Below are 51,373 nucleotides of genomic sequence, written 5' to 3' on the forward strand. Positions count from 1 at the left end.
AGGAGCAATTCTTTGTGGATGCTAGATAACATGAACACAGGGTTGTTCTGGAGCGTTTCAGGTATACAGTAGAGTCTCGCTTATCCAACATTCTGGATTATCCAACGCATTTTTGTAGTCAATGTTTTCAATACATCATGATATTTTGGTGCTAAATTCATAAATACAGTAATTACTACATAGCATTACTACGTATTGAACTACTTTTTCTGTCAAATTTGTTGTATAACATGATGTTTGGTGCTTAATTTGTAAAATCATAACCTAATTTGATGTGTAATAGGCTTTTCCTTAATTCCTCCTTATTATCCAACATATTCGCTTATCAAACGGTCTGCCGGCCCGTTTATGTTGGATAAGTGAGACTCTACTGTATATCTATATACTATCTATTTCACAAGGTTTTACGATTTCCATGAATACCCAAGTCTATGTCTTTATGTATTTGCATCATGTTGTCTTTAAACACAGCATATGGTTATTCTTGTTGCAACATTCTCCAGTTCATGATCTTACATTGTTTATATAACAAGAATGATGACATTTCAAACAGTTTCTTTTAAAAAAAAATGTTTATTGAATTTTCCATTTCCGTTATCACCTTTTCATCCACGGATACAAAAACAAACTCACACAGAGCAAGAGACAAGATGGAAAGACAAAAACGTCTGTAGTAATAATAAAAAATAATATTTTTAAAAACCCCACATCCCACAAATATGTCAACAGATACCAAGCATTCTCTGCGTACAAATGTATCACTTGTACAAACAATAGACCTATTTGCCTTGATTTCTTTCTTCAAAGAGTTTCCAAATGCACAAACGGTATTAGCCGTACCAACATTTCTGCAAAGCAAATGATGCCAGAGTAATACGCTACATGTGATGCAAAAGATAAGGAGAATCATTGCAATGGGAACTTGGGGGCTAGATTCAAATATTATCTTCGAGGTGGTACCATCTTGCAGGCACCTAAAAGTCAGGAGCAGGCATTGCTAACACGGCCACAGTCAAAAAGATCTAATTTGTGAGGAGGTTGTAAAAGGAAGTATTGTGTATAGAGGCCTGGACTTCTTCCATCATAATGCAGATGATTTAGAACAGTCATTCTCAAACTTTGGTTGTCGAGAACTTTTTGATTTCAACTCCCCAACTTGGCTAATGGCTATTTTGGGAGCCGAAGTCCAAAACATGGAAATAGTAATGGCTGAGAAGCAATGCGAAGGGCAAGGCCCCATCCCCTCCTTTCTTATCCTCTTGTTGAACAGAGGAAATTATGAGGGTTGAATGAAAAGTAATGCCTCCACTTTCGTTACTTGGGTTTGCATGGGAATATTTTAATAAATCAAACACAGAAATAATCCTTAGAATGTGCTCTTTTAACTACCACTATTCACTTTCCCACATCATCACCAGACAATTGGATACATTTCTGCCAACGATGAACATGTTTTCTGAAGCCGTCACGGAAGAAGTTGACACTCTGTTTCCGCAACCAGCGTCTCACAGTACCTATTGTGCACAGATCTTCCGACAGCCAAGCAAAGCAATAATGTGACCCACACGTTCTTGTGAAATGCTGATTATGCTTGAAGTTTCCCTCTGATACGACGAGCGACCTGAATCAATCTGTCAACCTTTTGCTTGTGAAACTCAGTGGTTGCTGTCACAGGACGTCCAACTCTTCAGTTTTCACACGTCATATATTCCCACCTCAACATCTTTAAACTTACTCACCCAACGATGCACAGTACTCACATGAACACAATCCCCATCAACAGCTTGCATTCCCTGATTAATCTCCTTTGGGGTGACACCTTCTGCTGTCAAGAATTCAATAACTGCACGTTGCTTAAGTTGCATTGACCAACCGACTGCGCAGGGTTTCATACTTCGCCCTTTAACAACACAACTATTCAATGCTAAGGCTTCCCACCAAATGGAACTGTAGAGGAGAGTCTCCTGAACAAGCCAGGACCTGTCGCAGACCAGTACTGCCATCTGTTGAGGAGTTACGAAGGTGGAGGCATTACTTTTCATTCAACCCTCGTATGTCAGTTCTGAATTCTGTTTGCTGCAATTGAAGTAAGCTGAGACTCAAGGCAGAAGTTCAAGAGAAAAGCAGTTGGAATAGTGGGATGATAGTGGGTTAATCAGGACTTTTGTGCCAAACTGGGCAGTTGAAGGGTTTGGAAAGGTTTCATTTTGCTTGGTTCCTATCTAATATATCTAACAGAAAACTTAGGATGGATTCTCTAGACTTGGACCATGGAACCTTCCACACTACACATGTATACTACTTTGATTCCACTTCAGCTGTCATAGCTACATCCTATGAATCTAAGAGCTTGTTTCGTAAGGCACTAAAATTATCTGATTTAGATTTCCAGTGCCTTCAAGTCATGTCCAACCTATGGCAATCCTAAGGAGACACCATCATGAGGTTTTCTGGGGTCGAGAGTATGTGAACTGCGCAAAGGTCTTCAATTGTTCAGTGTGGAAAGAGCCCATGAACACTGTTACAAACCTGGCTTGGATCGAGGAACGTTTCTACCATAAACATAATCAAGGCAGCGACTAAGAATTACTTGAGGATGCCAATCTGTGTGTGGGGTGAATTGCAATGGGGAGATATAGGTCGTGATCTTTATCAAGGGTGGCAACTTTGGTAGAGCTTTCAGACTACACAACTATAGAGCGTCTTTACCTTTTTACCTGCCAAACCTTGCTATGTTGATTGAGCAACTTCATAGTATAATTATGATGGGGAAAGTTATTTACCAAGAACAGACAAGTTCAGAGAGTTTGCAGCAGGTTGCTTTTGCCTAAATTGACTGGGAGGGTTGAGATTTTACCCATTTCTCCTCTCCTCTCTACTACCTGAATGCACATTACTTTTGTAACAACTGAAATAAGCTCAGGATAAAAGTAGGAGTGGGAAGAGAAACTGGGACATTTTAAAAGCCGCTAAAAAGTGTAACCACAGAAGATTAACTGGGTCTGTCCCTGTCAGTTAGGCACAGTTGGAGGTTATCTGGGTCATAGATCTAAAACTCAATTGTATCCTTTAGCTAACACCTGAAGACACCTGCTTCATCCTGTACAATACAATTGGCTAAGTTTTAACACTCTGCACCAACTCTGGGCAACTGTAGAGGCGTATGTGACCACGTTACACTTTTAGGTGATAATTGAGCATTCCACAGATGCAAAAAATGAAGGTTTGGTTGGCCTCAAATGCTCCCCCTCCGGTAATTTTCCCACATTTATGACTGTCTCTGAATCATTTTAGGTCTAATTCTCAAGAGGAATTCTCAGAAGTTTAATTCCTATTGGAAAAGAGGAGTTTTCATGGCCACCAACAGATCAGTGAAGGGAACTTGGTGAAATTCTGTACCCGATGTGAGTGATATTGGCGTACTAGGGGGAAAATGAAAATATTGTACTGGGTTTGCGCTTTCTCCACCCTGGATGTACATCCTGAATGGTTCCTACTTTCTATTGGATCTCAATGGAGCAGATTGATCATCCTCTGCCTGTTTCCTTGCCATGGCACTGTTTCTTCTTGTCCCGCCCTCCATTGTGATTCATTCTTCAAGCCCAAATTCCAACCACAGGACATTTTTCTGACCGCAAATCATGGAATTATAGAATTGGAAGAGACTCCCAAAGGCCATCCAGTCCAACCCCATTCTGCCATGGAGGCTCACACAAAACAAGCATCCCCAAAAGATGGCCATCCAGGCTGTGTTTAATAACCACCATTCTCCCAGTCACTGTCTTCCACCATCAAACAGCTCTTACCATTATGAAGTTCTTCCTAATGTTTAGGTGGAATTTCCTCTTCAGCTCCAAATATGACTCTGGAGCAGCAGAAAACAAGCTTGGCCCTCTTCAACATGGCATCCTTTCAAATATTTAACCATTATTATCATGCCCCTTCGTATGTTTCTCTTCTATAGACTAAATATAGCCCATTCCCTAAGCTGCTACTCCAAGCGATTCATGATTTGCAGAACCCTTATCTGGACATGTTCTAGATTGTCCACCTCTTTCTTGAACTGTGGTTCCCAGAACTGGACATACTATTCCAGGTGAGGTGTCACCAAAGCAGAATAGAGTGGGACTATTACTTCACTGAATCTAGACACTATCTTCCTATTGATGTAGCCTAGAATCACATTGGTTTTTTCAGCTGCCACATCACATTGTTCATTCATGTTCAGCTTGTGATCTACTAAGACTTCTAGATCCCTTTGACATGGACTGTTTTCAAGCCAGGTATCATCCATCATACACCTTAACTTCCTAGGTTGAATCAATCCATTTGTTGTGTGGTCTCCCTCTATTTTTCTACCATATCAAGCTGTATTATCATTTCTAGTGAGTCATGTTTTCACACCGTTGACTCATGCTCAACTTGTGGTCTGTTGAGACTCCAAGCTCCCTAAGAGACAGATTCCTATCAAGTCAGCTGTTAACCATCCTAAGTATGCCTAAGTATATCTTACATTTCTTGTTGTTATCTCCTTGTTAAGGTGGATGGTGGCATTCAGTTCACTCATGGTGTTCTTTTTAGTACCCACCATGTCAAAATAGGACATGATCTTGACTACCACTGCAGTGCAGCAATACTATATGCTTAGTCCCTCTGTTTCTTGCTTCTCCTCCTCCCCTATGTATCTCTCCCTAAAAAAGAAAAGGAAAGCAGAGACATCTCCTTTTCTGCTTCTGGAGAACTTTGGCCACCATACCTACTGCCTGTGTCCACTCCCCACTTCCTCCTAACAGAGTGAGAACCGGCGAGAGTTGATGTTCATTTTGGTCACCCCAATGAGCTTGAGTGGGGCAGACAAGCTGAAGGAGGACGTGAGGGGGAAGTCGCAGAGAAGGTCGGAGAGCTCGTCCCTCTCTTCCATCTCGTACGTGGCGTCGTTGAGCATGCGCCGGTGGAGGTGGCAGGTCTGCTCGATCTTCAGCTTGTTGATGTCGCTCCGCAAGCGCATCAGCTGCCGGGCCAGTTGCTGGTCCTGGAGACGCATTTCCATCTGGAACACAAGAAAGGAATCACGTGATGATGGAATGGCATCACAGTTATGTGTGGGTGTATGAATACATTGTACATTCATTACATTTAAATTGTTTTCTCAATTTGGCACTTGTTATATTCCTTGTTTGAGAGTATATTGGGAGAAGGTTTTGTATGTACCTGAAATGAAATCCAATCTGCTGAGTGTTGCCACCTTAACAGATCACCAGTATAATGTAAGTTTTAGAGGAATCTATTGTTATGTCCATGACAGAGAAGGAAAGCTAGTAGGAAAAGGAGTGAAACGGAACAAGATGTATGAGATGTTTGACAAAGTAAATAGCGTTGATCATGAAAACGTAGTACCACCGAGTCAGAATATGTGGCTTTATGTGAAGTCATAAATGAGATCCAATGGCTGCAACAGCTAATGTCATACGTAGGAGAGCAATGTAAAACTCCTATTGTAATCAAAGAGGATTCACAAGCTTGTATCGCCATGACAGAAACTGAAAATCTAAAAAACAGAACCAAGTATATAGGGGTTAGATATCATATAGTAAAGCAAATGATTGATGACAATATGGTGAAGTGTGATGACTCATGGGCCTTGTAGTCCTGCTCATGACATTGTAATGCCTGATGAAGAAGAAAACTTGGGTTTTTTACCTTCCCAGTCAGAACTGGAATCTTCTCAGCCAGATCTTTCCCAGGCAGATCTGGGAACCTTGCACCTGCAAGAAAGTTGTGTCCCAGAAGTATGTCAAACAAACCCTGAGCCTACATCTCCCGTGTTCTCTCGCCATGAGTTTTGTAAACAACAGAGGGGTTTGGAAGCAGCTTCGCGCAGGAGTGCTAGAATAGCAGCTAAGAATGTAGCCAATTAAGCCTGCTTTTCGTGAGAATCTTTAAGGAGTCAAACATCTGGTCTCAGAGTTTAGCTTTCGTTTCTGGTTCCCAGAGAACTGCTTCGGCGGGAAAGTTAGACTCTATATAGGTGTTTTACCCGCGAAGTAACTTCGCGGAGTCAATTCGTCAGCCTCCGGAGCGAGTTGTGTCTGGACAGCGTGCTCCGTTTCAAGCCTCGTTCCTGCTCAAGCCTTGTCCTTGTTTCCAGCCTTCGCTCCTGTTTCCCAGCCTTTGTTTACCTACGGACCTTGCCTTGTTTCCCAGGACTAAACCTTGCCTAGTTTCACGGATTTTACCAAGTTATTCCACGGACCTTGTTCTTGTTCCTCGTTACCTTGTTCCACGATTCAAGCCTTGTTTCAAGTATCAAGTTATTTCCTAGCCTTGCTCAAGTTTATGGACTAAAGGACCTTGTCATCTCCCCTCACTTTGCCTGGCAAAGTGAGTGTTTCGGTTATTGGATTACAACTTTGGACCTTAATATTTCATATTGGACATTGCTTTTTTGGACTAATTTTGACCTTTCCTGAAAGGTCTGCTTCTGGACTAACTTTTACATCTGCTTTTATTAACTTTATATATTTTCTTAATAAAGATATTAGATAGAATCTGGCCTCTGCGTATGGTTATTGGTGCTCTGTTGCCTGGGTCGTGACAGTTTGACTCCGCCACCCTAAGCACCAATTAACCTCGGCCAGTATGTCTACCGGAGCCGGACTTGGACCGGGCGGCCTGCCGATTACCTACACCATCGACAAGGATGAGGTGGACCGAATCCGTGATAAGCTCAATGCACAGGATGGGGAAATAAAGGGTTTGAAGGAACGCGGAATCCGTCTTCCGGCCATGGCATTGCCAACCAAGTTTACTGGAGAAGCTTCTAAGGTTCATGTTTTCCGTCGCCAATGTCAAGCTTATCTAGAGGCCCGTGCTGCCGAGTTTCCCCAAGAAGACATCAAGGTGGCGTGGGTTTACAGTCTTCTAGACGGGCCAGCGGCCAACTGGGCGACGGCACTGTTCGACCAAGCCTCTCCACACCTAAGATCAGCGCAACGCTTCTTGGACCACCTTAAAGAGACTTGGGGAATCGAGGACAATTTGGAGGCAGCCGGTCACAAACTCCACCGCCTCTTCCAAGGAGACAGACCCATGTCTCAGTACATAGCCGAGTTCCGAGTGCTGGCCCACAACACCGGCTGGAACGATGTTGCCCTCAGAGGACAATTTCGGGAGGGTCTCAACATTGAAATGCTGGAGGAAATCTCCAAGGTGGATCCTCCCCAAACGCTTGAGGCACTCATCGATCAATGTTTACGGGCTGAAGTCATGATTGCCAACAGGAAACAGTGGGTACGAGGCCAGAGCGGTAGAGCTGGGGCAAAACCCCCCGCTCCCGCCAGCGTTCAGCCGCGCCCAGTGTGGAGACCCCCACCACCATCCCCATACCCCAGAGGGGGCGAGGAGGTGCCGATGCAGTTGGGCAATGTGCGTCCCAGATTAGATGCCGCCGAGAAGGCCCGCCGCCAACGCCTAAATCTCTGTTGGTATTGCGGAAATGGGGGCCACTTCGCCAGAGAGTGCCCAGCCAAAGGGAAGCCCGCCGCCCGTCTTGCGGCGGCGTCCTCCACGGAGACGAAGGTGTCTGAGGCGGCTGGCACACAGCCGGCGGGGGAAGCCAACGACCGGGCGTAGAGAGGCTCGCCAACCCGGTCAAGAAACCCATTCAAGAGCCGCCAACCGGGGTCCTGTTCCTTCTAGTGGTCACCTTATGGTCAGTAAAAAGGGGACCCGTCATGATCCACGCCATGATAGACTCAGAAGCTACCAACAATTTCATTGATAGAGAGTATGCCGACTCTCTGGGATTACAATATCATGACTTCAAGAATGCCCGTGTGGTGCAAGCCATCGATGGCCGCCCTCTCAAGACGGGCCCCGTAAGCCAGTGGTCGGAACCCACCAGGATGTGGATAAGGGAACATATGGAAGAAATTTCCTTCTTTGTTACCGAGGTTCCCCATTTCCCTGTGATTTTGGGGATTCCATGGCTGACACTTCACGACCCAAGCATCTCCTGGACCAACAGAGAACTGCAGTTTGCTTCAAAGTACTGCCAAAACCATTGCCTCGTAGCCAAGGTCTGCCATGCCACAGACACCGAGCCCATTATCACCTTGCCAAAGAAGTACTCCGAGTATTGGGATGTATTCAATGAAAAAGAAGCCGAAAAATTACCCCCACATAGACCTTATGACTGTGCCATTGACCTGGTGGAGGGGGCCCCAATCCCGCGAGGGCATCTATACTCCCTGACTGAACCAGAGCAAGAAGCTCTCAGGGAATTCATAGAGTCAAACCTTCGTAAGGGATTCATTAGACCCTCTCAATCCCCAGCCGCCTCCCCAGTGATGTTTGTGAAGAAGAAGTCAGGGGAACTACGCTTGGTGGTGGACTATAGAGCATTGAATAATATCACCAAGCGGAACAGCTATCCCCTGCCCTTAATCTCGGATCTACTAGACCGACTTCGAGGAGCCAAGGTTTACACCAAGCTGGATCTTCGGGGGGCTTACAACTTAGTTCGCATCAGAGAAGGGGACGAGTGGAAGACCGCCTTCCAGACTAAATTCGGATTATTCGAGTCCCGAGTTATGAATTATGGATTATGCGGAGCTCCCGCAACGTTCCAGCATTTTGTCAATGACATTTTTCAGGACTATCTAGATAGGTTCTTGATAATCTACCTGGACGATTTTTTGGTGTTTTCTAGATCACAATCAGAACATGAGAACCACGTCAAAATGGTGTTACAACGATTGCGGGATCATGGACTTTATGCCAAGCTGGAAAAATGCGCTTTTGATCTACAAGAGGTAGATTTCCTTGGATACCGTATCTCGCCTCTAGGGCTCTCCATGGATCCAGCCAAGGTTTCAGCAGTATTGGAATGGCGGGCGCCAACTAACAAGAAGGAGGTGCAGCGATTCTTGGGGTTCGCGAACTATTACCGCAAGTTCATTCCAGATTTTGCCCGCTGGTCTGACCCAATCACTAGCTGCATCCGTGGAAAACAGCCCTTCCGCTGGACTGATCAAGCAGAGAAAGGGTTCCAGAAACTAAAGAAATTATTCACGTCCCAGCCAATCCTTCAGCATCCAGATCCTGAAACCCTTTTTGTGGTGCAAGCGGACGCCTCTGATGTGGCAATTGGGGCTGTGCTCCTACAACCGGTGGGAGACCACCTTCATCCTTGTGCCTATTATTCTCGTCAACTAACCGCACCAGAGAGGAACTATACCATTTGGGAAAAGGAACTATTAGCCATAAAGGCAGCTTTTGAAACTTGGAGACATTGGCTAGAAGGGGCCAAAATTCCCATTGAAGTCCACACTGATCATCGGAATCTAGAACATCTAAGAACTGCCCGCAAGCTAAATCAGAGGCAGCAACGTTGGGCTTTATTCTTTGAACGTTTCAACTTCCAGATTCATTATGTGACCCCAGCCCAAACCAAGCAAGCAGACGCCCTGTCACGTAAACCGGAATACGCTGCAGGACGTAAGGAGACCCTTGAATCCCAACTATTACAACCCGAGAACTTTGCCACGCTCACAGTGGGGAACACCAAATCCACTCCCATTGGTTCAACTTCCTCTACTCCAGGACCCATCTGTGCTCAAGAAATCAGGGCTAGTCAGCAAGCAGATGCCTGGGCGCAGGACCAACTTCGTCAAGGTCTGCATTTTCCCTTTTCGCTTAAAGATGGACTGCTTTGCTATAGAAATCATGTTTATATCCCACCCGGACCGGGCAGGGAAAAAGCACTTCGTCTGTGTCATGACTGCAAACCAGCAGGGCATTTCGGACTATTTAAAACCATGCATCTGATCCTAAGAGATTTCTGGTGGCCCAAGATCCGCAAAGATGTGGAAAAATATGTCAACACCTGCCCAGTATGCCAGTGCTCCAAGATAAGAAGGGAGAAGCCCTCAGGGCTTCTACACCCCCTTCCTACCCCATCTCGCCCATGGGAAATAATTTCTGCGGATTTCATCACTGACCTACCACCTTCCTGTGGATTCACCACGATCCTAGTGGTGGTGGACCTTTTCACCAAGTTAGCCCATTTCATTCCCTGTGAAGGCCTCCCCACGGCCAAAGAGACTGCAGATCTATTCCTTCAACATGTTTTCAGACTACATGGATTGCCCAAGAGTTTGGTCACAGACCGTGGATCTCAATTCACCTCTCGTTTCTGGAAGGCACTACAAAAACTATTGGGCATAGACTCTCGTTTATCTTCAGCTCATCATCCCCAAACAGATGGGCAAACGGAGCGCACCAATGCCACTTTGGAACAGTATCTTCGCTGTTATGTAAACTACCAACAGGACAATTGGGCTTCTCTGTTACCACTGTCAGAGTTTGCCTACAACAATGGAGTTCAAGCTTCTACAAAAGAAACGCCGTTCTTTGCAAACTACGGCTTCCATCCACGTTTCTTTTCCCCTGTCATTGAAACTTCAGAAGTTCCCGCAGCAGAGGATTGGCTGCAGGAACTCACAGCGGTGCAACAACTTTTGCTCCAACAACTAGACCAAGCCAAGGAGGACTATAAACGTCACGCGGACAAACATCGCCAACCGGGCCCCGAAATCAAGGTAGGAGATCGGGTTTTTCTGTCCACTCGCTTTTTGCCCTCCCATCGCCCTTGCCGGAAGTTGGATGCCCGTTTCATTGGCCCCTATCCAGTGGTAGCGCAATTAAACCCCGTGACTTTCAAACTCCAACTTCCGCGTTCAATGCGCATTCACCCAGTGTTTCACTGCTCCCTGCTCCTTCCGGCGGATGGTGTGCGTCCTGATACAGACCAACCGGCCCCCCCTCCTGTTTTGATGAATGGGGAGGAGGAGTTCGAGGTTGAGGACATTTTGGATTCTCGCTTTCACCGCCGCCGCCTACAATATCTCATTGACTGGGTGGGTTTTGGCCCCGAGGAACGCTCTTGGGAAGACGCCTCCACAGTCCATGCTCCTGATCTAACCCGTCGCTTTCATCAAACCTATCCCGCCAAGCCGCGACCTCGCGCCTCGGGGAGAGAGTCCCAGTTTGGGAGGGGCCTTGAGGAGGGGGATAGTGTGATGACTCATGGGCCTTGTAGTCCTGCTCATGACATTGTAATGCCTGATGAAGAAGAAAACTTGGGTTTTTTACCTTCCCAGTCAGAACTGGAATCTTCTCAGCCAGATCTTTCCCAGGCAGATCTGGGAACCTTGCACCTGCAAGAAAGTTGTGTCCCAGAAGTATGTCAAACAAACCCTGAGCCTACATCTCCCGTGTTCTCTCGCCATGAGTTTTGTAAACAACAGAGGGGTTTGGAAGCAGCTTCGCGCAGGAGTGCTAGAATAGCAGCTAAGAATGTAGCCAATTAAGCCTGCTTTTCGTGAGAATCTTTAAGGAGTCAAACATCTGGTCTCAGAGTTTAGCTTTCGTTTCTGGTTCCCAGAGAACTGCTTCGGCGGGAAAGTTAGACTCTATATAGGTGTTTTACCCGCGAAGTAACTTCGCGGAGTCAATTCGTCAGCCTCCGGAGCGAGTTGTGTCTGGACAGCGCGCTCCGTTTCAAGCCTCGTTCCTGCTCAAGCCTTGTCCTTGTTTCCAGCCTTCGCTCCTGTTTCCCAGCCTTTGTTTACCTACGGACCTTGCCTTGTTTCCCAGGACTAAACCTTGCCTAGTTTCACGGATTTTACCAAGTTATTCCACGGACCTTGTTCTTGTTCCTCGTTACCTTGTTCCACGATTCAAGCCTTGTTTCAAGTATCAAGTTATTTCCTAGCCTTGCTCAAGTTTATGGACTAAAGGACCTTGTCATCTCCCCTCACTTTGCCTGGCAAAGTGAGTGTTTCGGTTATTGGATTACAACTTTGGACCTTAATATTTCATATTGGACATTGCTTTTTTGGACTAATTTTGACCTTTCCTGAAAGGTCTGCTTCTGGACTAACTTTTACATCTGCTTTTATTAACTTTATATATTTTCTTAATAAAGATATTAGATAGAATCTGGCCTCTGCGTATGGTTATTGGTGCTCTGTTGCCTGGGTCGTGACATGAAGTTACAATATTGTCCTACCGAGTCCAATATGGCAGATATTCTGACAAAGCCTTTGCCAATCCACAAACATGTAGAATTAAGAAAACAATTGAATGTAATGAATGTACAATAAGTTGATTCATATGTGCTTAGGTGATGTATATATTTAAGAAGACAAATTACATTTAAAGAGGGGGAATTGTTAATGTGGGATTTGTGTATAGATAGTGTTTAAATGCAATTTGTTTCTTGGTTTGTATTGCATACTGATTGCATCATCCAGAGTGTACTATAGTTTGTAAAGAGTTAATTACTGAGAAGCTGTGATGACCTTGATGTGTGGCTGGAACTGGGGAGTGTCCAGACACAAGTGTGTGTATACATTACTGATTGCATCAGTTCATATCTGTTCTGTTCTGTTCTGCTGTCTGCTGAGAAGTCAAGTCCTGTGTCTATTGTCTGCAAGCCTGTTTGTCTTGTACAGTAAAACTTTGTATATAGTTTTACTAAAGTCTCTGGATGTCACTTCATTCTGCACTCCACTAATTGCAACCAACTACTGCTGCGCTGCTATTACTCTGACAGACTTGTGGTTCTACATTATAGTCCTTCCCAGATAGAAAAAAAATGAATATCATTTATAATTATGGAACGAGCTGTGGCACAGCTGTTTAGTAGTCGGGTGTAATAAATCACTACTGACCAAGAGGTCATGAGTTCGAAACCAGCCCAGGTCAGGGTAAGCTCCTGACCATTAATAGTCCAGCTTGCTCAGTGATGCGTGTACATTGAGTTACAAAATTCTCTTAATCTGAAAACTGTCGAGATGCTCAGGTCTTCTTCTTTCCGTGAAAAACACTGAGTCAGTCCATGAAATTATTTCAATATTGTTAAAATTAGACAAGAGTGCATTTCTGCAATTCAATTGGATCTGGGGATTAGCGTGGTATATTGAGTTACTTTATACTTAATAGAGGACTTGCAGGGTATTTCCCATCAGACCAATTGTAGCATCAGTGCGAGGCACGCTCTTGAGCTAGGAGTTAGCAGAAGAGCTAAATATCCTAATGTTTTCGTGAGGGAAAAATCCCTCTCCTGATTTGCTCAAACCCTTAAGTTGCACTTTAAGGATTATTAGTAATCCATTTTTAAAATCACGTATACATCAGTGTTTGTTGCTATGCAGAGAATGTCATTGTGTAAAAGAGTTCATATAACCTGTGATATATTAAAATAAATATCAATAGAAAAAAAAAGTCCAGCTTGCTGTTGACCTATGCAGCTGAAAGATAGTTGGAATTTAGGTACCGCTTATGCAGGGAGGCTAATTTAACTAATTTACAATTCCATAAAATCTCCAGCAGTGTGAAGAAAATGAGGAAGTACTCCATCAAGGACTTGGTATTACAGTGGATGATGGAGCAGCAGCTCCCCCTGTGGCCAGAATCGGGCATACCCTCATGAAGCCAGAAGCTGGAAAATGTTAAATTGCCTCTGTGTCTGTCTTTCTGTGGTTGTCTATATATCTCGTTTGTCTAATGACATTGAATGTTTGCCATGTATATGTACATTGTCATCCATCCTGAGTTCCCCCCTGGGGTGAGAAGGGTGGAATATAAATAATGTAAATAAATAAATAAATAAATAAATAAATTCTATTTATATATTTCAGCAGAGGGCTATTGGCCATCTGTCGGGCATGCTTTGATTGCCATCAAATGCTAATCAAGGTAATTAATTTCAACATCCACACCGGCCTCCAACAGACAAGAGTTCTTTCTCCCACCCTGGACCTTACACAGATACATAAACCTCCCTTGCCTAGTTTCCAACATACCTCACAAGCTCTGAGGATGCCTGCCACAGATAATAATAATAATAATTTAATTTTTCTATCCCGCCTCCATCTCCCCGAAGGGACTTGGGGTGGCTAACACAGGGCAAAAGCCCAAGAACAAGTGAGCAAAATAAAACAGATAAAACAGCATTCAAACAGGTGATGTACAATAAAACCAGACATAAACACATATGCAATACAATAACAATAAAACCAGTTTTAAAACATGAGGTAATGAGATAAAAACCACCAGTTTGGAGACTAGCATGATATGGGAGGACAATTACTGCAAAAGTGCAGTAAAATATTTTGTAGTGCCTTTGGGGCGAAAAGAACAAAGTGCAAACATTCTCAACATGTGGGCGAAACGTCAGAAGAGAAACCTTCTGGAGCATGGCCATACAGCCCGAAAGACTCACAGCAACCCATTTATATCCTGCTCCACATTTCCTCCTGAGGACCAAAGAAAGAGATACAAGCTCCCAGACTCCAGGTAAAAACCCTGTGGCTTGAGAACACTAAATGCAAAACACAAGAATATGGTCTAATGGTGAATCTACACTGGAGAATGTTGTGCAGAGGGTTACATAGGAGATCCTGGAACCAGTTTGAGGAACAGAGGGGGATCCTGGAACCAGTTTGAGGAACGAGGGTTAAATGAAAAGTAATGCCTCCACCTTCGTAACTCCTCAACAGATGGCAGTCCTGGTCTGCGGCAGGCACTGGCCTGTTCAGTAGACTCTCCTCTGCAGTTCCATTTGGAGGGAAGCCTTAGCATTGAACGGTTGTGTTGTTAAAGTGTGAAGTATGGAACCCCGCGCAGATGGTCAGTCAATGTGACTTAAGCAACGTGTAGCCATTGAATTTTTGACAGCAGAAGATATCACCACAAAGGAGAAAGGTGTCACCTTCATTCTCGTAACGTAAGAGGAGTTCCTGGCAAATTTGAAGTCTGTGCGCTTTCATTTCAGGCGTCAGCATCCTGGGTACCCATTGTGCATAGATCTTCCGATAGCCAAGCAAAGCAATCATGTGACCCACACATTCTTCTGAAATGCCCATTATGCTTGAAATTTCTCTCTCAGTGAGACAACAATCGTCCTCAAGCAGTCTGTCCACCTTTTGCTTGTGAAACTCGGTGGTTGTTTCACAGGACATCCAACTCTTTGTTTGTCACACAAGTCAAATGTTTCCACCTCAACATCTTTAAACTTACTCACCCAATGATGCACAGGACTCACATCAACACAATCCCCATAAACAGCTTGCATTCTCTGATGAATCTCCTTTGGGGTGACACCTTCTGCTTTCAAGAATTCAATGACTGCATGTTGCTTAAGTTGCATTGACTGACCGTTTGCACGGGGTTCCATACTTCGCACTTTAACAACACAACCATTCAGTGCTAAGGCTTCCCGCTGAATGGAACTGTAGAGGAGAGTCTACTGAACAAGCCAGGACCTGCCGCAGACCAGGACTGCCATGTGTTGAGGAGTTACGAAGGTGGAGGCATTACTTTTCATTCAACCCTCATACAAATCACAAAGCATTGATATGCATGAAGAGCTTTCTTTTGCATAGTTTCATGGGAGTTTTGTTGTCTGGATGCTACAACTTGATACCAGCTTTGAACTGTATTAAATGACCAGTGTAGAGGAGGACAGGGTTGCAAAAAAAAGAAGCTAAAACGACCTGAAGACACATACAGTAGAGTCTCACTTATCCAACATAAACGGGCCGGCAGAATGTTGGATAATAAGGAGGCATTAAGGAAAGCCTATTAAACATCAAATTAGGTTATGATTTTACAAATTAAGCATCAAAACATTATGTTGACAACAAATTTGGCAGAAAAAGTAGTTCAATACACAGTAATGCTATGTAGTAATTACTGTATTTATGAATTTAGCACCAAAATATCACGATATATTGAAAACATTGACTACAAAAATGCGTTGGATAATCCAGAACGTTGGATAAGCGAGTGTTGGATAAGTGAGACTCTACTGTATAACCAAAAATGATCAAGGACAACTAGGAACTATTTGCACTGCTTTTGTGAGTGCATGTCAGGAGGGGAAGAGTATAAAATGCTGCTGAAAACAGGAATCTGGATGAAAACCAACCCATGTTAAGACCATGCATGTTTCAATGGCCTTATAAAGGCTGCATTTTTTTTCTTTTTTACGAGGATCCATTCTTTTGTAGACACAGTCTAATAGCATCAAAACTTTCCCAGGAAGATAAAGCTTCGCTTGCTGCTTTCAGGATGAGAAAAGGGGGTCTCTTTTTCCTCTCCTTGTCCGGAAAATAACAAGGAAAGAAAGGCCAGAGACAAAGGTTTGCAATGCCTGACAAAAGGATTATGGGCACAATGGGAGGGAATGTGCCAGGGAGGCTGAGTCCCACTGCTGCCTTCGGGCTCAGTTTCTGATGTCCTGGACAAAGAAGCCCAGCAAAACCTCCTTTGGGATTTTGCAGAGATCCAGTGGCAAAGAGACAATAGCAGTGACGAAAACTAGCGATGACTAGCGATGCCAAGAAAGAGGCAATTGGGAGGTTCGGGAAGTCAGATGTCCCACAGTTAAAGATATTACTGATTATCCCTGTAATACTTAAGTGGTCTAAAACTGCATTATATCTAAAGTGAAGATGCAGCCTTAGTTATATGTAACTTCCCCTAAGGCAGCGGTTCTCATCCTTCCTAATGTCGCAATCCCTTGGTACAGTTTCTCATGTTGTGCTGACCCGCAACCACAAAATTATTTTCGTCGCTACTTCATAACTGTCATTTTGCTACTGTTACAAATCATAATGTAAATATCTAATGTGCAGGGTTTATTTTTATTCACTGGACCACATTAGGCACGCATATCCGATATGCCCAAATTTGAATACTGGTGGGGTTGGGGGGGGGGGGAGGGATTGATTTTTGTTGGGAATTGTGGATGATAGGTTGAAGCTCTTACGTGTGGCAGAGTCACCCAGAAGAATGATGCACCATTCAACTTTGCAGAACAAATAACAGAGGAACTTTTACTAAGTCCAAGAGATCAATAGAACAGTGGTATTTACAATAGTCCCTCTGATTGCTTACAGAAATCAGCAGTCATAAGCAGTCCTTTCTTAGTCCATAAATCTGCTTCAGTGAAGATCAGCAGCAAACAAGGCCTCAGAAATAGTCAGGCCTCTCTGAGTACAGAGCCATCTTCTTTCCAGCTAGTAATCAGTAGACACACACACACACACACACACACACAGAAAACTGCAGTAGGACAGCAACAGTTACAAAATAATTCCCAGGTCCTGGCAAATTCAGCCAATCAGCTTCATGCATTTGATTTCCCAGTTAACACACATATAGTATCTTTGCAAATCATGACAATTTTGTCATTTGGGAGTTGTAGTTAACCTATAATCAAAGAGCATTCTTGATTCCACCAATGATGGAATTGAACCAAACTTGGCACAAAGAACTCCCATGAACAACAAAAAATGCTGGAAGGGTTTGGTGGGCATTGACCTTGAGTTTGGGAGTTGTAGTTCACCTGCATCCAGGGAGCACTGTGGACTCAAACAGTGATGGATCTGGACCAAACTTGGCACAAATATTCAATATGCCCAAGTGTGAACACTGGTAGTGTTTGGGGAAAATAGACCTTGAAATTTAGGAGTTTTAGTTGCTGGGATTTATAGTTCACCGACAATCAAAGAGCCCCTTGAATCCCACCAACAATAGAATTGGGTGAATTAGGCATTTGGTGGGAGGATTCGCCATCTGTTTCCAAAAAAGAAGAGAAGGAGAGGCAAAGAGAGATTCAGCCTTCTCTGCCAAAGGGGTTCCTAAGACCATCAGAAATATGTGATGATGATCAGAAATATCTGACACTCTCTCATGACCCTCCCAGGGGTCCCGACCCCCAGGTTGAGAAACACTGCCCTAAGGAAATCTGCAGTGCGGAATGGCCATATTCAAAATTATATATAGGAATCCATTTGGTGTGGTTGCACATAGTACACTGATGTGCATTTGCCTTGTATGCGTTTATGCCATGAGATCATGGGAGCTGTAGTTTCAAAATATTTTCATCCTTCTGTCCCAAAAATAGATAGTGTCCCACCAAACTACAAATCCCAGGATTCCATAGCATTGAGCCATGGCAGTTCAAATGTGGTCAAACTTTATTCACTCAACTGTGTACAGCTAACTTTATTGTGGAATCCTATTTATTCCTCAATTGTGCACAGCTAACCTGTGCACAGGTAGAATCCTATTTATTCATCCTAACTACAAAATAGTAGAATGAACGTTGACTGGCAAGACAACACTTAGGTAAATGCAATGGATCTGATCCTGACTCTATGGGTTACTCATTCAATGTGTTTAAAGTGTATATGAAACATGGATTAATTTCGTAATGACGTTGTGGTCCTGGGTCCAAGATATTGCATTATGTATATGCAAGCATTCCAACATTCAAAATAATATGGAATATTTTTGGATCCCAAGTCATAAACATAATTCCAAAAAGTAATCTTCAAGAGGTTGTAACTATTTGTTGTATGCTTGCTCTACCACTTTATTCTCTAGGATTGCAGAAGCAACCATTGCGTGTCCTCATTGCACAAGGAGATAATAAACTGGCAGATGGGCAGATATGCAATTTGTTGTTAAAATATTGTGTCACGATCTTATATGGCTTTGTTATATTACATAACTTTAGGTATACCTATCTACAGAGCAATGTAGTCATATTGGGGAAGGAGCAAGCTTGTTTGTTGCTCTAGAGCAGAGCTTTCCAAAATGTGAGTTGCAACATGTTAGTGTGTTTGCTGCCATGTGTAGGTGTGTCACATGCACGCAATGAGAAATGACATAAATCTTGAAAATGTATGTTATTATCTTAGAAAATCATATATTTAAAATATATAAATAAAAGCTTTAATGAGACAAGTTGTATCCCCATGCAATTAATTATTACAACGTATTCATGTGTCCGTATCTCTTGTAAGGAACACTGTGAGTTTTCCAAGCCATGTTCTAGAAGCATTCTCTCCTGACGTGTCACCCACATCTATAGCAGGCATCTTCAGAGGTTATGAGGTCTGTTGGAAACTAGGGAAGTGGGGTTTATATATCTGCGGAATAATGTCCGCAGTGGGAGAAAGACCTCTTGTCTGTTGGAAGCAAGTGTGAATGTTGCAATTGGCCATTTTAATTAGCATTGAATAGCCTTGCAGCTTCAAAGCCTGGGGGAAATCGAATTGCAACATTCACACTTGCTTCAAATAGACAAAGAGTTCCTTCTCCCAGCCTGGACATTATTCCACAGATATATAAACTCCACTTGCCTAGTTTCCATCAGACCTCACAACCTTTGAGGATGCCTGCCATAGATGTGGGTGAAATGTCAGGAGAGAATGCTTCTGGAAGATGGCCAGACAGCCCGGAAAATTCACAGCAACCTAGAAAAGCAATTAATATAACATAGAGTTGTCCAATCAAAGCCATTCCTGATAGATGACTATCCAGCCTCTGTTTAGAGATCTCTAAAAAAAGGAGATTCCATACATGCCGAAGCAGAATATTCCAATGAAAGACAGCTTTTATTGTCAGGAATTTCTTCCTAATGTTTGGCGGAATCTCTTTTCCTGCAATTTGAATCCATTGCTTCATGTCCTTGTGTCCAGAGCTACAGAAAACAAGCTTCCACATACCTCAATATTTAAACATTTAAACATAGCTATCATATCCTCTCTCAGCCTTCTTTTCTCCAGGCTAAACGTACCCATTTCCTTAAGCCACTCCTCACAGGTAAAGATAAAGGTTTTCCCCTATCATTAAGCCTAGTCATGTCCAACTCTGGGGGTTGGTGCTCATCTCCATTTCAAAGCCAAAGAGCTGGCATTGTCCGTAGACACCTCCAAGGTCATGTGGCCGGTATGACTGCATGTAGCGCCGCTACCTTTCCACTGGAGCAGTACCTATTAATCTACTCACATTTGCATGATTTCGAACTACTAGGTTGGCAGAACCTGGGGCCAACATAGGGAGCTCACCTCACTCCCCAGATTTGAACCGCCAACCTTTCGGTCAGCAAGTTCAGCAGCTCAGCGCCTTAACCCGCTGCGCCACCGGGAGCTCCATTCCTCACAGGAATTCATTATTTCCAAGCTTTGACCATATTGGTTGCCTTCCTCTTTATATGTTCCATCTTGTTTAAAAAAACTACGCACGTGTAAGAATTAGAATAAAATCAGTTAGACCCTAAAGGCTTTAATTAAGAGCGATGTCTTAACTTGGCATCAGAATAAAGCCAGTTTTGTTGCCAATCAGTCCTTGAAGGGAAAGATGTTCTATGGTGCCATAGCAGAAAAAATTATCTTCTTCTTGATCCTATAAACATTGCCTCTACTGGAAGGACAGAGAGGAGGATTCCTGCAAACCCCATTTCCCAATCCTAAATGATGTGCTTCTGAGAGTATCAAAAATAATAAGTGTTTATTTCACATTTAAACTTGTTTAACTGCATTTTATGAGATCACTTATTGGCTGAGTTCCTATGTGAAAGAGATGGGGTATAGCTTTATACTCATGCTGTTTACGAGTTGCAACCCAATGCTTTGAGCAAAAGTTCATGTACTTTTGGAGATGCCATCCACAGTATTGTTGTTGTTGTTATTATTATTATTATTATTATTATTATTATTATTATTATTATTATTATTATTATTATTATTAGCTGTTCCTGGCCACGCGTTGCTGTGGCTTTTTTTAAAGGTGGTTCCGTGTCTTAGAGGGGGGGGGGGATCCTTTGTTGGGAGGTGTTAGGTGGGCCTGATTGTTTCCTGGATGGAATTCCTTTGTTTTCAGAGTGTTGCTCTTTATTTTGTGTTTTGAAATGAAAGAGTGATGAGTACCAAATGGGTTTGGACCTTCAAAGAGTATGTGTTTCTCTGTTTGGGGGGGGGGGGGATCCTTTGTTGAGCGTAAGAATGTAGACACATGGATGAGGGGTTGTGTTGTCAATTTTCTAGGTTGGGGGGCCTTTAGTTTTGTTGTTTTGCCCGGTGGAGCAACACCATTATCCTTTTATATATATAGATTTCTTACCCACCTCTCCTTGTGGCTCGAGATGGGTTACAGAATGATTAAAACACATAAACTGTAAAAATGCCACAAATACACATATTAATATGTATTTCTATAAAAGCCACATATTAAAACATTTATGTAGTTAAATATGCAATATGCAATGCACCATGCACACTGGACATTGCATATGCAGCCCTGTCTCTGCAATGTTATATTGAATGCATACATTCAGCATTGAACAAATGCAACCAAGTATTTTTTGTCAGTGAATTTATGCACAAGTAAGACACCAACAGAATTCTGGCCAATATGTTTTCATCGGTAGTTGTGTTTTAAAAAAACTTTTTAGCAGCTGTACTGGGTCTTATCCCTAAGAGAAAGATGCAGTATGCATCAAATATACATGAATAAAAGCACAAATAAATGTAGATTAAAAGGAGTTGGGGTTGTCATGGTTTGGGTCTTTGCATTCCAGGACATCAGTTTCCAAATCTCTGAGCCCTGAGTGATCTTGTGCAAGTCACACACTCTCAGCCTGAAAGGAATGCAAAAGCAACCTGCCACAGAAAACCCTAGAATAAAATTGTCACGTTTTAAAAGAACCAGTGTGGTGTAGTGATTCAAACACCAGACTAGGACTTCCATAGGATAATAGCATCTCTATTAAGGAAGAAGGCTTTCCTAGTTCTGCCATGGATGAAGACACAATCCAAGCACTCCCAAAAGATGCCCATCCAGGCTGTGTTTAATAATCTCCAGAGAAGGAGACTCCACTGAACTCTGAGGCAACATATTCCACTGTCAAACATTTACCATCAGGAAGTTCATCCTACCGTGTTTCCCCGAAAATAAGACAGTGTCTTATATTAATTTTTACTCCCAAAGATGCGCTAGGTCTTATTTTCAGGGGATGTCTTATTTTTCCATGAAGAAGAATTCACATTTATTATTGAACAAAAAAAAATGAACATTTATTATATTCTTTACTGTAGTTGTCATCACAAACCAGCATAACCAGACAAACTGTGAATCCTATCAAAAATTTCTTGTTACTACCATGTTCCATGTACAACACTCTATGATACGTACATTTACCGATCCTGCGTATTCTGGTGTTCTGTTTGGCGGATATGCTTCCAAACAAAAACTTTGCTAGGTCTTATTTTCAGGGGAGGCCTTATATTTAGCAATTCAGCAAAACCTCTGCTAGGTCTTATTTTCTGGGGATGTCTTATTTTAGGGGAAACAGGGTAGTATGGAGATGGGATCTGTTTTCCTGCCATTTGAATCCATGGCTAAGTCTCTAGCTAGAGAAGTGGTTCACAACCTTTTTTTGATCAGGGACCACTTTGACCAGGAACCACTCTCCAACATTAGTACCAAAAGGGTTACAAATCAGTTTTGGTCAACTTTAGATTCGGTTTGGATATTTGGGGTGCTGGTTCAGAAAACTGCATTGGATAGACCACATCAGCTCTAGTTTCTGATACAGAACATATGCCATCCAGCAGTCGCTATTTGCTTGCCGACAGAAAACCATATATAATAATCTAAAGCCATGGTCAGCTCTGCAGAAAAGAACGGAAATAAAATAAATACAGAGGAAGGAGGTTAGTGGACTGGATTTTTGTTCCCGCAGCCCACTGCTAGGCCATGGCTCACAGGTTGAGAACCACTGAGCTAGAGCATCAGAAAACATGCAGATCAAAAGACAACTTGGCAAGGTGGCACTACCTGGAGGAATCCTCCACCTTGTGTGACTGTGGAGCAGAACAAACAACTCTGCACATGTATGCTTGCCCACAATGTCCTGCCTCATGTAACGAGGAAGAGTTGTTTAAAGCTACGACAATGCGGTCGCTGTTGCCCGCTTTTGGTCTAAAACTGTTTAGCTGCTTGTGATTCCTTTATTTCATCCCTTTTAAACTTATTTATTATGCAATGCTTTTGACACGAAATAAATAAATCAGAAAACATGTTTGCTTCCTCCTCAGTATGGGTTGAAGTGCCCTGGAAACCCATTGGGAGATTTTTTACACAAGTCCGACTCTCCCAGGCTCAATGAAAGGCCCCCAAATAAAGCTTGCCAAAAAAACTCAGTGACAGCATTGCCATAAATTGGAGTCAGCTTGAAGACATGGAATAAGAACAGTACTTACCAGTTCTTTCCTGAGCCAATTCAAAGCTTCATCGATATTTCCAAAGCTGCTGATTTTCCCTGGGGCCAACAGGACTTGCTGGGCGGAGGATGCCCCGTTGATACGATGAATGTGGCGCACCTCTCGTACGGGAATGCGTTCCTCCTTTGGTTTCTCATCCTGGCCTTCCTCGTCTTCCTCCTCGGTGGGTTTGGGGTGGCTCTTCCAAGCCAGACCCTCCAACTGGGCTTTCCACTCCAGGTAGGAAGGCCTCCGCGTTTCCAGCCTCAGCTTCTGGGTCAGAGCTTTCAGGTTCCTTAAGTGGTCGTCGGACGGTGGGCCAGCACCGTTCTCATAATCCGCACCGTCCAGCATTCCTTCGACCTGGATTTTTTGAACAGACATCTCTCTTTCTGGCAGAGTGGCATCAACATCCACGGAAAGGTGGACGGAGGAGATGCAAGCGACACGCCATCCGGATGAGGAACCGCTGCTCGGAAGCCAAGCGCCGCACCCTGGGGAACCACTCAGTTCAAGACATTCCTTTTCGAAAAGTAAGCGACCACCTGTGCCGAAAGACAAAGACACATTGTTTGTTTTGCACTATGAGCAAGAAGTCAGCAAACCACTTTCTTGTTCAACCCGATTTGAGGGGGGAAAAGAAGAAGCGGAAAGTGAACCTATCAGACTTCACCGTGGCTGTCTGGTGGAGTTCCTTGACAAGAGCAAACAAGCTCTTTTGATCTCCAGAGGAACGTTTCGCTATAGGGAGAGCTGTCAGTTGCTGCGCTTCGGGCTATGAAGTGGATTACGGAAGGTGAAGTCACAGCGAAAAGGGAGAAATACTCTCAGCAGCTCAGTGTTACACAGTTAATACATCCTGTGATTTTTCCTGCACATAATACATTCTCAGGTTTCCCCAGATTGGTTGTCACGATAGAGAAGGCAGGAAAATGCTGGCACAGCTATGGAGGACTTGGATTAAATGGAGCCAGCATTGTGTTGTGGTTTGAGTGTTGGGCTATAGTCATGGAGATCAGGACATGATTCCCTGCTCGGCCCTGGAAACCCACTGAGTGACCTTGCGTGAGTTAAACACTCTCAGCCCCAGAAAAACTCATGATAGCTTCACCATAAATTGGAAGCTACTTGAATAAGATTTTCCTGCTTCTTGCAGGGGGTTGGACTCAGTGGCCCATGAGGTCTCTTCTGTCAGAGTAATTCGCAGCGTAGCAGCAGTTGTATGTTGTCAATGGAGCGCAAAACGAAGAGACATCAGAGACGATGTTAAAAATATATACAAAGCTTTACTATACAAGACAAACAGACTTGCAGATGAATACAGAACTTGGCTTTCACTCTAGGCAGACACAACTCAGAACAGAGCAAGATCTCAACTGATGCAATCAGTAATGTACAAACACACTTGTGTCTGGACACTCCCCAGGTTCCAGCCACACATCAAGGTCAACACAGCTTCTCAGTCATTAACTCTTTACAGACTATAGCATACTCTGGATGATGCAATCAGTATGCAACACATGCCAGACACAATTTTCGTTTAAACACTACCAATACACAAATCCCACATGAACATCTTCCAGTTCTACGATTCTATGAAAGCATAGAATCCTAGAGTTGGAAGATACTCCAAGAACCATCTAGTCCAACCCCATTCTGCCATGAGCAATCCAAGCATTTCCAAGAGATGGCCATTCAACCTCTACATAAAATCTTCCAGAGAAGGAGACTCCGCCAAGCTCCTTGGCAGCATATTCTGCTGTTGAACAGCTGTAATCATCAGGAAGTTCTTCCTAATGCTTAGGTGAAATATTGGGTGGAACCAAGATTCAAATCCTCTGCTCAACCATGAAAACCCACTGGGTAACTTCTGGCGAGTCACACTCTCAGGCCTAGGTTTGCTTTAAGATGACCACATGTTGGAAATGACATGAAAGAACACAACTGTAGCTGATACAGCATGACATAGTGGTTTGAGTGGTCAGACCACACCTGGAACACTGTGTCCAATTCTGGGCACCACAATTGAAGGAAGATGTTGACAAGCTGGAATGTGTCCAGAAGTGGGCGACTCAAATGATCAAGGGTCTGGAGAACAAGCCCTATGAGGAGCGGCTTAAAGAACTGGGCCTGTTTAGCCTGCAGAAGAGAAGGCTGAGAGGAGACATGATAGGTAAGGTAAAGGTTTTCCCCTGACGTTAAGTCCCGTCGTAACCGACTCTGGGGGTTGGTGCTCATCTCCATTTCTAAGCCGAAGAGCCGGCGTTGTCCATAGACACCTCCAAGGTCATGTGGCCGGCATGACTGCATGGAGCGCTGTTACCTTCCTGCCGGAGCAGTACCTATTGATCTACTCACATTTGCATGTTTTCGAACTGCTAGGTTGGCAGGAATACTGGGTGCCTACAGCACCCGGTATTCCCAGGCAGTCTCCCATCCAAGTACTAACCAGGCCCGACCCTGCTTAGCTTCTGAGATCAGATGAGATCGGGCGTGTTCAGGGTGGTATGGCCGTAGACATGATAGCTTGCATGATGTACATGATGTACAAATATGTGAGGGGAAGTCATAGGTAGGAGGGAGCAAGCTTGTTTTCTGCTGCCCTGGAGACTAGGGCACAGAACTATGGCTTTAACTACAGGAAGAGAGATTCCACCTTAACATTAGGAAGAACTTCCTCACTGTGAGAGCTGTTCAACAGTGGAACTCTCTGCCTTGGAGTGTTGTGGAGGCTCCTTCTTTGGAGGCTTTTAAGCAGACGCTGGATGGCCATCTGTCGGGGTGCTTTGAATGCAATTTCCTGCTTCTTGGCAAGTGGTTGGACTGGATGGCCGTGAGGTCTCTTCTAACTCTATGATTCTATGAATGTTGGACTAGAATTCTGGGAGACTGGGGTTCAAATCTCCTTTAGCCATGGAATACTACAGTGAAGTGGAAAACAAGGGCAAATCCCTCTGAATCAATCTGGCCAGTAAAACACTCTTAAGATACGATTAGCATAATTTCAATTGAAGATGCATAACAACAGTCGCAATGAATATCTGAAGTAGGGAGAGAGAAGCCGGTCAACTGACTTTTGTTCAAAGTCAGAGACCTGAAGCAAGACATAGAAGCGTTTCAAGTCTCTTGTTCTAAGAGTACAATGGAAAGCAAAACCTCTTTTGGGTCCACCTGGGAACTTGGCCAACAATGACCTCTTGGAAAGGCACCCTGCAAATCCATCAAAAGGTAATTGGAGTAATTGGATAATTACCCAGCTTGCCGAATGCTTGCGGGGGCTGCTACGTTTCCTGTGTCAAGTCTGTAACTATTCAGAAGAAACCTTTTCATGCAAAAAAGCCTATGGAAAGGAAGCTTTTCTCTTTCTTTCTTTTCCTTCCTTCCTTTATAAAGAACTCAGACCTACCTTCCTCTTGCTCACACCATTGTATTTAGAAAGATGACCGAAACAAAATATTGATTTTTCTCCCTCTTAATGTTGATCATACAAAGTTGCGTAGTAAACACCTCCAAGTGTTGAATTGCACAGAGAATGTCCGAGGTGATAATTGTACTGAATGGCACTTTTGCGCGACTGAAGGCATACCTCATATGTTAAGAATGGGAAGAATATTTTTATATATTTGAAATATTGGAGTCCCCAGTGACACAGCAGATTAAACCGCTGAGCTGCTGAACTTGCGGAGTGAAAGGTCACAGGTTCGAATCCGGGGAGTGGGATGAGCTCCCACTATTAGCCCCAGCTTCAGCCAAGCTAGCAGTTCAAAAACATGCAAATGTGAGTAGATCAATAGGTACCGCTCCAGTGGGAAGGTAATGGCACTTTATGCAGTTATGCTGGCCACATGGCCTTGGAGGTGTCTATGGACAACGCTGGCTCTCCAGCTTAGAAATGGAGATGAGCACCAATCTCCAGAGTCAGACACAACTTGACTTAATGTCAGGAGAAAACCTTTATGGTCAATAAATGTGTTTTTTTATGTTTTGGGAAATTCTGACCATTTTCTGTGCAGTTTTTCTGCACAGAAATGTCGCTTCATTCTTTACTGTATATCCTGCTTTTGTCCCAATATGGACCCAAATAGTATTTTTGCACAGAAATATTAATTCATTCATTTTCTATCCTGCCTTTTCCCCCAAACATGAACCCAATTAATATTTCTGCACATATTTAGGTGTGGTACATCACACCTAAAAAGTTGGGGGGAAATGTATAAGGGAACTCAAAACACCTGTTGGAAATGTAAAAATCACATTGGATCGTATTATCACATATGGTGGACATGTCCCGAAACAAATAAATATTGGCAAAGGATACATTTGGAATCCCAAAAAATATTACAAAAAAGATTTCCCATGAAACCAGAATATTATTTATTGGGACTATTAGATGCAGAAACAAATTTCAACTTAAACGAAGATAAACTGTTTACTTATATTAATACGGCAGCAAGGATCATATTTGCGAAATATTGGAAGTTACAAGATATTCCTATGAAAGAACATTGGCAGGGGAAAATGGAAGAGATTCGAGATATGGATGAACTAACTTTTTTTTATTAAAAATACATAGAGGTCACCCAATAAAAAAGACAGACTGGACTCTATATAGAGACTACATTAATAGTAAGGAAAGCCTTGGAACTGAGGACTCAATTGGAAAATACTAGTACAACCAGAACTATAAAAATTAAAACAAATGAACTTTAATGCCCAGCGTAGAAAGGATGGAAGACCTAATAGTGTCTATCCCCACCTTTTGTATCATTGCATAGTTTTTTTTCTTTTTCTTTTTTCCCTCTCTTTCTGATTTTGTAACATTCCCTTTTCTTGCACCACCCTACCTACCTAAAACCCGATATTATCCCCTCCCCATTTTATGTAAAATATGTTTTGTATAATGTCTTGTTTGTGGAAAACTTTAATAAAAATTATTTTTTTTTAAAAAAGAAATATTGCTTTATTCCTGGATCCATTCATCAGCTTCATTCATTGTATATCCTGCCTTTCTCCCAACATGGAGAAGTTTTGAAGAAACCAACCAGAAAGCTCACTTCCAAAGGCAATTGTGCTGATTAAAAGTATTATCGGCCACTTTCTCCGGTTTCCCACATTAGTAATTGAAAGCTACTTCTCAAGTTCAGAATTTTCTTGAGAAGTATGGCTTAGATTCTGGAATGGCTTCAATTCTTGAACTCGCTTATGGTTAACAAAGCATGGCAAGGCTTTTCTGTAAACACTCTGGTGCCCGTTCGGTAATCAAATTTGCCATCCATTTGTTTGAAGAGAAGAAACAAAGAGGAACTCTGGTTTTGAAAGGTTCCAGGTCTATGTTTACAAGCAGTAGCAAAGCAGAGTCTGGGGAACTTTTTATTTTTGGGACCTCATTGCATGCAGACTTCCCTCTGGTTTCTAGACACTTTCTAGACATAAGACTACTCCTGGAGGTTGCCCATTGGACTCTAGTTTTGAAGTGTCTAGAAAATTGCATTTTTGGAATCAGGTAGCTATCAATTGCGGACCTCTTAAATTGCTTGGAAGCGGGGAAAGGCAGGTACTTGTAGGTGTGATGGCAACTGTTTATTATTTTTAATGTTCATTTATTCTTTTAAACCACATCAAGTATTTTTCCCCAAGGCACTTTAATTATAGTGTAACACACTCCAAACTATGGGGAGAGGTAGGTAAGATTAATAATAGTAATAATAATAATACTAATAATAATAACAGACAAAATTACAATCTGTCAACTGCAAAAGGCCACCTTACTGGGATCTGCGTGCATCATCCGAAAATACATCGCACTTGGGAAGTGTTCGACGTGTGATTTTGTGATACGAAATCCAGCATATACATCTCGTTTGCTGTGTCATATTGTGCCTTTGTGTCAATAATAATAATAATAATAATAATAATAATAATAATAATAATACATCACACAGTGCTAAACACTTGAGAAGTGTTTGACTTGTGATTTTGTGATACGAAATCCAGCATATACTTCTCGTTTGCTGTGTCATATTGTGCCTTTGTGTCAATAATAATAATAATACTAATAATAATACAATTGTATGGCAATATTGGGCAATGGGATTTAAGCCACAAATATACAACCAAATGCACAACCAAATGTCTAATATATATCCATCCACCTTTCACATTGGTACCTGGAACCATTTTGAGTCTACTTTAAAAGAGGAAAGTGGAGGATAATAATAATAATAATAATAATAATAATAATAATAATAATAATAATAATAATAATAATAATCACACACAATGTTTATTCACAATGGCCCAACGGGTGTAATCTTTTGAACTGAATATAGATCTTCTTCATTACATGGGGACTTCCCGATGAACCAGTCACCAACAGTATTCTTGCCTGGGAATTGTAGTCTAAACAAGAAATGGTTTCAAGGACTCTTTTATGATTCCAGCACCATGATTCCATGTTACTTGCCATGACTGCGTTTTCTGGGATAATGGGTCTTGTAGTCTCTTGAGACACTTTGGCTCCCTAAAATTGAAAATTCAAATGTCAAGACATAGCGTGTCTTTGGTATCCATTTGAGTTTGTTCCAGGACCCCTATGAATACCAAAACCTGCGTATGCTTGAGTCCCATCATATATAATGGCACAGTAAAATTGTGCCCCTTATATAAAACTAACTGTTCCCAGCCACACGTTGCTGTGGTGTATGGGAATCATAAAAGTTGACCATAGGGTCATGCTAGAGAGCTGAGAGATTCCTAGAGTATTGTTATGCTAGATTTTTAAAGTGTTTTTCTAAAAAAATTAGTATGTTTTCCACTTTTGCAGAGAGTCCTGTGTGTGAGGATTTGTAAAGAGGCACCGTGATGTAATGGGTTGACTGGAAAGGCATGTGTCGACAGCTGATTGGCTGAGCCAGCCAGGAGCCAGAATTCCGATTGGCTGCTGTCTCTAGCTTGCTGCCGAGGTAAACAGTTTTAACTGCCACTTTTACCTCTGAGAGTGAAGAGAGCGCTGACTAGAAATGGTCAGGAAGGAAATGGCTGCCAACTCTCCGAAGCCTGATTATTTATAAGGCAGATTAGGCATATTTAAAGACTGTTTAAAGCGACTATTTATTCCCTATGTTCTCTGTGTGAATTCAGAGACTGCTGTATATATTGTTGCCCTGTTTGATCTTTTGAACTGAAGTAAAGATTCTGTCACTTGTTACACAAGCCTGAGTGGCACTTTATTATACTGCAGGGTTTATCTTGATTCAGAAACTGTGGTAAAGCTTCTATTTATTTATTTCAACAACCTCCAACACTGTGCCCCTAACCTTAGCAAATGCGGAGGGCTGGCTGTACATGTAATAAACCCTACCTTCTTAGAAAAACAATGCTTACTCAAATAGTTCAAAGCCACTCAATGCGTCAAGAACATTGTTCAATAAAGTATTTCTAAAAGTGTCTCTCGACTGCGTTTACCTTCATGACAGAGTGGCATTTGAGTATATATTTAAGCAATTAGCATTCCTTTGCAGCTTCAAGGAGCTTAGGTTACATAGTTAGCAGCATCATATTGTTAGGAGAATAAGAAAAACAAAAGCCCTAAGCAGTTGTAACCAGGAAACATCAATTTTAAAAATAATAATACTAGTATTGGGGACATTTTCAAGGTGTGGTTGTCTAAGCTGCTGATCTGAAATCTAGATAACAAGTACATAATGGATCTTGTTGTTATAAGCCACTTTGCACCAAGTTGACAGATCTGGAGATGTTCTTTGGCTGGAGAATGACAAGAGCCGACATCAATGAGACAGTCTTATTTAATAATGTAATTTAAGAAAAAAATAATTATCTCTCCCACCTGCAAGGAATTCACCTCTTCAGGCAGAGCTCAATAGTTATCCAAAAGCCGTATGCCAAAAATGATCTTTGCATTCCTTCTGGCTCTTCGGAGTAAAATGATCTCCAATCTACTCAAGGCAGAGAAATGGCTCGCTGCCCTGAGATAACTGAAAGGCTCCAAGCTTTGAAGTCATTTGGTTCAAATAACAATTCATTCCTTTTCACAATAATCAAGGCATAACTGAAGGTCAAATTAGGCCACAGTGATCTGAGTCCCACAGAGTGCCCCAGGATTTTGCAAATATCCATTGATCATGTAAGGGAGTTTTATGAAAGGTTTCACTCTGTTGAATTAATGGAGCTTGGCACCACTTTAACAGCCACAGCTCAATGCAATGGAATCCTGGGAGTTATAGTTTTCATAAGGTTTTCAGCCTTTTCTTCCAAAGAGTGCTGGTGTTGCACCTCAGCGCTGGTTCACCTTGCTCTTAACACACACTCCACCACAGCGGACTAGGTTTAAACAGTTCATTGATAAAAGATAGCAAAGTCTGAATAAAAAGCAGTAAAGAAAGCAAACATCCAAATGCAATGGCACCCAATAAAAACAATATAATCCAGTAGTAAAAACAATTTGCAGAATATAAATCCAAGTCTCAGATGTAGGAAATTAGTCCTGAAAACAAGGCACCATGAAATTCAGAGCAAAAAGCAAAACACAGTTTCCAGACATGAACACAAACGAGAGTCCTTTTCCATGAGCTTAAACAAGGCAGGAGATGTGTTTCCAAAGATCAATGTTGCTTAGTCTGAAATCACTTTCTGTTTCTCATTGTATTTAGACATGTTTACAAGCCAGAAAGGCATTTCTCTGCCCTTGGCTTCCCACATGTTTATTAGCTATTCTAAGGGAACGCCTGGGGTGATGAACCTTCAACCTCAACCTTGTATCTCTGTCTAAGGAAGATTCCTCTGCCTCGCTGCCTGAAACACCTGGAACTTGTTGATGTTCTGAATCTAGTGAAAGGTCATCCTAATCATTGTTTTCTGTTTCCTCTCCAGCTTGTGGCCTCTCTGACAAGCCAGAGCCTTCAACATTCCCAGCATCATCAGAGCCTTCAAGATTTCCCATATTAAAATTGCCTTGGTCAGCCTGCTTAAACCCAAATCCACTTTCATCATCACACTGACCCACAACAGCTGGTTCCTCACCAAACTACAAGTCCCAGGTCTTTGGAAAGACAGACATGTGTGACCCACAAATCTATAAAAGTTGCCGGCTCCTGGACAAATGACACATTTGTCATATTTTTGCAAGAACTGTTCCCTCTGGTGGTTTGCAATGGGACATACTTTTTTTCATCAACTACATATCTTGTATTTAGCGTGTTTTGATTTGAGAATAGTAGCCGGAAGGTAAACAGGGGATACATTGGAGTCAACTCAATGGTCAACTTTAGAATCTCAAGGGAAGCATTTATACCAGGCATGGGCAAACTTGGGCCCTCCAGGTGTTTTGGACTTCAACTCCCACAACTCCTAGCAGCCTACCGGCTGCTAGGAGTTGTGGGAGTTGAAGTCCAAAACACCTGGAGGGCCCAAGTTTGCCCATGCCTGATTTATGCAAGGTCTTTAGCCTCCTTTGCTAAAGGATACTAGTGTCCCATTAAACTATAAATCCTATAATTTTCTAATATTGACCCATGGGTGTTAAAGTGATGCCGGACATGCATTAATTCTGCAGTGTAGATGCACCCTGAGTCTTCCTACACACCTCTATGGTCAACATCTGGCAGACGTGGAAGGTGGATGACCTAAGAGAGAATATTTTAATCAAATTTCCAAAAATGAAACAAGGAATGGGGAGGGACAGATGATATTACATTTTGGTTCCAACTTGTAGTTTCAGCTGATAACTTTTAACAAGTGACTTGCGGCATATTAAATCCATCTGAAGGTAAAGGTTTTCCCCTGACATTAAGTCTAGTTGTGTCCAACTTTGGGGGTTGGTGCTCATCTCCATTTCTAAGCCAAAGAGCCGGCGTTGTCCATAGACACCTCCAAGGTCATGTGGCCGGCATGACTGCATGGAGCGCCGTTACCTTCCTGCCGGAGCAGTACCTATTGATGTACTCACATTTATATGTTTTCGAACTGCTAGGTTGCCAGAAGCTGGGGCTAATAGCAGAAGCTCACCCCGCTCCCTGGTTTCGAACCACCAACCTTTCGGTCAAAAGAGCCGGCGTTGTCCATAGACACCTCCAAGGCCATGTGGCCGGCATGACTGCATGGAGCACCGTTACCTTCCTGACGGAGCAGTACCTATTGATGTACTCACATTTATATGTTTTCGAACTGCTAGGTTGGCAGGAGCTGGGCTAAGAGGGGGAGCTCACCCTGCTCCCAGGATTCGAACCGTTGACCTTTTGGTCAGCAAGTTCAGCAGCTCAGCAGATTAATTGGCTGTGCCACCAGGGGCTCCAATAGTATATAAAGCAATGTAATTAAAAAACTAACAATATATAAATATTAAAATACAATTAAACATGGAATTGTCAAAACATGAGGACCTATCTTGCTCATTTTGCCCTATGGGTAATATTTGTATTTCCTTTCTATTTATTCCCAAGGAGGAATTAGTGACGGGAGTCTCAACCAAGGCTGACCGCAGATCTGAGGACGAAAAATAAAAGCTGCAGCCGGGAGGCACTGGCCTTTGCATCAGGCTTCCGCATCTTGTCCTGGCAAATTTGGGTTTATCATTGTTGCCATGGCAATTCCAGGGGAAAGGAGAGATGGCCTCCGAGCTCCTCTTCTTCTTTAGCCAAGGATGCACAAATGGCCTCTCTTCTCTCCATCCCATCCCTTTCCCAGCATGGCTTTTCCTTCCATGACCCTTTGCATGGAAAAGCAAACAGGCAAGGGGAATAAAAATATGTGTCTCTTTGCAAGAATTAATTTTCATAACATGCAGAAAGATGACGCATGGGCAGCCTGTTCCCTCCGTTGCCATCTCATGAATAAATACCCCCAAGTGGAAGCAGGACTTGTGTAAATATGCAAAATGTTGAAGGTTGCTATGCAAATGCATGCTGTGAGAAGTGAATGATTAATAAGCTACTAAGCCTGGTGAAGAACCTAGAAAATCAGGCACATTGAAGAACCTAGAAAATGCCCAGAGAGTGCATAGATGGTTGGATGTGGTCAAATGAAACTGTGGATACTGGCCTCATAGTGTGTATTTGCAAATGTTTGCCTGTCTGTATTAATCAGCATATTTTATTGAGAACTATGTCTGCCTTATTGCTGGTGTGTGTCATTGTTTTGGGTAGTTGTTGCCACATTACTATACAGACAGGTAGTGGCAGTGAGTAGCTTCCATATGTGTGGGCTGGCGAATCCATCTCAGATTATGGTTCAGACTCTCATTGCCATACAATCCAAACTGGATTACAAGAGCCTACACTACCAGATAATCTCGTCTCGGGCTGTGGCGCAGGCTGGTTAGCAGCCAGCTGCAATAAATCACTCTGACCAAGAGGTCATGAGTTCGAGGCCAGCCCATGTCGGGGTGAACACCCAACAATTAAAATAAAAATATAGCCCTTGCTCGTTGTTGGCCTAAGCAACCCAAAAGATAGTTGCATCTATCAAGTAGGAAATTTAGGTACCACTTATATGTGGGGAGGCTAATTTACAACACCATAAAAATCACCCAGCTGCCGATGGAATGAGGAAGTTGCCATCGCAGTGGATGATGAAGCAGCTGCTCCCCCTGTGGCCGGAATCAAGCATTCCCTCAGGAAGCTGGAAGCTGGAGAATGTTTAAATTGCCTCTGTGTCTGTCTCTGTCTCTGTTCTATGTTATATGGCATTGAATGTTTGCCTTATATGTGTACAATGTGATCCGCCCTGAGTCCCCTTCGGGGTGAGAAGGGCGGAATATACTGTAAATAAATAAATAAATAAATAAATAATCTGGATTAAGAAACTGGATTATAATTACAGTGCAGATGGATCTCTATAATTCAAATTGTTGAGTTATAGCTTCCAAAGATGTTACAGCTCTCCAACTTTAACAGATCAGGGAGCTGAGCCAAAAGCAACAGGGAGAAATGAGTGGTACAACACTTCTGCAAGAAAAATGAAATGTAGAGATATAGGATGGATGATACCAGGCTTGAGAACAACACATGTGAATGGGACCTAGGAGTTTTAGTAGACCACGAGTCAACAATGTGATGCCGCAGCTAAAAAGGCCAATGTGATTCTAAACTGCATCAACAGGAGAATAGTGACCATATCAAGGGAAGTCATAGTCCCTTTTATTCCACTTTGGTGAGATTTCACATGGAATATGACTGTGTCCAATTCTGGGCACCACAATTCAAGAAAGATATTGACAAGCTGGAATGTGTCCAAAGAAGGGAGACTAAAATAATCAGAGCTTTGAGAAAAGAAGGCTGAGAGGGGATATGATAGTTAGCTAGCTATGTTTAAATTTTTCAAAGGATGTCCTGTTGAGGAGAAGGGGACAAGCTTGCTTTCTGCTGCTCTGGAAACTAGAACACAATTGAGCAAAGTACAAAGGCTGAATGAAAAGTAATGACTCCACCTTCATTATTTGGGTTTGGGTGGGAATATTTTAATAAATAAATGCAGAAAAAATCCTTACAACATGCTCTTTAACTACCACTATTCACTTTTCCACATAATCACCAGACAATTGGATACATTTCTGCCAACGATGAACAAGTTTTCTGAAGCCGTCACGGAAGAAGTTGACACTCTGTTTCAGCAACCGGCATCTCACAGTCCCCATCGGGCACAGATCTTCCGATAGCCAAGCAAAGCAATAATGTGACTCACACGTTCTTGTGAAATGCCGATTATGCTTAAAATTTCTCTCTGAGTGATATGATGATCATCCTGAATCCATCTGTCAACCTTTTGCTTGTGAAACTCGGTGGTTGTTGTCACAGGATGTCCAACTCTTTGTTTGTCACGCAAGTCAGATGTTCCCACCTCAACATCTTTAAACTTACTCGCCCAACAATGCACAGGACTCACATCAACACAATCCCCATAAACAGCTTGCATTCTCTGATGAATCTCCTTTGGGGTGACACCTTCTGCTGTCAAGAATTCAATGACTGCACGTTCCTTAAGTCATATAGATTGACCGGTTGCACAGGGTTTCATACTTCACACTTTAACAACACAACCATTAAACGCTAAGGCTTCCCACCAAATGGAACTGTAGAGGAGAGTCTACTGAACAAGCCAGTAACTGCCGCAGACCAGGACTGCCATCTGTTGAGGAGTTACGAAGGTGGAGGCATTACTTTTCATTCAACCCTCATATTCCAATAATAGGAAAAGAGATTCCACCTAAGCATTAGGAAAAAAGTCCAGCTGGTAAGAGCTGTTTGGCAATTAAATATGCTGCCTGGGAGTCTTGTGGATTCTCCTTTTCTGGGTTTTTTTTAAGCAGAGGCTCAATGGCCATCTGTTGGGGGTGCTTTGATTGTGTTTTCCTGCATGGGAGGGGGTTGGACTGGATGGCCTTTGGGGGTCTCTTTCAACTCTATAATTCAGCGATTTGCTAATCAAGGTGGCAAGTTGCAACATCCACACTTGACTCAAATAGTTCTTTATCCCGCCCTGGGCATTATTCAGGTATATAAACCCCACTTGTCTAGTTTCCAACAGATCTCACAACCTCTGAGGATGCCTGCCATAGATGTGGGTGAAATGTCAGCAGATAATGCTTCTGGAAGATGACCACACAGCCCGGAAAACTCACAGCAACCCACCGATTTGCTCTAAGTTTGAAAGACCTGAGCAGGACTGTTGTTGACAGGGTGACTTGGAGATCTCTCATTCGTAAGGTTGCCATAAGTCAAACTTGATTTGACATCAATTAAGAACAATATTCAATTTAGTGGCAGACATCTATGGCTCAACCAGGTGTGAGGAAAAAACAGTCATGTATCTCACAGGCCTTTGAAATACCCTGCCCAAATTTTGGCATGATGTTTGGATGATCCTCTTTCTCCTAAACCACATCCTAGCATCCAATAGTAGCTGGTAATACAGCCCTTCTCCACTCAAAGCTTTTTTGAAAGGTGAGAAATATTATTTGAAAGTGGCATGACATTAATTCTTGTGCTCTTGGATGGACTGATTTGGCTTGGTTTGTTTACCCTGCCAATTGTCCACATTGGTTTAATCTGTGGCATCTGGTGACTCTGAACTTAAAAGTGCTGGTGGATCCACACTGGATTTAAGTTCGAACTTTGCATGAGGTGTCCAAGAAGCTAAATATATCCAAAATATGGCATTTTCAAAGTTTCCACTATAACCTAGAGTGGATTCATTGCGCCATTGACCATCGGACCCTTCGAGGTGACCAGGTTTGGTTTGAACACAGAACAAGGGTTCAAAGGCTAATTCAAAATCTGCAAAAAATACGGATTTTTGAAGAAGTATTCCGAGAATGATTAGGGCAAAATAAGAGTTTTGGGAACAAGATCAAGAAATTGTAGACAGCTGAGTTTCCCACAGAGGAAATGAGACTGACGCGTGGTTAGGCACATCTCAAGGCAGTCGGGTCAAGCCAAAAATGATTTGCTTCCCTAAAAATTACCAAAGAAGAAACGAGATGTATTAATAGCACAGCTGAAATGAATTTTTTTAATGGATTGTACCGGGACTTCCAGTTCAACTTTTCTAATTCTGAATGCAATATTTAAACTATGACATTTTGGATGTGAAGCTTCGCATTAATGGATGAATCTGGTTCCATCTGTTCAAATTTTCTGGCATCTCGAGGTTGTTTGGGTTTTGGCAGGGGCTGAGTCACATAAGCTGCCAAATCCAAAAACTGTTATGTATCAGCTATGAATACATGAAAATATTAATCACGATTGTGCATCAGCTTGGCTAGCAAAAGCTATCCGATCCAGAATACCATTGCATGTCAGTAACCAATACCATACAAGTCATAACAATGCAACAATGAACATATCTGCATGTCAGCTATCAACACCATAAAAGTAATAACATTCTCATAATACATGTTTCAAAGGTAAATAAATGCCTTTAGATTTGAATTTCCAGGAAAGTCAAATAGGATCTCAATAGGAACCATTGCTTTCTAATCATATATTTTGGAAGCATTATATCTACATGCCTAAGATAGGATACATCATTTTTTCAGTGTCTCCAAATCACATCTGAATTCCAATTAAGTATTACCTACCAATGTGTGCACATTTTTAATTACTTAATGCTATTGCATGTTATAATTTGTCAATTATTTCCACATTCAAATGCAACCATCGACCACAAAACTACAAACATCTCAAACAGATCCTGGGATGCTCTTTTCCAAGGGCAAAAGGCAAATCTCAAACATAACAAATAATGTTCTGTTCATTATTCATTGGCTTGGCTCCGGTATTTATTTATCCACTTAACATCCATCTAAATGAGCAAAGGTTTACATATCTTTGCAAGCTAAAGCTCTCAGCAGGAAAAAAGATTCATGTCATTGTGCAGTTTTTTCATCCAAAAACAACCTCTTTATATGTGTTGTCAAAGGTTTTCATGGCCGGAATCACTGGGTTGCTGTGAGTTTTCTGGGCAGTATGGCCATGTTCCAGAAGTATTCTCTCCTGACATTTCGCCCACATCTCAGAGGTTGTGAGGTCTATTGGAAATCTCACTTGCCTATTTTCCAACAGACCTCACAACCTCTGAGGATGCTTGCCATAGATGTGGGGGAAACGTCAGGAAAGAATGCTTCTGAAGCATAGCCATACAGCCCAGGAAACTCACAGTAACCCAACCTCTTTAAATATTGTTGCTAATTTCCGATTCTCAAGGAATGCCAAAATCCATCCCTTTCCCCAGTTCTGACATTTTGATGTCAAATATACCACAGCTGTTTTCTCAATGTTTACCAAATAGCCAATAGCTATGTTTCATATTCAGTGATATATTTGATATTTGTAGTTATTTATACTACAATGTGATGTAATTGCAAATAGATTGGAAATGACATGCAATAGCATGTAGGATTTGAAGGATTTAGATAGAAAATGTGTTACCATGTTAGAACTTGCGCATTTATTATCTATTGGACTTTAACTCCCATTATGCCTAAACATGATAGCTAGCTGGAATAATTGAAACTTCAATTTAAGTAACTATACTAAATTTAGGTCTGAGTGCCTCGTTTTTTAAAAGAGATATAGACAAATTGGCTCTAATGTCAATATTTGAATCTGAACATTGGCAGAGCTATCTAAAATACTGAAACTATTTTGACACATTGAACGTCTCCAATAAAGTTCACACTAAAACCCAAAGTGGATTCAGTGCCTGTAGCACCAGAATTGTCAGATACTTGTGTAGTAACCTGCTGCACTTTAGAGAAAGCTCTAAATAGCTGGGTGAGGATGATGGGAGCTGGAATCCAACAGTGAACTGGGTTGTTGTGTGTTTTCAGGATTTTATGGCCATGTTCCGGAAGCATTCTCTCCTGACGTTTCACCGCAATCTATGGCTGGTATCCTCAAGGGTTGTGACCTCACAACCTCTGAGGATGCCTGCCATTGATGTGGGTGAAATGTCAGGAGAGAATGCTTCTGGAACATGGCCATACAGCTCGGCAAACACACAACAACCTTGTGATTCCGGCCATGAAAGCCTTCGACAACACATTCAACAGTGAACTGATTTCTTTCCTATTCTTCATGTGAGGTTTATAAACAGAGGTTGAAGGGCCATCTGCCAGGGATGCTTTAACCATCCCTGGCAGGGATTTGGGATGCATCTACACTGTAGAATTAATGCAGTTTGTCACCACTTTAGCTGCCATGGCTCAATGCTATTGAACCTTTGGATTTGTAGTTCTGTGAGGAACCAGCACCCTTTGGCAGAGAAGGCTAAATACCTCAAAGCTACAACTCCCATGATATCATAGCAGTTAAAGTGGTATCAGACTGCGTTATTTCTACCAATGTAGATGCACTCAACATTTCCAGACCTTTTTACCCTCTTGATTTTCCTCCCCTGAACCAGTTACACTGGGACAATAGCCTGGGAAGCATCCATTTAAAACACATTTCGTAAGAGCCTCTAACTTTTCCTTCAGGGAAATGGGTAGATCAGGGTTTTTGGAAGTAGATCCTTGTGCATCTTCGGATACATACCAAGTGTTCTCATTTGGGTGCTAAACCTCCTTGGAAAAAAAATATAGGACAGCCCCAGAAAGCTTGTCCTTCGATTCACCTCCTTAGGTGCCCATCTTTGGAGCCAACCATTAAGATGCCCATTTGGAGGGAGAGATTTGGATGGTTCTCCTTTAAATGGGGTCCTCCAAATTTCTTTTCACAAAGTATAAATATCCTGGACTATTTTTTTTCCATTCATTTTAAAAATTCCAATCAAAAGGAGAGTTGTGAGGAGAGGAGAAGGCTTAGGTTTAAACAAAGTGAACTAGAAACATCGTGGAAATAGAACGTTTTCTAATAAGCTTTCAAATAAAAAAGGCAGGAAAGGGAAAGAGATATAATCTATCCGTGTGGATTTATAGGGGATTCCTCAAATATATAGGATCCTCTCTTTAAAATTCTACATCACAACAAAGGCAGAGTTGAGAGATTTATCTATTTAATGCTCTTACTTTCTCATGGAGAGAAATCCAGAGGTGTTTCTCCTTCCAAAAGGCCACTTCTCGATCCCATATCTGGAAAATCCTACATTGAAATCTTGCTTCTTATTGTCCTTATTGTCCAGATACCACATTTTTTAATTTTTTTGATTTGGTAGACCTCCTATATGTCATTTATCTCCTTTCTGTCTTCTCTGGGTTCAGCTGAGCTATTAAAACACAACACATTTTCATTCATATTATTTTCCGGGAGGTGGTCATTTTCCCAAATCTGGGTACCTTCTCTCGTAAGACGGCTTTCGGAAATGCATGAAAATTTGCTTTTGGTATTGTTTGCCCAAGGAGTGCTGTTCATCGAGGAGCAAAACATAGCAGATTCGGTCCAAATAATAACAAACACAGCAAATCAATAAGCACATTTGGTCCACCCTTCCAAAAACTCCCCTAGGGTTGCATCCTAGGAGAAAACGAGACTTGTTTCAAAGCCTTTGCTTGCAACAGAAGGCTACAATTTCAATGCAAATTGCTAGTTTCACTGTGATGTGTAAATATACACGTCTCTATTTGTGAATGAGCTCAGGCTAGGAACATGCTTGAACCAAAATAACTAGCAACTTGCTTAGGAAAACTCTGAATGGCATCCTCGCCTGGATGGGTGTGGACTTTCTGGGAAGGAATAAAGGCAACTTACCACTCTTTGCACAGATGGAAGGGCTTCCGCATTCATATCCTGGGGATGTGATTCTTGACTGGGTTTTCCAACTGGACCCCTTGCAGAGCTGTAATTGAGGGATGCTGCATGCCTCCCTCCCTCTCTTCCTATCTCCAGGTTAGTGTCTGTGTCTGTCTGGCTTTTGGAAAATGGGTGTGCATTGCTTTCTTATTCAAGGAGACCTCTTCTTTGGTTGCGTCAAGGCCGTTGCCTGGAGACCGCAGTAGTATTCCACTTTGAGGCTTTCCACACTAGAATTTCAGCCTCATTCATGCCAGCAGCCACTCCTGGATGCTCCCTCCCACTAACTAAGGCATAGCCCTGGCCTGAGCTGAAAGGGAAGAAGAAGAAGATGCTCGGCGGGCAACACTGGGTCCTAGGCCCTGACAGATTCCATGCACTGACCCACACAAAACACAGCCTCAGAGGAGTTGCCCAGGCGAAAGGTTCAAGGAGGATGTGGTCAGGCTGGAAGGGGTCGGAGAAGGGAGGCCAAAATGGTCAAAGAGGAACAAATTAAAAACTGTCAAGTAAATTGGGCTTGGGGGGCCCTGATGGCTGCTGCTGCTGCTGCTCAGTCGTTTAATCGTCTCCGACTCTTCGTGACCTCCTGGACCAGCCCACGCCAGAGCTCCCTGTCAGCTGCCACCGCCCCCAGTTCCTTCAGTGTCAAGCCAGTCACTTCAAGGATACCGTCCATCCACAGGACCGGGCTGTGGCGCAGGCTGGAAAGCAAGCCAGCTGCAACAAATCAACAAATCACTCTGACCAAGAGGTCATGAGTTCGAGGCCAGCCTGGTGCCTGCGTCTTGTCTCTGTCTCTGTTCTATGTCATGGCATTGAATGTTTGCCTTTATGTGTGCAATGTGATCCACCCTGAGTCCCCTTCGGGGTGAGAAGGGCGGAATATAAATGCTGTAAATAAATAAATAAATCTTGCCCTTGGTCGGCCTATCTTCCTTTTTCCTTCCATTTTTCCCAGCATTGTGATCTTTTCCAAGCTTTCCTGTCTTCTCATGATGTGGCCAAAAGACTTCAGCTTTGCCTCTAATATCCTTCCCTCCAGTGAGCAGCCATTGGGTATTATTTCCTGGAGGATGGACTGGTTGGATCTTCTTATTTATTTATTTATTTATTTCAATTATTTATACCCCGCCCTTCTCACCCGAGGGGACTCAGGGCGGCTTACAAGTGGCAATTGATGCCGTTACACTGATATACAATAAACTAAAATGATTAAAACAGTTAAAACAGTCATAAAATAGTCATAAAATACAATATACAAAGTTTAAAACAATGCAAAGTGCTTATGCCATTCATCCACCAGACCTTATACAAGAGCCGTAATTCAGACCGCGTCGAAGCCAACACATGCTTATTCTTCAAATGCCTGCATACATAGCCAGGCCTTCAGTTTTTTTTCTGAACCCCAAAAGGGATGGGGCCTGCCGAATGTCACTGGGGAGGGAGTTCCACAGCCGGGGAGCCACCACCGAGAAGGCCCTGTCTCTCGTCCCCACCAGCCGTGCAGTCCAAGGCACTCTCAGGATTTTCCTCCGGCACCAGAGTTCAAAAGCGTCTCTCTTCCTTCGCTCAGCCTTCCTTATGGTCCAGCTCTCGCATCCATAGGTTACTGTGGGGAATACCATTGCTTTGACTATGAGAACCTTTGTTGCCAGTCTGATGTCTTTGCTTTTCACTATTTTATCGAGGTTGGCCATTGCTCTCCTCCCAAGAAGTAAACGTCATCTGATTTCCCGACTGCAGTCTGCATCTGCAGTGATCTTCGCGCCTAGAAATATAAAGTCTGTCACTGCCTCCACGTTTTCTCCCTCTGTTTTCCAGTTATCAATAGGTGTAGTTGCCATGATCTTGTTTTTCTTGACGTTTAACTGCAACCCAGCTTTTGCACTTTCTTTGTTCACCTTGGTGATAAGGCTCCTCAGCTCTTCCTCACTTTCGGCCATCAGAGTGGTATCATCTGCATACCTAAGGTTGTTAATGTTTCTTCCAGCAATTTTAACTCCGGCCTTGGATTCCTCAAGCCCCACATGTCGCATGATATGTTCTGCATACAAGTTGAATAGGGAGGGTGAAAGTATGCAGCCCTGCCGTACTCCTGATGGCACAGTGTGTTAAAGCGCTGAGCTGCTGAACTTGCAGACTGAAAGGTCCCAGGTTTAAATCCCAGAAGTTAAATGAGTGCCCGCTGTTAGCTCCAGCTTCTGCCAAACTAGCAGTTCAAATGTGAGTAAATCAATAGGTACTGCTCCAGCGAGAAGGTAACTGTGCTTCATGCAGTCATGCCAGTGGCCACATGACCTTGGAGGTGTCTACGGACAATGCCGGTTCTTCGGCGTAAAAATGGAGATGAGCACCAACCCCCAGAGTCAGTCACGACTGGACTTAAGGTCAGGGGAAACCTTTACCTTTACCTTTAAATTGGGCTAAGGACATCGGACATAGTATATACACAAATCAATGGGAAGGAATTTGGAATAAAAAATTAAAATTTACTACAGCCATTGATATCCAAGAAAACTGGTATAAAATGTTTTTAGATGGTACCATACACCAGCCAAATTAGCTAAATTTTATTTTAAAAAAATACTTCAAACAAATGTTGGAAGTGCAATAAAGAACTGGGTACCTTCTTCCACCAATGGTGGAATTGTAATTTTTTTTTAAAGAATATTGGAAAAGTATACATAAAGCATGGAGCCTCTGGTGGCTCAGTGTGTTAAAGCACTGAGCTGCTGAACTTGCTGACCGAAAGGTCCCAGGTTCAAACCCGGGGAGCGGAGTGAGCGCCCGCTGTCAGCTCTAGCTTCTGCCAATCTAGCAGTTCAAAAACATGCTAATGTTGTCGACCGCGTTTTAGGGGATCGGGCCCTTAAGGAGAGACCCGACCCGGTCCTGAGGGAACGGACCTTGGTGAAGCCAAAAGGAGAATATGAGCCGCAATACAACCTGGAGCCGAAATGAAGAAGGTCCGCCAAAGATGAAGGAAAATCCGCCAAGGAGTCTTTATTGAGCAATTCAGCTGAAAAGGACACTAGTAGTGATCATTCAGTCTACTAGCGTATCATATGTTTCAAATAAAGCCATATTTATACAATGTTTCGGTCTGACAGCCCTTTGAATTTCCCGCCCCGCTCCCTCGCCCATCTGATCGCGGATAGGCTGGGAGGTTGAACGAGGCGGGCTTTCGTTTCCCGCCTCGCTCTGCTGGCCCAATGGGGAGCCGCTTTTTGTCCCCACTCGGGCCAATCAGAGAGGAGGAGGCGGGAGCTATTGAAACAATGAAGTGACAGGACAGGAAATATCAGATTAATCCTTGCCCGGCCGATTTCTAAAGGAATTAATGGCACCCATCAAGGATGTCCAGGGTCCTGTCACATTCACAGATTTTAGATATGCCTTGGGGTGTCAGACGGGAAGTGGTGATGGGTGTTGATGAGCCAAAATTGACAGGCTCCACAGGGCGCTCAACGTGGGGCGTCCTGGAATTTCCTGAGATATGACAATGTTTGCCCTGGGGGCTGAATCACCTTTAGGACTATACTCCGAATTTGGTGACTCAGCCTTATATTGTCCATGCAATCTGAATTAGATTGGGTTAAGCTGTAGCAGATTATCCTTTTGTTTTTGGGAAGGGAGGCCTGGGTCATAGGGGCTAGGGTTCATGTTGGGGTCAAAATATTTCCCATTTGATTTCATGATTTGCCAATTATGTGAAATAAAATGAAAAATAAAATAAAGTTGGAACATAAACCCAGCTGGGAAAAATACATATTTTCCGGGGATCCTAAAGAGTACAAACACATATAGGCAGATAGATAGATTTCGAGGAAATAAGGGAGAATCCATAAAGGTGGGTTACATTGCATAAAGGGGAATCATGAATGATATAAACAATTGAAAACATTTGATAAGAACGAAGTTCACAACATCTGGGGAACCCAATATGGAAATTCATAAAAGTGGAGTTTTAGCAGCATGATCTTACAATTCATGAAGTTGTTATCTCTTGCCTCAGAGTGCAGGGATAATCCACAGTAAACTCCAGTAAAAAAGTCTCAATCACCTTCTACTATAAATATATGGAATATAGAACATAAAGTCTTGGTTTTTGAACTATCTTTTACAAAGTCCTGGGGGGGGAGGGTGGTCACCTCGATCACACTAATGTGAGTAGATCAATAGGTAGTAGATGTGAGTAGATCAATGCCAGCCACATGACCTTGGAGGTGTCTACGGACAACACCGGCTCTTCGGCTTAGAAATGGAGATGAGCACCAACCCCCAGAGTCAGACATGACTGGACTTAACGTCAGGGGAAACCTTTACCTTTGCCTAGAGACTAGGGCACAATGGAGCAATGGATTCAAATTTCAAGAAAAGAAATTCCACCTAAATATTAAGAAGAACTTCCTGACTGTATGAGCTGTTCAATGGTGGAATATGCTGGAGGATTTTATACCAAAGCAGGATAACCATCTGTGGGATTGTGTTTTCCTGCAAGGCAGAATGGGGTTGGACTAGATGTCCCTAGAGGTCTCTTCCAATTCTGTGATTTTACAATTCTATTTACTTGGGTTTGGACATGTGCTGGTGGCATCCATACATCCTTTAGAGTGGTGGATCTGATCTGGGTCCAAGCTTTAAGTGGAGCTCTCTGGGTTTCCTATTCCTACTGAATAGGTTGAGCACTTTTTAATACAGTAGAGTCTTGCTTATCCAACCTTCACTTAGCCAATGTTCTGTATTATCCAATGCAGTCTTCCTTTTAGTAATAACTTATTTGTAGTCAATGTTTTCAATACATTGCGATGTTTTGGTGCTAAATTCATAAATACAGTAATTACTACATAACGTTACCATGTATTGAACTGCCTTTTTTGTCAATTTATTGTCAAACATGATGTTTTGTGCTTAATTTGCAAAATCATAACGTAATTTGATGTTTAATGGACTTTTCCTTAGTCCCTACTTATTATCCGACATTTTTGCTTATCCAATGTTCTGCCAGTCTGTTTATGTTGGATAAGTGAGATTCTACTCTATTTCTTTCAAGTCCAAACCTGCAGTGGATTTACTGCCTCTCTAAAATGAAAACCATAATTACCAGTGTTGACAGTGCAGATTTTCCAAACTCAACAATGAATATACAGTAGAGTCTCACTTATCCAACACTCGCTTATCCAACTTCTGGATTATCCAACGCATTTTTGTAGTCAATGTTTTCAATACATCGTGATATTTTGGTGCTAAATTCGTAAATACAGTAATTACTACATAGCATTACTGCATATTGAACTACTTTTTCTGTCAAATTTGTTGTAAAACATGATGTTTTGGTGCTTAATTTGCAAAATCATAACCTAATTTGATGTTTAATAGGCTTTTCCTTAATGCCTCCTTATTATCCAACATATTCGCTTATCCAACATTCTACCGGCCCGTTTATGTTGGATAAGTGAGACTCTACTGTATATATAATCTCACCTTTATCCCATCATGTAATGAAGGCAACTTGTGTGCATGTGTGCACTCAGGTTGCCTGTCAACTTATGCTGACCCATACATTTCAAAGCATTTATGGTGACCCATACATTTCAAAGCAATTCTGTGATGTGCATGTACATTGTAGAATCAATGCAATTTGACACCACTTTAACTACTGTAACCCGATGCTAAGGAATCATGGGAATTATAGTCTTACCATGTCTTTGGCCTTCTCTGCCAAAGACGCCTGGTGCTTGACCAGCACTACAACTCCCATGATTTTATTGTATTGAGCCGTGACAATCAAAGTGGTGCCAAACTGCACTAATTCTACAGTGTTAGGGCTCTCTAAGGCAGGGAATACTCCAAGGTGATTTTGTTGTGGTAATCTCTGAGCAGTTAGACTCAATTTAACCCTCTCTGGGGGAGATTCCACCAAAATGCAGCACAGTAGCAAAAGCAAAAGCTTTCAAATGCAACAGTTACTTACACGGGGTGAGCAAAAAGAAGCCTTTCAACTTAGGATGGCAATGCAGTGCAGAGTCTCAGTAAAAGTTCAAAAGCATTTATTCAGGTAAAAAGAATTGCATTGTAGATAGAAAGGCTTGGGAGCTGTCTAGTCTACTCTAGACTGGTTTCTAAGGAAAAATAAGAAAGGAAAAATAACAAACATCTAAATAGTTACATCTTGCCAGGAGAAACAGCAAGATGCTGCTTGTTACTTAGCTAGAAGAACAAAGGGAGAAGAGACTGAACCAAAATGGTTCCAACCTCCTGGTCCAGTTTATTGGGGCCATAAAAGACATTCTGACCAATGAGAAGTTAGTGTCCCCGGAGAGTCACATTTCCACTAACTTCAAACTAAGGGATGTGACATAAACAGGATAGAGTGAAACACAGTAAAGCTTGTCTAGGCATGCTTTGGAAACAGGGAAAGGATTCCCTCAATCTAACTCTATCATCTATCTAACTACATTTAGACTTGAGTAGTCCAGGGTGATTCCCAACAGATTTTGCTTGCTCCTGATCTGAAACAGAACTTACAGTACTTGGCATTCCTTCGGCTTCAGGAAGATTCCTCTTTTTTGACTGCCACTTCCAGAATTCCCCAGCCAAAAGGACCCTTTTGTTGACTGTCTCCCATCCAAGTACTAACCAGGTCTGACCCTGCTTAGCTTCCAAGATTGGTCGGGATCTATTGCCTTTAGGGTATTTAGGTTGTATAGCTATTGTGTATGTCTGTGTCTTCATGTTGCCTGTTGATTTAGAGTAACTCGATAAATTCCATAGGATTTTCATAGGAAAAGAAAACTCAGAGATGGTTTTGCTAATTCTTCTTCTGAAAATTCTTCTCTCATCCAAGGACTAACCAGGGTTGCTTAACCTCCAAGATCAAATAAGATCTGGTGCCTGGTATTAGGGCTTACAGAGATGTAAATATTCAACTATGACTCCCACTTTTCCCCATACTGTGGATAAATGAAATATTTCTATGCAGTTCTTTCATGATATTAATGTATCCCATGATAGGTTCACCCATGATAGGTTCACCTTTGGGTCACCATAGGTTGGAAATATTTTGAGGCACACAGCAACAACAATTTCAGGAAATTGTTCTTCACAGAAACATGTTTCTGTATGAAATGCGTGGTCAGTTTTCATAAACAACACAGTTTCCAGATAGACAGGTGTTTTGTTTTGTTTGTAAGTAATTGTAGTCCTGTTCTGTCCCCAAAAGCCACATAATAACAAAACCTTATTGTGGCTAGGTTTTGTAAGCAGGAGTTTTGGGTTTTGTACACTCGGAAGTTTTCTGTAATTAATCTTGAACCAACCATAAAATAAAATCAGATTTCACCTTTGCCTGCCAAGCAGGAAAATACAATCCAAGCTCTCCTGACAGATGGCCATTCAGCACATGGTTAAAAACTTCCAGAGAAAGGTCCTACTATCATATCTGGTTGAACTGCAAAAACAGTCAAAAAAAGGATATTCATTTGTTAATAAAGCAGAAGTAAATAGCTTGCTGGATATCAAGAGGAAGGGAAAATGTTAAGGTATAGAGAAACCCACAAAAGGGAAGCAGGAAATCCTCTTTTAAAACTAATTTATGTATATATGTTTGTGTTTTGAAAAATAATTTTTATTAAAGTTTCGGATAAAATATACAGTGAAAGTGTGAGAACAAATGTGTTTTTAGGAAAGAGGGGTGAAGGAGATAGGTGAAAGAGGAAGAGAAATAAAGGGGAAAAGGAGAAAAAAATAATTACTAAATAAATAAATATACATGACAAAAACAAAGAAAAAAAGAAAAAAGTATATACATTGACTTCCATCTCTTACAGTTACTTTAAAAAGTTTTTGATTACTTTCTCTTGTTTCTTTTCTCTTTACTGTCAGCATCTTCTTACACTCAGTCTGTATCAACAAAACATCTGTTTCAATTAACACCTTCATTTGCTATTCTCTCAAATAATTTTTTTTTATCAGATCCCAATTTGTTTGTTTTTTTGGTATGCCATGATTATTTTTTAATAAATACATCAGCTTATCCATATTCATTATTTCCAACACCTTATTTAACCAGCAGCTTAACTCAGGGGTTTCTTTCTTTTACCAATATTTGGCATATATCATTCTTGCTGCCGTAGTAAGATAGTTAAAAAGAATTTCTTTATTTTTATCTTTTTCAGTGTTAAGCATCCCCAGAAGAAAATATTTTGGGTCCAGATTTATTTTAATTTGCAACATCTTTTGGGTTTTTTGGTGGATTTCCTTCCAATAATTCCTCGCTTTTTTGCAGGTCCACCAACAGTGGAAAAGAGTTCCCATATGTTTGTGTTTTGAATTTATGTTTCGATCGAGTAGAGATAGGTTGGTGAGAGAAATTTTATAGTCACGTAAATGTTAGGAAAAGGAGCCCACAGTGGTTCAGCGGATTAAATTGCTGAGCTGCTGAACTTGCAGACCGAAAAGTTGGCAGTTCGAATCCGTGGAGCGGAGTTAGCTCCTGCTGTCAGCTCTAGCTTCTGCCAACCTAGCAGTTCGAAAGCATGTAAATGTGAGTAGATCAATAGGTACCGCTCTGGCAGGAGGGTAACGGAGCTCTATGCAGTCATGCCGGCCACATGACCTTGGAGGTATCTACGGACAACGCTGGCTCTTTGGCTTAGAAATGGAGATGAGTACCAACTCCCAGAGTCGGACACGACTGGACTTAATGTTCGGGGGAAAACCTTTATTTTTACCTTTAAATGTTAGGAAATGCTGTTCCAGTCTGTTTATGTATACATAAGAAAGATTATTCTTATTTGTGTTTTCCTTAAAAAAATCCAATATAAATTAACAAAAAAAGGCCTTGACATTGTAGCAACCTGATGCTCAACTAATTTAGCAAGGGTGTTGTTCTGATTCAAAGAATAGAGAATTTCCACTCTCTTCTGCCTTTTTATAGTATAGAGCAGGCATGAGCAAACTTTGGCCCTCCAGGTGTTTTGGACTTCAACTCCCACCATTCCTAACAGCCTACCGGCTGTTAGGAATGGTGGGAGTTGAAGTCCAAAACACCTGGAGGGCCAAAGTTTGCTCATGCCTGGTATAGACTTATCTAACCATCTTTTGCCCAGTGTATTTCGCAGAAAAGTGCAACCGCCCTGAAATTTCACTTTCAACTTTGCAAGCGTCTCACAGACTTTTGGATTTATGAGTGTGCAAGACCCCTGAGTGCATCCTATAATGGTTTCCACAAGCTAAGGCCACCCCACCCTGAGACAGGGAAGGACTGGCCATAAATCGGTCATCCTTTAACAAGGGAACGCAATAAACCCAGCAGTTTCAATTTGTCGGCACACTTTGCAGCTGACCGCAGGAGTTAAGAAGGCAATTGGAGCAAGAGGCCGGAGAAGTGAAAGGCTATTTAAAGATTGGACTGTCATTAGTCAGGCTTTGAGGGAGGGCGTTCTGCGTTTGCAATGGAAGAGACAATTATTTCGTATTTATATATGCAACCGTGGTGGATGCTTTGTGCTCAAATAAGATCAGGAGCGACAAAGATTAGGAAAATTAGTTTTTGCAGTGGTAGTTGTCAGTGGGAAGCCAGCATTAATGTTTCTGTTAATCACCCTAATTAGCATTGGAAAGGTTTGTCTCTTGCCTGGGGGGCATCCTTTGTTCAGTCATTAGCCGTCCTTGGGGCTCCTCTGCCCTCAGAGTGTTGGTTCCCATCTACTGTTTTGATTTTAGAGTTTTTTAATACTGGTAGCCAGATTTTGTTCATTTTCATGGTTTCCTCCTTTCTGTTGAAGTTGTCCACATGCTTGTGGATTTCAATGGCTTCTTTGTGTAGTCTGACATGATAGTTGTTGGAGTGGTCCAGCATTTATGTGTTCTCAAATAATATTCTGTGTCCAGGCTGGTTCATCAAGTGCTCTGCTATGGCTGATTTCTTTGGTTGAATTACTCTGCTGGCTTCCCAGTGACAAAGGACTCTTGCCACACCCTGGACTCTCCACAGATATA

The 51,373-nt window shown here is 42.3% G+C and overlaps 1 protein-coding gene and 1 non-coding gene across 3 annotated transcripts; both read right to left on the bottom strand.

Moving 5' to 3' along the window:
- Positions 1–567: 567 nt before the first annotated feature.
- Positions 568–41,661, bottom strand: fam167a (family with sequence similarity 167 member A). Of its 2 annotated transcripts, none has more exons than XM_008121356.3 (3): positions 41,327–41,661; positions 23,127–23,671; positions 568–5,050 (listed from the first exon to the last, which is right to left on the bottom strand). In XM_008121356.3, the coding sequence occupies exons 2-3, from the start codon at positions 23,508–23,510 to the stop codon at positions 4,787–4,789; spliced, it is 648 nt and encodes a 215-aa protein (XP_008119563.2). In that variant the 5' UTR covers positions 23,511–23,671; positions 41,327–41,661; the 3' UTR covers positions 568–4,786. The 2 variants fall into 2 exon arrangements, with proteins under 2 accessions (XP_008119563.2, XP_003227984.2); XM_003227936.4 differs by lacking the exon at positions 41,327–41,661 and adding an exon at positions 23,800–23,956.
- Positions 25,527–25,645, bottom strand: LOC134295728 (5S ribosomal RNA). Its single transcript, XR_010002367.1, has one exon. It is a non-coding gene; the product is annotated as a 5S ribosomal RNA (ribosomal RNA).
- Positions 41,662–51,373: the final 9,712 nt, after the last annotated feature.

The sequence above is a fragment of the Anolis carolinensis genome, chromosome 1 (assembly GCF_035594765.1).
Source record: "Anolis carolinensis isolate JA03-04 chromosome 1, rAnoCar3.1.pri, whole genome shotgun sequence".
Taxonomy (NCBI): domain Eukaryota; kingdom Metazoa; phylum Chordata; class Lepidosauria; order Squamata; family Dactyloidae; genus Anolis; species Anolis carolinensis.

Coding starts and splice junctions, on each gene's coding strand:
- fam167a (XM_008121356.3), bottom strand. CDS start 23,510: ATGTCTGTTCAAAAAATCCAGGTCGAAGGAATGCTGGACGGTGCGGAT. Junction 5,051..23,126: donor ATTGGCTCAGGAAAGAACTG/GTAAGTACTGTT, acceptor CTTGTGTTCCAG/ATGGAAATGCGTCTCCAGGA.